Source organism: Mesoplodon bidens, assembly GCF_964165515.1.
Source record: "Mesoplodon bidens genome assembly, contig: HAP1_SCAFFOLD_84, whole genome shotgun sequence".
Taxonomy (NCBI): Eukaryota; Metazoa; Chordata; class Mammalia; order Artiodactyla; family Ziphiidae; genus Mesoplodon; species Mesoplodon bidens.
Window position 1 is genome coordinate 1,322,192 of NW_027672468.1, and position 69,761 is coordinate 1,391,952.

General features: G+C 48.6%; 4 protein-coding genes and 3 pseudogenes across 7 annotated transcripts; 5 read left to right on the top strand and 2 right to left on the bottom strand.

The window, feature by feature from the left end:
* The first annotated feature begins 21,131 nt into the window (after positions 1-21,131).
* Positions 21,132-23,077, top strand: LOC308610143 (uncharacterized protein SPEM2-like; annotated as a pseudogene). Its single transcript has 3 exons — positions 21,132-21,272; positions 21,435-21,492; positions 21,625-23,077. The product of its transcript is annotated as an uncharacterized protein SPEM2-like (transcript).
* A 549-nt stretch (positions 23,078-23,626) lies between these two features.
* LOC308610174 (uncharacterized protein) lies at positions 23,627-28,523 on the top strand (the record flags this gene model as incomplete). Its single annotated transcript, XM_081259419.1, has 5 exons — positions 23,627-23,764; positions 23,913-23,970; positions 24,089-24,398; positions 25,736-26,670; positions 28,411-28,523. The coding sequence occupies 5 exons, from the start codon at positions 23,627-23,629 to the stop codon at positions 28,521-28,523; spliced, it is 1,554 nt and encodes a 517-aa protein (XP_081115545.1).
* Positions 28,524-29,008: 485 nt separating this feature from the next.
* Positions 29,009-31,836, top strand: LOC308610142 (acetylcholine receptor subunit beta-like). Its single transcript, XM_081259399.1, has 4 exons — positions 29,009-29,334; positions 29,832-30,013; positions 30,353-30,515; positions 30,820-31,836. The coding sequence occupies exons 1-4, from the start codon at positions 29,119-29,121 to the stop codon at positions 30,931-30,933; spliced, it is 675 nt and encodes a 224-aa protein (XP_081115525.1). The 5' UTR covers positions 29,009-29,118; the 3' UTR covers positions 30,934-31,836.
* A 408-nt stretch (positions 31,837-32,244) lies between these two features.
* LOC308610144 (uncharacterized protein SPEM2-like) lies at positions 32,245-35,239 on the top strand (annotated as a pseudogene). Its single transcript has 4 exons — positions 32,245-32,385; positions 32,548-32,605; positions 32,738-34,877; positions 35,026-35,239. The product of its transcript is annotated as an uncharacterized protein SPEM2-like (transcript).
* On the top strand, positions 34,740-36,999 carry LOC308610175 (uncharacterized protein SPEM3-like; the record flags this gene model as incomplete). The annotated part of the gene is given in 6 exon segments (XM_081259420.1): positions 34,740-34,877; positions 35,026-35,083; positions 35,202-35,404; positions 35,511-36,441; positions 36,444-36,623; positions 36,626-36,999. Coding segments are annotated over 6 exon segments (1,884 nt in total).
* Positions 37,000-44,531: 7,532 nt separating this feature from the next.
* Positions 44,532-51,531, bottom strand: LOC308610177 (exocyst complex component 7-like; annotated as a pseudogene). The gene is made up of 8 exons: positions 51,415-51,531; positions 49,402-49,531; positions 48,873-49,084; positions 48,448-48,584; positions 47,322-47,467; positions 46,887-47,039; positions 46,518-46,616; positions 44,532-44,681 (listed from the first exon to the last, which is right to left on the bottom strand). The product of its transcript is annotated as an exocyst complex component 7-like (transcript).
* A 5,460-nt stretch (positions 51,532-56,991) lies between these two features.
* LOC308610169 (exocyst complex component 7-like) lies at positions 56,992-59,055 on the bottom strand (the record flags this gene model as incomplete). Its single annotated transcript, XM_081259416.1, has 4 exons — positions 58,961-59,055; positions 58,687-58,752; positions 57,357-57,538; positions 56,992-57,160 (listed from the first exon to the last, which is right to left on the bottom strand). The coding sequence occupies exons 1-4, from the start codon at positions 59,018-59,020 to the stop codon at positions 56,992-56,994; spliced, it is 477 nt and encodes a 158-aa protein (XP_081115542.1). The 5' UTR covers positions 59,021-59,055.
* Positions 59,056-69,761: the final 10,706 nt, after the last annotated feature.

The window sequence follows — 69,761 nt, forward strand, 5'->3', positions numbered from 1 at the left end:
TCTTAACCACTGCCCCACCAGTTATTGTTTTTTGAAAAAATTATTTCCTCTTTTGTTTTTATGTGATGATGCCTTTATTTATTTATTTTTATTATTGTTTATATTTGGCTGTGTTGGGTCTTTGTTGCTGCGCGCGGGCTTTCTCTGGTTGTGGCAAGTGGGGGCTACTCTTTGTTGTTGTGCGTGGACTGCTGATTGTTGTGGTTTCTCTTGTTACCGAGCACGGGCTCTAAGTGTGCGGGCTTCAGTAATTGCAGCAGCTGGGCTCAGTAGTTGCGGCACACAGGCCCTAGAGTGCGTGGGCTTCAGTAGTTGCGGCGTGTGGCCTCAGCAGTTGTGGCTCGCGGGCTCTAGAGCGCAGGCTCAGTAGTTGTGAGGTACGGGCTTAGTTGCTCTGCGGCATGTGGGATCTTCCCAGACCAGGGCTGGAACCCGTGTCCCCTGCATTGGCAGACGGATTCTTAACCACTGCACCACCAGGAAAGTCCCAGACTTTCCTTTTCTGAATGACAATTTTGAAGAGTCCTGGTTCACGTATTTCATAGACTGTCCCTCAGCTTGGGTTTGTGTGATGTTCTCCTCGTGACTGGAAGGGAGTTAGGGTTTTGGGGAAGGAGATGTTTACTTTTAATATTTTGTTTCATCTCTATCTCTTGGCTTTTTATATAAGATATTCAATGCATTTAGGTATATATTTAAAAAAGCAGGCTTGTAGACTATTATTTTATAATCTGCTTGCTATTTTGTAGTCTGCTTGGGATGATGGTGGTATGCTTTTTTTTTTTTTTCGGTACACGGTCCTCTCACTCTTGTGGCCTCTCCCGTTGTGGAGCACAGGCTCCGGACACGCAGGCTCAGCGGCCATGGCTCAGGGGCCTAGCCGCTCTGCGGCATGTGGGATCTTCCCGGACCGGGGCACGAAGCCGTGTCCCCTGCATCGGCAGGCAGGCTCTCAACCACTGCGCCACCAGGGAAGCACGGTACACTTTTGTTTTATTTATGCAGTTGGCTCTCTTGCATTGATTTACATTTTATTGATAAAGCTCAACTGCTTTGGATTATGATGTGTTTACAAGGCTACACAGATCATCTGGAAGGGAAAATGAAGAAATACAAATGACAGAAAATGTTTTATAATAATAAAATTTTCTTGGCAAGCAGCAACCTTTTCTCAAAGTCAGTCTTTTAATATAATTTGCTTGCTTCATAAATATGGTTTTTCTTTGTTTTTTCATATCTTTATTGATTAGTAAGCATGTTAAATGACTTGGGAGGAATCTCACTCTCTTCAAGAAATAATTTGGAATTCTTGATGTAGAATGCTGACAATTCTCAAACATGGGTCAGGAAAATCAAAGTAATAGATGGAAAAGAAATCTCAATTTTAGCTGTTGATATAACTTTTCTTAAATTTAGGGTTTTTTTTATAATTGAAGTTATTAAAACAGATGGTGGAAGGTCCATCAAGATATTTATTTTATGTAATGAAAGCATTTTACTCTGCTGTATTGAATTCCATTCATTCTGGAATTTAGGAGCATTTACCTCTTTATGAAAGAGATGATTCAAAGTAGAAAATGACTGATGACCTTGGCTTCCAGTTTTCTTCTCAATAGACTTAGTCTCTCTTCTAATGCTTCTTGCATACTCAGTAATTGTATAAGTTTTAGAGAAAACTGCAGGTCTGGCTGAATATTAAGCACAGTACGATAAATAAAGCTTTTTGACTTTGCAGAATATTTTACATGTGTGTCCCATAGATTCATCAGAGATTCTAGTTTTGGATAAAGGCAAGTACATTTCAAGACAATACAACGTCCCTGTGTATGACATTGGCATTCGAATGAGAAGTGAATTTGGTTCAGGACGGTTCTTGGAATGCTTGGCATTTAGGTTATTTTAGGTCAACTCTTTGGGAAATTCAATTAGAGTGTTTATGGAATGGTTTTAGTGAGCTGAATGGTTGCCATGTCATGTCATAGATGGTCTAAAACATGACTCTTATTTCTAAACTAGTTGTGTTGGTCAGATAAGGCGTCTTATATGATGTATTTAATCCAAGATAATGATGGATGAATAAGAGGCAGATCATTCTCGAGGAAGTAATTTTGGTTTTGAGAGAGGCATTCTTAGGGAAATAGGCCTTGGTGTGTTCATTTAGAGCTGGGCAGGATTGAGTTCCGGAGAGAGGAGGGAAAGGATATTTGGGTAGGGGGAAGGGCATTGGCAGAGCCTCAGAGGCCTGAGGGTTCCTGGGGCCTTTGTGGGAATGGTGGGAAAGTTGGGTTGCAGTCAGCCTGTGGGTAGCCTGGACGTTGGGTAATGAGCGTGGCCATCAGTTGATGGGCGCCCTCTCTAGAGTGGTCTGTAACTTGCTTCCTCCCTGAGGAAGTGTGACACGCTTCTGCTAGCTGCAGTGTCTTCCCCACAGCTGTGCTGTCCATTGAGGAGAAGGGGGCCTGCTCTGCCATGGCTTCCTTACTCCTCAGGGTATGGCGTGTGAGTTATTTTAATAATGTATCAACCTGCCTTTTCTTTCTTTTGTCACGATGCATTTGCTTTCTAAAGTGGTCTTGTTTCCAGGATAATAATTGGGTTTCCACAGGGAAAATCATAATGTATGAGGCAAATTACTGACTAAAGGCAAATTCCTGACTTAAAAAATGAATCTCTAATATTTTTCTAGTAGTTCTTCTTTTGTTTCAATTTTTGTTTTGTTAGTTATGTAAAGAAACTTATGGATAGTAATTTCTGCTCAGGTGGATAGTGGTACTGTTTAGCACAGCTCATTGGTCTTATGAAATTTTACAAATGCAGTCTGATTCATTCCAGCCAAGTTAATTATGAGGTACATAATTTTTTTTCCCCAATGGAGACAAATGTAAAAGACAGAGATACAGAAATCATCTTCAGTTTAGATTGAAGCAATTTTAGTTACTACTGTTTGTTCCTGCTATTTGATCACAGTTTATTTTTATTTTTTGAAGCCTGTCTCTAATCAAATAAGATTTAATGTTTTAGAAGTAATAGAGGACCCTGACTAAACTGACAAGAAAAGTTAATTTAAGGACAAGAATTGATTTTTAAAAATATAAAAGTACATTTCATGACTTGATTTCCAGATGATCTGGTGGTATCCTTATACGGTCGCAGAAGGAAGTCCACAGTGGGACGAGAATGATGCTTACAAATGAGCACCCTTATTATCTATTACTGAAGATGTCTTAGTCCAGGCCAGTCTGCCTACCACCTGTGTGGTACACTGTTGATTTCATTTTTCTTCCAGTATTTACTTTTGGTTCGGGACCAATTACCTAGCTGTGATGGGATTCTTCAGAAGTATCCTACATCTTGTACTTAGTGAACTAGCGATTGTCCTGTTTGCAGACATTCTTTCTGAGGCTCTACTCTTGCCTGGAAAACCTACATTTGCAGAAAGGGAAATGTATAGGTTTTCCTTTTAAATGTACTTATTTTTCTTTATTTTTTATTTATTTTTGGCTGTGTTGGGTCTTCGTTTCTGTGCGAGGGCCTTCTCTAGTTGCGGCGAGCAGGGGCCACTCCTCATCGTGGTGCGTGGGCCTGTCACTGCCGGGGCCCCTCTTGTTGGGGAGCACAGGCTCCAGACGCGCAGGCTGAGTAGTTGTGGCTCACGGGCTTAGTTGCTCTGCAGCATGTGGGATCTTCCCGGACCAGGGCTCAAACCCGTGTCTCCTGCACTGGCAGACGGACTCTTAACCACTGCCCCACCAGTTATTGTTTTTTGAAAAAATTATTTCCTCTTTTGTTTTTATGTGATGATGCCTTTATTTATTTATTTTTATTATTGTTTATATTTGGCTGTGTTGGGTCTTTGTTGCTGCGCGCGGGCTTTCTCTGGTTGTGGCAAGTGGGGGCTACTCTCTGTTGTGGTGCGTGGACTGCTGATTGTTGTGGTTTCTCTTGTTGCGGAGCACGGGCTCTAAGTGTGCGGGCTTCAGTAATTGCAGCAGCTGGGCTCAGTAGTTGCGGCACACAGGCCCTAGAGTGCGTGGGCTTCAGTAGTTGCGGCGTGTGGCCTCAGCAGTTGTGGCTCGCGGGCTCTAGAGCGCAGGCTCAGTAGTTGTGAGGTACGGGCTTAGTTGCTCTGCGGCATGTGGGATCTTCCCAGACCAGGGCTGGAACCCGTGTCCCCTGCATTGGCAGACGGATTCTTAACCACTGCACCACCAGGAAAGTCCCTGACTTTCCTTTTCTGAATGACAATTTTGAAGAGTCCTGGTTCACGTATTTCATAGACTGTCCCTCAGCTTGGGTTTGTGTGATGTTCTCCTCGTGACTGGAAGGGAGTTAGGGTTTTGGGGAAGGAGATGTTTACTTTTAATATTTTGTTTCATCTCTATCTCTTGGCTTTTTATATAAGATATTCAATGCATTTAGATATATATTTAAAAAAGCAGGCTTGTAGACTATTATTTTATAATCTGCTTGCTATTTTGTAGTCTGCTTGGGATGATGGTGGTATGCTTTTTTTTTTTTTTCGGTACACGGTCCTCTCACTCTTGTGGCCTCTCCCGTTGTGGAGCACAGGCTCCGGACACGCAGGCTCAGCGGCCATGGCTCAGGGGCCTAGCCGCTCCGCGGCATGTGGGATCTTCCCGGACCGGGGCACGAAGCCGTGTCCCCTGCATCGGCAGGCAGGCTCTCAACCACTGCGCCACCAGGGAAGCACGGTACACTTTTGTTTTATTTATGCAGTTGGCTCTCTTGCATTGATTTACATTTTATTGATAAAGCTCAACTGCTTTGGATTATGATGTGTTTACAAGGCTACACAGATCATCTGGAAGGGAAAATGAAGAAATACAAATGACAGAAAATGTTTTATAATAATAAAATTTTCTTGGCAAGCAGCAACCTTTTCTCAAAGTCAGTCTTTTAATATAATTTGCTTGCTTCATAAATATGGTTTTTCTTTGTTTTTTCATATCTTTATTGATTAGTAAGCATGTTAAATGACTTGGGAGGAATCTCACTCTCTTCAAGAAATAATTTGGAATTCTTGATGTAGAATGCTGACAATTCTCAAACATGGGTCAGGAAAATCAAAGTAATAGATGGAAAAGAAATCTCAATTTTAGCTGTTGATATAACTTTTCTTAAATTTAGGGTTTTTTTTATAATTGAAGTTACTAAAACAGATGGTGGAAGGTCCATCAAGATATTTATTTTATGTAATGAAAGCATTTTACTCTGCTGTATTGAATTCCATTCATTCTGGAATTTAGGAGCATTTACCTCTTTATGAAAGAGATGATTCAAAGTAGAAAATGACTGATGACCTTGGCTTCCAGTTTTCTTCTCAATAGACTTAGTCTCTCTTCTAATGCTTCTTGCATACTCAGTAATTGTATAAGTTTTAGAGAAAACTGCAGGTCTGGCTGAATATTAAGCACAGTACGATAAATAAAGCTTTTTGACTTTGCAGAATATTTTACATGTGTGTCCCATAGATTCATCAGAGATTCTAGTTTTGGATAAAGGCAAGTACATTTCAAGACAATACAGCGTCCCTGTGTATGACATTGGCATTCGAATGAGAAGTGAATTTGGTTCAGGACGGTTCTTGGAATGCTTGGCATTTAGGTTATTTTAGGTCAACTCTTTGGGAAATTCAATTAGAGTGTTTATGGAATGGTTTTAGTGAGCTGAATGGTTGCCATGTCATGTCATAGATGGTCTAAAACATGACTCTTATTTCTAAACTAGTTGTGTTGGTCAGATAAGGCGTCTTACATGATGTATTTAATCCAAGATAATGATGGATGAATAAGAGGCAGATCATTCTCGAGGAAGTAATTTTGGTTTTGAGAGAGGCATTCTTAGGGAAATAGGCCTTGGTGTGTTCATTTAGAGCTGGGCAGGATTGAGTTCCGGAGAGAGGAGGGAAAGGATATTTGGGTAGGGGGAAGGGCATTGGCAGAGCCTCAGAGGCCTGAGGGTTCCTGGGGCCTTTGTGGGAATGGTGGGAAAGTTGGGTTGCAGTCAGCCTGTGGGTAGCCTGGACGTTGGGTAATGAGCGTGGCCATCAGTTGATGGGCGCCCTCTCTAGAGTGGTCTGTAACTTGCTTCCTCCCTGAGGAAGTGTGACACGCTTCTGCTAGCTGCAGTGTCTTCCCCACAGCTGTGCTGTCCATTGAGGAGAAGGGGGCCTGCTCTGCCATGGCTTCCTTACTCCTCAGGGTATGGCGTGTGAGTTATTTTAATAATGTATCAACCTGCCTTTTCTTTCTTTTGTCACGATGCATTTGCTTTCTAAAGTGGTCTTGTTTCCAGGATAATAATTGGGTTTCCACAGGGAAAATCATAATGTATGAGGCAAATTACTGACTAAAGGCAAATTCCTGACTTAAAAAATGAATCTCTAATATTTTTCTAGTAGTTCTTCTTTTGTTTCAATTTTTGTTTTGTTAGTTATGTAAAGAAACTTATGGATAGTAATTTCTGCTCAGGTGGATAGTGGTACTGTTTAGCACAGCTCATTGGTCTTATGAAATTTTACAAATGCAGTCTGATTCATTCCAGCCAAGTTAATTATGAGGTACATAATTTTTTTTCCCCAATGGAGACAAATGTAAAAGACAGAGATACAGAAATCATCTTCAGTTTAGATTGAAGCAATTTTAGTTACTACTGTTTGTTCCTGCTATTTGATCACAGTTTATTTTTATTTTTTGAAGCCTGTCTCTAATCAAATAAGATTTAATGTTTTAGAAGTAATAGAGGACCCTGACTAAACTGACAAGAAAAGTTAATTTAAGGACAAGAATTGATTTTTAAAAATATAAAAGTACATTTCATGACTTGATTTCCAGATGATCTGGTGGTATCCTTATACGGTCGCAGAAGGAAGTCCACAGTGGGACGAGAATGATGCTTACAAATGAGCACCCTTATTATCTATTACTGAAGATGTCTTAGTCCAGGCCAGTCTGCCTACCACCTGTGTGGTACACTGTTGATTTCATTTTTCTTCCAGTATTTACTTTTGGTTCGGGACCAATTACCTAGCTGTGATGGGATTCTTCAGAAGTATCCTACATCTTGTACTTAGTGAACTAGCGATTGTCCTGTTTGCAGACATTCTTTCTGAGGCTCTACTCTTGCCTGGAAAACCTACATTTGCAGAAAGGGAAATGTATAGGTTTTCCTTTTAAATGTACTTATTTTTCTTTATTTTTTATTTATTTTTGGCTGTGTTGGGTCTTCGTTTCTGTGCGAGGGCCTTCTCTAGTTGCGGCGAGCAGGGGCCACTCCTCATCGTGGTGCGTGGGCCTGTCACTGCCGGGGCCCCTCTTGTTGGGAAGCACAGGCTCCAGACGCGCAGGCTGAGTAGTTGTGGCTCACGGGCTTAGTTGCTCTGCAGCATGTGGGATCTTCCCGGACCAGGGCTCAAACCCGTGTCTCCTGCACTGGCAGACGGACTCTTAACCACTGCCCCACCAGTTATTGTTTTTTGAAAAAATTATTTCCTCTTTTGTTTTTATGTGATGATGCCTTTATTTATTTATTTTTATTATTGTTTATATTTGGCTGTGTTGGGTCTTTGTTGCTGCGCGCGGGCTTTCTCTGGTTGTGGCAAGTGGGGGCTACTCTCTGTTGTGGTGCGTGGACTGCTGATTGTTGTGGTTTCTCTTGTTGCGGAGCACGGGCTCTAAGTGTGCGGGCTTCAGTAATTGCAGCAGCTGGGCTCAGTAGTTGCGGCACACAGGCCCTAGAGTGCGTGGGCTTCAGTAGTTGCGGCGTGTGGCCTCAGCAGTTGTGGCTCGCGGGCTCTAGAGCGCAGGCTCAGTAGTTGTGAGGTACGGGCTTAGTTGCTCTGCGGCATGTGGGATCTTCCCAGACCAGGGCTGGAACCCGTGTCCCCTGCATTGGCAGACGGATTCTTAACCACTGCACCACCAGGAAAGTCCCTGACTTTCCTTTTCTGAATGACAATTTTGAAGAGTCCTGGTTCACGTATTTCATAGACTGTCCCTCAGCTTGGGTTTGTGTGATGTTCTCCTCGTGACTGGAAGGGAGTTAGGGTTTTGGGGAAGGAGATGTTTACTTTTAATATTTTGTTTCATCTCTATCTCTTGGCTTTTTATATAAGATATTCAATGCATTTAGATATATATTTAAAAAAGCAGGCTTGTAGACTATTATTTTATAATCTGCTTGCTATTTTGTAGTCTGCTTGGGATGATGGTGGTATGCTTTTTTTTTTTTTTCGGTACACGGTCCTCTCACTCTTGTGGCCTCTCCCGTTGTGGAGCACAGGCTCCGGACACGCAGGCTCAGCGGCCATGGCTCAGGGGCCTAGCCGCTCCGCGGCATGTGGGATCTTCCCGGACCGGGGCACGAAGCCGTGTCCCCTGCATCGGCAGGCAGGCTCTCAACCACTGCGCCACCAGGGAAGCACGGTACACTTTTGTTTTATTTATGCAGTTGGCTCTCTTGCATTGATTTACATTTTATTGATAAAGCTCAACTGCTTTGGATTATGATGTGTTTACAAGGCTACACAGATCATCTGGAAGGGAAAATGAAGAAATACAAATGACAGAAAATGTTTTATAATAATAAAATTTTCTTGGCAAGCAGCAACCTTTTCTCAAAGTCAGTCTTTTAATATAATTTGCTTGCTTCATAAATATGGTTTTTCTTTGTTTTTTCATATCTTTATTGATTAGTAAGCATGTTAAATGACTTGGGAGGAATCTCACTCTCTTCAAGAAATAATTTGGAATTCTTGATGTAGAATGCTGACAATTCTCAAACATGGGTCAGGAAAATCAAAGTAATAGATGGAAAAGAAATCTCAATTTTAGCTGTTGATATAACTTTTCTTAAATTTAGGGTTTTTTTTATAATTGAAGTTACTAAAACAGATGGTGGAAGGTCCATCAAGATATTTATTTTATGTAATGAAAGCATTTTACTCTGCTGTATTGAATTCCATTCATTCTGGAATTTAGGAGCATTTACCTCTTTATGAAAGAGATGATTCAAAGTAGAAAATGACTGATGACCTTCGCTTCCAGTTTTCTTCTCAATAGACTTAGTCTCTCTTCTAATGCTTCTTGCATACTCAGTAATTGTATAAGTTTTAGAGAAAACTGCAGGTCTGGCTGAATATTAAGCACAGTACGATAAATAAAGCTTTTTGACTTTGCAGAATATTTTACATGTGTGTCCCATAGATTCATCAGAGATTCTAGTTTTGGATAAAGGCAAGTACATTTCAAGACAATACAGCGTCCCTGTGTATGACATTGGCATTCGAATGAGAAGTGAATTTGGTTCAGGACGGTTCTTGGAATGCTTGGCATTTAGGTTATTTTAGGTCAACTCTTTGGGAAATTCAATTAGAGTGTTTATGGAATGGTTTTAGTGAGCTGAATGGTTGCCATGTCATGTCATAGATGGTCTAAAACATGACTCTTATTTCTAAACTAGTTGTGTTGGTCAGATAAGGCGTCTTACATGATGTATTTAATCCAAGATAATGATGGATGAATAAGAGGCAGATCATTCTCGAGGAAGTAATTTTGGTTTTGAGAGAGGCATTCTTAGGGAAATAGGCCTTGGTGTGTTCATTTAGAGCTGGGCAGGATTGAGTTCCGGAGAGAGGAGGGAAAGGATATTTGGGTAGGGGGAAGGGCATTGGCAGAGCCTCAGAGGCCTGAGGGTTCCTGGGGCCTTTGTGGGAATGGTGGGAAAGTTGGGTTGCAGTCAGCCTGTGGGTAGCCTGGACGTTGGGTAATGAGCGTGGCCATCAGTTGATGGGCGCCCTCTCTAGAGTGGTCTGTAACTTGCTTCCTCCCTGAGGAAGTGTGACACGCTTCTGCTAGCTGCAGTGTCTTCCCCACAGCTGTGCTGTCCATTGAGGAGAAGGGGGCCTGCTCTGCCATGGCTTCCTTACTCCTCAGGGTATGGCGTGTGAGTTATTTTAATAATGTATCAACCTGCCTTTTCTTTCTTTTGTCACGATGCATTTGCTTTCTAAAGTGGTCTTGTTTCCAGGATAATAATTGGGTTTCCACAGGGAAAATCATAATGTATGAGGCAAATTACTGACTAAAGGCAAATTCCTGACTTAAAAAATGAATCTCTAATATTTTTCTAGTAGTTCTTCTTTTGTTTCAATTTTTGTTTTGTTAGTTATGTAAAGAAACTTATGGATAGTAATTTCTGCTCAGGTGGATAGTGGTACTGTTTAGCACAGCTCATTGGTCTTATGAAATTTTACAAATGCAGTCTGATTCATTCCAGCCAAGTTAATTATGAGGTACATAATTTTTTTTCCCCAATGGAGACAAATGTAAAAGACAGAGATACAGAAATCATCTTCAGTTTAGATTGAAGCAATTTTAGTTACTACTGTTTGTTCCTGCTATTTGATCACAGTTTATTTTTATTTTTTGAAGCCTGTCTCTAATCAAATAAGATTTAATGTTTTAGAAGTAATAGAGGACCCTGACTAAACTGACAAGAAAAGTTAATTTAAGGACAAGAATTGATTTTTAAAAATATAAAAGTACATTTCATGACTTGATTTCCAGATGATCTGGTGGTATCCTTATACGGTCGCAGAAGGAAGTCCACAGTGGGACGAGAATGATGCTTACAAATGAGCACCCTTATTATCTATTACTGAAGATGTCTTAGTCCAGGCCAGTCTGCCTACCACCTGTGTGGTACACTGTTGATTTCATTTTTCTTCCAGTATTTACTTTTGGTTCGGGACCAATTACCTAGCTGTGATGGGATTCTTCAGAAGTATCCTACATCTTGTACTTAGTGAACTAGCGATTGTCCTGTTTGCAGACATTCTTTCTGAGGCTCTACTCTTGCCTGGAAAACCTACATTTGCAGAAAGGGAAATGTATAGGTTTTCCTTTTAAATGTACTTATTTTTCTTTATTTTTTATTTATTTTTGGCTGTGTTGGGTCTTCGTTTCTGTGCGAGGGCCTTCTCTAGTTGCGGCGAGCAGGGGCCACTCCTCATCGTGGTGCGTGGGCCTGTCACTGCCGGGGCCCCTCTTGTTGGGGAGCACAGGCTCCAGACGCGCAGGCTGAGTAGTTGTGGCTCACGGGCTTAGTTGCTCTGCAGCATGTGGGATCTTCCCGGACCAGGGCTCAAACCCGTGTCTCCTGCACTGGCAGACGGACTCTTAACCACTGCCCCACCAGTTATTGTTTTTTGAAAAAATTATTTCCTCTTTTGTTTTTATGTGATGATGCCTTTATTTATTTACTTTTATTATTGTTTATATTTGGCTGTGTTGGGTCTTTGTTGCTGCGCGCGGGCTTTCTCTGGTTGTGGCAAGTGGGGGCTACTCTCTGTTGTGGTGCGTGGACTGCTGATTGTTGTGGTTTCTCTTGTTGCGGAGCACGGGCTCTAAGTGTGCGGGCTTCAGTAATTGCAGCAGCTGGGCTCAGTAGTTGCGGCACACAGGCCCTAGAGTGCGTGGGCTTCAGTAGTTGCGGCGTGTGGCCTCAGCAGTTGTGGCTCGCGGGCTCTAGAGCGCAGGCTCAGTAGTTGTGAGGTACGGGCTTAGTTGCTCTGCGGCATGTGGGATCTTCCCAGACCAGGGCTGGAACCCATGTCCCCTGCATTGGCAGACGGATTCTTAACCACTGCACCACCAGGAAAGTCCCTGACTTTCCTTTTCTGAATGACAATTTTGAAGAGTCCTGGTTCACGTATTTCATAGACTGTCCCTCAGCTTGGGTTTGTGTGATGTTCTCCTCGTGACTGGAAGGGAGTTAGGGTTTTGGGGAAGGAGATGTTTACTTTTAATATTTTGTTTCATCTCTATCTCTTGGCTTTTTATATAAGATATTCAATGCATTTAGATATATATTTAAAAAAGCAGGCTTGTAGACTATTATTTTATAATCTGCTTGCTATTTTGTAGTCTGCTTGGGATGATGGTGGTATGCTTTTTTTTTTTCAGTACGCCGGCTTCTCACTGTTGTTTCCTCTCCCATGTGGAACACAGGACCCGGACGTGCAGGCTCAGCGGCCATGGCTCACGGGCCTTGCGGCTCCGCGGCATGTGGGATCTTCCCGGGCCGGGGCACAAACCCGTGGCCCCTGCCTCGGCAGGCAGGCTCTCAACCACTGCTCCACCAGGGAAGCCCGGTACACTTTTGTTTTAATTATGCAGTTGGCTCTCTTGCGTTGATTTACATTTTATTGATAAAGCTCAACTGCTTTGCATTATTATGTGTTTACAAGTCTACAGAGATAATCTGGAAGTGACAATGAAGAAAAACAAATGACAGAAACTGTTTTATAATAATAAAATTTTCTTGGCAAGCATTAACATTTTCTCTAAGTCAGTCTTTTCAGATAATTTGCTTGATTCATAAATATGGGGTTTTTTTGTTTTTTCATATCTTTATTGATTGGTAAGCATGTTAAATGACTTGGGAGGAATCGCACTCTCTTCAAGAAATAATTTGGAATTATTGAACCAGAATGCTGACAATTCTCAAAAATGGGTCAGGAAAATTAAAGTAATAGATGGAAAAAAATCTCAATTTTAGCTGTTAATATAACTTTTCTTAAATTTAAAGATTTTTTAAAATTTAAGTTACTAAAACAGATGGTGGACGGTCCACCAAGATATTTATTTTATGTATTTAAAGCATTTTACTTTACTGTATTGAATTCCATTCATTCTGGTATTTAGGAGAATTTACCTCTTTATGAAAGAGATTTTTCAAAGTAGAAAATGATTGATGACCTTCGCTTCCAATTTTCTTCTCAATAGACTTAGTCTCTCTTCAAATGCTACTTGTATCCTCAGTAATTGTATAAGTTTTAGAGAAAAATGCAGGTCTGGCTGAATATTAAGCACAGTACAATAAATAAAGCTTTTTTCCTTTTCAGAATATTTTACATGTGTGTCCCATTGATTCGTCAGAGATTCTAGTTTTGGATAAAGGCAAGTACATTTAAAGACAATACAACATCCCTGTGTATGACATTGACATTCGAATGAGAAGTGAATTTGGTTCAGGACGGTTCTTGGAATGCTTGGCATTTAGGTTATTTTAGGTCAACTCTTTGGGAAATTCAATTAGAGTATTTATTGAATGGTTTTAGTGAGCTGAATGGTTGTCATGTCATGTCATAGATGGTCTAAAACATGACTCTTATTTCTAAACTAGTTGTGTTGGTCAGATAAGGCATCTTACATGATGTATTTAATCCAAGATATTGATGGATGAGTAAGAGGCAGATCATTCTCTAGGAAGTAATTTTGGTTTTGAGAGAGGCATTCTTAGGGAAAGAGGCCTTGGAGTGTTCATTTAGAGCTGGGCAGGATTGAGGTCCGGAGAGAGGAGGGAAAGGATATTTGGGTAGAGGGAAGGGCATTGGCAGAGCCTCAGAGGCCTGACGGTTCCTGGGGCCTGTGTGGGAATGGTGGGAAAGTTGGGTTGCAGTCAGCCTGTGGGTGGCCTGGACGTTGGGTAATGAGCGTGGCCGTCAGTTTATGGGCGCCCTCTCTAGAGTGGTCTGTAACTTGCTTCCTCCCTGAGGAAGTGTGACACGCTTCTGCTAGCTGCAGTGTCTTCCCCACAGCTGTGCTGTCCATGGAGGAGAAAGGGGCCTCCTCTGCCATGGCTTCCTTACTCCTCAGGGTATGGCGTGTGAGTTATTTTAATAATGTATCAATCTGCCTTTTCTTTCTTTTGTCACAATGCACTTGCTTTCTAAAGTGGTCTTGTTTTCAGGATAATAATTGGGTTTCCACAGGGAAAGTCACAATGTATGACGCAAATTACTGACTTAAAAAATGAATCTCTAATTTTGTTCTAGTAGTTCTTCTTTTGTTTAAATTTTTGTTTTGTTAGTTATGTAAAGAAACTTATGTATAGTTATTTCTGCTCAGGTGGATAGTGGTACTGTTTAGCACAGCTCATTGGTCTTTTGAAACATTTACAAATGCAGTCTGATTCATTCCAGCCAAGTTAATTATGAGGTACATAATTTTTTCCCCTTATGGAGACAAATGTAAAAGAAAGAGATACAGAAATCATCTTCAGTTTAGATTGAAGAAATTTTAGTTACTACTCTTCGTTCCTGCTGTTTGATCACAGTTTATTTTTATTTTTTTAAAGTCTGTTTCTAATCAAATAAGATTTAATGTTTTAGAAGTAATAGAGGACCATTACTAAACTGATAAGAAAAGTTAATTTAAGGACAAGAATTGATTTTTAAAAATATAAAAGTACGTTTTATGACTTGATTTCAAGATGATTTGGTGGTATCCTTATACTGTCGCAGAAGGAAGTCCACAGTGGGACGAGAATGATGCTTACAAATCAGCACCCTTATTATCTATTTCTGAAGATGTCTTAGTCCAGGCCAGTCTGCCTACCACCTCTGTGGTACACTGTTGATTTCATTTTTCTTCCAGTATTTACTTTTGGTTCTTGACCAGTTATCTAGCTGTGATGGGATTCTTCAGAAGTATCCTACAATTTGTACTTAGTGAACTAGTGATTGTTCTGTTTGCAGACATTCTTTCTGAAGCTCTACTCTTGCCTCGAAAACCTACATTTGCAGATAGGGAAATGTATAGGTTTTCCTTTTAAATGTATTTATTTTTATTTATTTTTATTTATTTTTCGTTGTGTTGGGTCTTCGTTTCTGTGCAAGGGCCTTCTCTAATTGTGGTGAACACGGGCCACTCCTCATGGTGGTGCGTCGGCGTGTCACTGCCGCGTCCCCTCTTGTTGCAGAGCACAGGCTCCAGACCCGCAGGCTGAGTAGTTGTGGCTCACTGGCTTAGATGCGCTGCAGCATGTGGGATCTTCCCGGACCAGGGCTCAAATCCGTGTCCCCTGCACTGGCAGGCGGTTTCTGAACCACTGTCGCACCAGTTATTCTTTAAAAAAAATTATTTCCTCATTTGTTTTTAAGTGATGATGCCTTTATTTATTTATTTTTATTATTGTTTATATTTGGCTGTGTTGGGTCTTTGTTGCTGCGTGCGGGCTTTCACTGGTTGTGGCATGTGGGGGCCACTCTTTGTTGTGGTGCATGGACTGCTGATTGTTGTGGTTTCTCTTGTTGTGGAGCACGGGCTCTAACTGTGCGGGCTTCAGTAATTGCAGCACCTGGGCTCAGTAGTTGCGTCCTGTGGCCTCAGTAGTTGTGGATTGCGGGCTCTAGAGCGCAGGCTCAGTAGTTGTGACCTGTGGGCTTAGTTGCTCTGTGGCATGTGGGATCTTCCCGGAACAGGGCTGGAACCCGTGTCCCCTGCACTAGCAGTCAGATTCTTACCCACTGCACCACCAGGAAAGTCCCAGACTTTCCTTTTCTTAATGACAATTTTGAAGAGTCCTGGTTCACGTATTTCATAGACTGTCCCTCAGCTTGGGTTTGTGTGATGTTCTCCTCATGACTGGAAGGGAGTTTGGGTTTTGGGGAGGGAGATGTTTACTTTTAATATTTTGTTTCCTCTCTATCTCTTGGCTTTTTATATAAGATATTCAATGCATTTAGATATATATTTTAAAAAGCAGGCTTGTAGACTATTATTTTATAATCTGCTTTCTATTTTGTAATCTGCTTGGGATGATGGTGGTATGCTTTTTATTTTTCAGTACGCAGGCCTCTCACTGTTGTGGCCTCTGCCTTTGCGGAACACAGGCTCCGGACGCGCAGGCTCAGCGGCCGTAGCTCACAGGACTAGCCGCTCCGTGGCATGTGGGATCTTCCCGGACCGGGGCACGAACCCGTGTCCCCTTCATCGGCAGGCAGGCTCTCAAACACTGCTTCACCGGGGAAGCCCAGTACAATTTTGTTTTAATTATGCAGTTGGCTCTCTTGCGTTGATTTACATTTTATTGATAAAGCTCAACTGCTTTGGATTATGATGTGTTTACAAGGCTACACAGATAATCTGGAAGGGAAACTACTGAAATACAAATGACAGAAAATGTTTTATAATAATAAAATTTTCTTGGCAAGCAGCAACCTTTTCTCTAAGTCACTCTTTTAATATAATTTGCTTGCTTCATAAATATGGGTTTTTTTGTTTTTTCATATCTTTATTGATTAGTAAGCATGTTAAATGACTTGGTAGGAATCTCACTCTCTTCAAGAAATAATTTGGAATTATTGATCCAGAATGGTGACAATTCTCAAAAATTGGTCAGGAAAAGCAATGTAATAGATGGAAAAAACAATCTCAATTTTAGCTGTTGATACACTGTTTCTTAAATTTAGGGGTTGTTTTATAATTTAAGTTCCTAAAACAGATGGTGGAAGGTCCACCAAGATATTTATTTTATGTATTTAAAGCATTTTACTTTGCTGTATTGAATTTCATTCATTCTGGAATTTAGGAGAATTTACCTCTTTATGAAAGAGATTATTCAAAGTAGAAAATGATTGATGACCTTCGCTTCCAGTTTTCTTCTCAATAGACTTAGTCTCTATTCTAATGCTTCTTGCATACTCAGTAATTGTATAAGCTTTAGAGAAAAATGCAGGTCTGGCTGAATATTAAGCACAGGACGATAAATAAAGCTTTTTGACTTTGCAGAATATTTTACATGTGTGTCCCATTGATTCATCAGATATTCTAGTTTTGGATAAAGGCAAGTACATTTCAAGACAATACATCATCCCTGTGTATGACATTGGCATTCGAATGAGAAGTGAATTTGGTTCAGGATGGTTCTTGGAATGCTTGGCATTTAGGTTATTTTAGGTCAACTCTTTGGGCAATTCAATTAGAGTATTTATTGAATGGTTTTAGTGAGCTGAATGGTTGTCGTGTCATGTCATAGATGGTACAAAACATGACTCTTAATTCTAAAATTGTTGTGTTGGTCAGATAAGGCATCTTACATGATGTATTGAATCCAAGATAATGATGGATGAGTAAGAGGCAGATCATTTTCTAGGAAGTAATTTTGGTTTTGAGAGAGGCATTCTTAGGGAAAGAGGCCTTGGAGTGTTCATTTAGAGCTGGGCAGGATTGAGGTCCGGAGAGAGGAGGGAAAGGATATTTGGGTAGAGGGAAGGGCATTGGCAGAGCCTCAGAGGCCTGACGGTTCCTGGGGCCTGTTTGGGAATGGTGGGAAAGTTGGGTTGCAGTCAGACTGTGGGTGGCCTGGACGTTGGGTAATGAGCGTGGCCGTCAGTTTATGGGCGCCCTCTCTAGAGTGGTCTGTAACTTGCTTCCTCCCTGAGGAAGTGTGACACGCTTCTGCTAGCTGCAGTGTATTCCCCACAGCTGTGCTGTCCATTGAGGAGAAGGGGGCCTGCTCTGCCATGGCTTCCTTACTCCTCAGGGTATGGCGTGTGAGTTATTTTAATAATGCATCAATCTGCCTTTTCTTTCTTTTGTCACGATGCATTTGCTTTCTAAAGTGGTCTTGTTTTCAGGATAATAATTGGGTTTCCACAGGGAAAATCATAATGTATGAGGCAAAATACTGACTAAAGACAAATTACTGACTTAAACAATGAATCTCTGATTTTTTTCTAGTAGTTCTACTTTTGTTTAAATTTTTGTTTTGTTACTTATCTAAAGAAACTTTTGGAGGGTAATTTCTGATCAGGTGGATAGTGGTACTGTTTAGCACAGCTCATTGGTCTTCTGAAACTTTTACAAGTGCAGTCTGACTCATTCCAGCTAAGTTAATTATTAGGTACATAATTTTTTTCCCCAATGGAGACAACTGTAAAAGACAGAGATACAGAAATCATCTTCAGTTTAGATTGAAGTAATTTCGGTTACTACAGTTTGTTCCTGCTATTTGATCACAGTTTATTTTTATTTTTTGAACTCTGTCTCTAATCAAATAAGATATAATGTTTTAGAAGTAATAGAGGACCATGACTAAACTAAGAAGAAATGTTAATTTAAGGACAAGAATTATTCTTAAAAATACAAAAGTACATTTCATGACTTGATTTCAAGATGATCTGGTGGTATCCTTATACGGTCGCAGAAGGAAGTCCACAGTGGGACGAGAATGATGCTTACAAATCAGCACCCTTATTATCTATGACTGAAGATGTCTTAGTCCAGGCCAGTCTGCCTACCACCTCTGTGGTATACCGTTGATTTCATTTTTCTTCCAGTATTTACTTTTGATTCTGGACCAATTATCTAGCTGTGATGGGATTCTTCAAAAGTATCCTACAATTTGTATTTAGTGAACTAGTGATTGTTCTGTTGGCAGACATTCTTTCTGAGGCTCTACTCTTGCCTCGAAAACCTACATTTGCAGAAAGGGAAATGTATAGGTTTTTCTTTTCAATGTATTTATTTTTATTTATTTTTTATTTATTTTTGGCTGTGTTGGGTCTTCTTTCTGTGTGAGGGCCTTCTCTAGTTGCATTTAACAGGGGCCACTCCTCATCGTGGTGCGTGGGCCTCTCAATGCTGCGGCCCCTCTTGTTGCGGAGCACAGGCTCCAGACGTGCAGGCTGAATAGTTGGGGTTCACGGGCTTAGTTGCTCTTCAGCATGTGGGATCTTCCAGGACCAGGGCTCAAACCCGTGTCCCGTGCACTGGCAGGCGGGTTCTTAACCACTGCCCCACCAGTTATTCTTTTTAAAGAAAAATTATTTCCTCATTTATTTTTCTGTGATAATGCCTTTATTTATTTTTATTATTGTTTATATTTTGCTGTGTTGGGTCTTTGTTGCTGTGTGTGGGCTTTCTCTCGTTGTGGCATGTGGGGGCCACTGTTTGTTGTGGTACGTGGACTGCTGATTGTTGTGGTTTCTCTTGTTGTGGAGCACGGGCTCTAACTGTGCGGGCTTCAGTAATTGCAGCACCTGGGCTCAGTAGTTGCATCACACAGGCCCTAGAGTGCGCGGGCTTCAGTAGTTGCGGCGTGTGGCCTCAGCAGTTGTGGCTCGCGGGCTCTAGAGCGCAGGCTCAGTAGTTGTGACGTATGGGTTGAGTTGCTCTGCGGCATGTGGGATCTTCCCAGAACAGGGCTGGAACCATGTCCCCTGCACTGGCAGACGGATTCTTAACGACTGCACCACTAGCAAAGTCCCAAACTTTGATTTTCTTAATGACAATTTTGAAGAGTCCTGGTTCACGTATTTCATAGACTTTCCTTCAACTTGGGTTTGTGTGATGTTCTCCTCATGACTGGAAGGCAGTTAGCGTTTTGGGGAGGGAGATGTTTACTTTTAGTATTTTGTTTCATCTCTATCTCTTGGCTTTTTATATAAGATATTCAATGCATTTAGATATGTATTTTAAAAAGCAGGCTTGTAGACTATTATTTTATAATCTGCTTGCTATTTTGTAATCTGCTTGGGATGATGGTGGTATGCTTTTTTTTTTCAGTACGCAGGCCTCTCACTGTTGTGGCCTCTCCCTTGGCGGAACACAGGCTCCGGACCCGCAGGCTCAGCGGCGGTGGCTCACAGGCCTAGCCTCTCCGCGGCATGTGGGATCTTCCCAGACCGGGGCACGATCCCGTGTCCCCTGCATCGGCAGGCAGGCTCTCAACCACTGCTTTACTAGGGAAGCCATCGCCCGCAGTTTCTCTCTCTGCTATTCTGCGGGCCCGCCCTTGTCTCAAAGCTGTGGTATGAGGACCTGGGTGCGGTACAGGGCCTTGAAGCCGTCTTCTCTGGGGGTCTGGAGCTCAGGAACAATTTAATCTTCCTACGCCCAGCTGAAGGAGGACTGGCAGTTTGTGGCCATGGTGGTGGAGTGCCTCTTCCTGTGGACCCTCGTCATCTTTCTGGATGCCACGTACCACTTGCCCCCTTCCGACCCCTTTCCTTGAGGACGAGAGGGCCGAGACCGAGGTCCTCGCCCACTTGAGTTGAGAGTTTGATAGTACTCTCAAGTCCTATCCCTTCCTGCATCTTAACTCCTTCACTAGGAATCCAATCCTCTCCTCATTTCGTTTCTAGGGAGGAAGCCCAAGTGGGACTGGGCAGCTGGGGGCCTTGGGCCCACCTGACATGCACTATCTGCTTATTTACTCTTGCTTCTTGAAGAAGCCCCATTGGATATTCACATCTAGGTTGGCAATGAATGGAACAAAGAACAAGAACTAGATTGTAAGCCTTCTGAGGGCAGGAACTATGGCTGTTCACTGTAATATCCCCAGCACCGAGCACAGATTCTAACCTATACAGCCGGTACCTCTGATTGAATGAAGAGGGAAATTATGTTTTCTGTAAGGAAATACACTAAGTAATAGTGCTTATGTGGGCATGTTGGGACTAGTGGTCGTTTTTTCTTTGTTTTGACCTTTCTGTACTTTATTGTATTTTGTAATATGTATTATCTTTAGGATAAGAAAAGGTTCTTTCTAAAAGGATGCATTTGTAATGAGGATAAAAAAGCACACTGTAAAAACCTCAAGTTCCAGCTTTGATGCTCAAACTTTGGACAAGCTACTAAACTGCTCTGTGCCTCAGTTTCTCCATCTGTAAAATGAAGCGAATAATAGTATCTGCCCCCTAGTCTGAGGATCATATGAGAAGATGAGAACAAAAGCATTATACAGTATACGTCAGAGGTTACAAACTGGTGTGTTTTGTGTGGCCCATGTTGTTGGCCAGCAGAGTTTAAAATTTGAATTGGTTTGCTACTTTTAAAATGTGGATATTTCACAGAGCAATTTGGATTTCTGGCTTCCCTTGAAACTTTTTAAGAACTGCAGGCTAGTTCTAAGAAGCCCAACAGGCTACGTAAGCGGTCCTAATGTCTTGAACAGTGAAATGGAGGAAATCCTATATGCATGATCCAGTCACTATGAAGACTGTCTCTCATCTGTAGCAACCCTGCTTGCAAATCAAGTTAAGCAAGGCCCCATGGAGACAGAAGGACAGACTGAACTCTGGGGACTAGGCTCCATGTAGTGGGAGCCGAGGGCAGAGACGGCCACCTAAAGGACCAGCTGAGTGGATGAAAGATTGGACAACTCCGCATTGTGACTCCCTGCAATGTGCCTCATTATGACCATGGTCCCTCACCTGTTGGTGGGTGTCCCCAGGTCCTGGCATGAGTGCAGTGTGGGTCAGGGCCGGTGGGGTTGGGGGGGGGTGGGGCGTCCCACGGCTCAGGCGGCCCTAGGACCCGCCCACCATGGAACACCAGCTCTGGTATGACAACCTGGGGTGCTGCCATCAATACCAAGAAAGTACCCAGAATGCGGAGGACTTCCTACTCCTGTTGCTGGGCATTGTCATTCTTGTCAGCATTGGGATCAGCATGGCAACTATGGTCAGCGATGGTTGGGGATCACCAGTAGGGGTGAAGATGGCTGAGGGTGGGAACCAGCTGCAGCCTGCACCTCCGTCTGCAGGAACGGTCTTGGCTGGGAGTGGTGGTGAGGGTAGAGAGCCTGGCCTTCATTTTCACCCACCCCACCCCACCCCACCCCAGATATGGCATGGGCTCCAGAATGCCTTAGACAAGACCATGTATTGTATTATTCAGAAAAGTAACTACAGAAGACAGCTAGGAGGCACCCCGCCTCGCCATTCCCAGGGCCCTAGAAACCCAGGCTCCCAGGTTCCCAACCCTGAAATCTTCTGACAGTTGCCCTGCCCTCACGGACTCTCGACTCCCACAGATGAAATCTCACAGGCTTGTGAAAGTTCCTCCAAACATCCTCCAGCCAAGGCCCAAGACATCCACATGCACTGCACCCTGGACCCTGTGGAAGTGAGAATGGCCCGGTCCACTTGCTACTCCTCGTCCTCCTACCACCATCTCCGCAACCGTAGCCGCAGCTGCAGCCGCCACCCCTGAAGCCACCAGGGGAGGCCCAAGAATTTAGAAAATTCCCCTCCAGCTGCTCAGGCTTCCGTAGGCCGCATCGCCTCCACGGGATGTCACAGCTGCCTCCGATGCCCTCCTTTAGCTGGGAGGACCCGGACTCCTACCTGGAGGAGGAGGACCAGCTTTCCTTCCCACAACCCAAGTACCCGTGGGGGTGCTGGGGAGGGCTCTACCGGCAGATGGGTCTGCCCTCCAACGTGGGCCTCTGGGGTCGACAGGGTGGGATCCTGGCCATCCAGCCACCAGCCTGTCTCTACCTGTCGCCCGAGCTGCACCGCATGCCCAAGCGTGTGGAGGCCAAGTCTGAGCTAGGGCTGCAGTCCTTCGGGGCCCCTTGCTCGCCATCCCGCATCTGGGGCAATGTGGATGCTGACCAGTGGACCTCGTCTCCACCACTTACCCGACGGCTGCCCCCTAACAGCTCGTGGGTCCCTGGGGGGCACAGAACTTACCCCTCAGGGGGCCATCTCCCGTATGACTCCTGGGATCAGCGGCGGCGTGGTCTGGAGGGCTCTGAGCCTCCATCAGCTCTGGTGCCTCAGGGCTACCGGCCCGAAGCCTGGCAGCGCAACTCCCCACCGGCCCACGGGCGGAGCCTCCACAGCTGTGCTCACAGCCAGCCCAACCACAGCCCGCGCCACTCCACGGGACACTTGAACTACTCCCGGGATCCCCACGAGGTGCGGCGCTGGGCGGCCGAATGGGCAGAGATGCTGCCTGTGCGGCACCCTCTGGCCGCCTCCGCCTCCCTCACGGTGCTGGCCGAGGCCTCTACCAGCGGGCCTCGGATTCCAGCTCAGCGCTGCTCCTCCGCCCCTCCCAGACTCTGCCCGACGTCCAGGCTACCGAACACCCTCCACCCCCGCCCACCTTCATGCCACTCAGCCGGAACCCAGGGGGAAATGCCAACTACCAGGTGTATGACAGCCTGGAGTTGAAGCGGCAAGTGCGGGAAGCCAAGCGCGGGCCAACTCGCTGCTACCTTCCACCTCGGCCTCGAGGCCCTCTCTGCACGGAAGCCAGACTGGGAAAATGAACTGGCCAGCAGCTAATGGGGGCGGGTGGGGAGCGGCAGGGCATGGAGAGAGGAATAAAGAGCGCCATGGTCCAGAAAACATTGGCGGTCTGTGGCTTGGAAGCGCCACTCCTTCTGCCAGCTTGGGTCCCTGCCTTTGGCTTCCTGCAATAAGAAGCCAGTGTCCCCTTCTGGGCCTGAGGGTCCCCTTGGTTTAGTGGCCACAGTCCTGCCAGCAGGCCCCTCCTGGTCCGATACCATGCACTAAGTAGATCTGCAGCTGCAGTCTCCACACCACTGGTCTCTGGGCACCTCCTCTGTGTCTCAGCTGTCCCTGTCCCCAAAGAGCCTCAAACAAGAAGCTGCTTCCAAACTGGGAGGTTCCACATCTGGGCAGGTCCAGCTCCACAGCCAGTGAAGGGCATGAAGAAGGCTGAGGCTCTGGACTCCAGCCAGGCCTTCCGCAGGGCTCTGAGGCCAAGGTCTTTCTAGTCTCAGGAGGGGCCAAGAGATGGAATGTGACATTTGAACAAGTGAGTCAGTGGGCGGTGAGCGAATGTTTGACACCTCGAGGGGAGGTGTGCCGGCCTCCGGGCCCTGTTTGGCTGTCCAGGCTCAGCTTACCTCACCCGGGGAACCATGGAATGCCACGCCTGGCCCTCCTTTTCGTCCCCCTCCCTCACTGTGACGCCACCACCTGCCCCATTATGACCCAGTCTGTCTCCCAGTATACATATATGGAGGCCAGCGGACCCAGGCAGTCCTGGGACCCCCGGCCATGGCTGAGCAAACCCATTACCTAGCCGAGGCGTGCTCTGGCACCACACCCAGGAAATGCCAAGACCTAGGAGACTCAATTCTTCTGATCCTGGTCAGCATCATCTTGCTCAATGTGTGGATCAACGTGGTGACTCTGGTGAGGGCAGGATCTGGGCAGTGTGGTTGGGGGAGCCCTGGGGTCTTGAAGGGGCTGAGATGGGATGGCTGCTGCAGTGTGGCCGGACAAGGGTTGGATTTCAGGGCTCACCCTGATCCCGTACTCCACGCTCCCTTGCTTCCCTCAGCTCTGGATGCATCTGAAGAGATTCTTGCGGGCAGGTTTCAACCGTATTTTCCCCAAAGGTAAGTGGGCGCCAGTGTGGCCTCAGGGGATGTGGGCCTGTCCCCTTTCTTCTATCCCTGCCTTGATTCTCAGCCCCTCAGGAACCCAGGCCCTGTCCCATCTCGCCTTTCCCTGCAGACAAGCAAGCCAGCTGTGGAGGCAGCCATCGCATGTGCTGCTCCGTGGATCCCAAGAACCTGTGTTCAAGAGTTTCTCCCTGCTTCCGCCATCGCCCGAGCTTCCTGCACAGGCACCCAAACCACCTTGAATCCTGGATACCAGAAACAGATGATGAGACGGCTTCTAAGTGCTGCTGGATGCCGCCGCAGTGTGGACGGGCTCGGGCTTCCACGGAGGCTCCACGGGGACTGTGGAAGGAGGGGGTAGTGGGAGCTGGGGAGGCCCCTCCGTTCACAGCCTTAAAGTCCCAAGCCACCTTTAACTCCAGGTGAGAGACATCTTCCAAGCTCCGCAGGATAAGCAAGGTGGACGTGGTTCCACTCTGCCTGCCCCAAGAGAGCAAGACTAAGACCCCAGACTATGACTCAGCCCGGGCCCAGACCTGCCCCCCAGTTCAGCTCCCTGCACATTCTCCTGCCAAGGCCCAGACCTTCTCCTACAAGCACCCCTCTGTGCACGCCCCACCTCAGGCCCAGACTTGCTCCACACTCCACCTCCCTGAGCACACTACCCCCCAGGCCCAGACCCCCTCACCAGCCCTCACCCCTGAGCACAGCCCTGCCCAGGTCCATGGCCCGGAGCATACCTCAGCCCATACCCCAGCCCAGGCCCAAGCCCAGGCCCCCTCACATGCCTCAGCCCAATTCCTGGGCCACACTTCTCTCTGCACCCTGACCCATGCTCATCTGACCTATACCCATGCCAACACTCTGGTCCCTCCCCCAACTTCTGCCCCTGCTACTACTCCTGCCCTAGCCCCTACACCAGCCCCTGTCCCGATCTCTGCCACAACCTCTGTCCCAGCACTGGTCATGGCCCTGACGACCCCTCCAGTCCCTTCCACCACCCGTACCCCCATCCTAGATTCTATTCTCTCTACCTTGTCTACCTTCGACCAAGGCCTCTCCTCTGGCCATGTGGTCTACTATGCCCGCAGCATAAAGCAGAACTTATTCCATGTGTGTCCCCCTCAGAACTCTGGGTACTCCAGAAATGACTTGGGTACCCTCTCCAGGCCCCAAGAGGGGCATGGTCTGGTGAGCTCTGGTACAGCTGAGCAAACACTGAAGCAATGTAGTGGGGACAGTGCCAAGCCCTCCACAGGGTCCATACTGGGTTACGTGGAGTTGGGGACTATGGAATGGAAGATCCCAAATGATGCCAAAGACAAATTTGTACAGTCCAAGACCTTCACTCACTGTAGCTCCCACCCTTGCCAGTCTGAGAAGAGAAACACGGATCCCCAGACTCCAGTCTACCCCAAATTCCTGGTGTACTCCAAGGATGCTGCACCTTCTCAACCTTGCTTCCATTCTCCGACCAGTGCCCAGAGCTCACCATGCACCATGCCTCCACCATGCACTCTTTCTCTGCCTCTTGTTTTCCCAGATCCTTTGTCCTTCATCAACACAGCAACCACCAGAAGCCCTCCACCTTAATACAAACCCCCACCTTTCCCCCAACCTCCAAGTCTCCTCAGTCTGTCCTCTCTCCCCAGGGCCCCATCCCTCCCCAGTTATCCACTACTTCCCAAACCCCAAACCAGCCCCAACCCCCAGAACTTCATGAGAGTCTAGGTCTCAACCAATGCTCTGTCCTCCAAAGGACCCCAGGCCTTACCGGAGACACAGGCCTCCCCAAGAACCCAGGCCTTGCTCAAGATCCAGGCCTCCACGAACTTCGAGGCCTTACCAAAGACCCTTACCTCTGCAAGAATCCAAGCCTTTCCCAAGACTCTGACCTTCAGAAGAATCCAGTCATTACCCAAGATTCTTGGCCACAGAAGAGTCCATGCCATGCCCAAGACTCTGCAGTCAACAAGAGCTCAGTCCTTTGCCAGGAGTCTGATCTCCATAAGAGCCCAGGTCCTGTGCAAACCGCTCGCCTCCATAAGGGCTCAAGCCTTACCCGAGACTCCGGAGACTACAAGAATCCAGGCCTGACCCAAGCTTCTGGAGTCTGCAGGAGCCAAGGCCTTACTCAAGATTCTGACCTCCATAAGAATCCTGGCCTTACCCAAGATGCTGGAATTTACAGGAGCTCAGAACATACCCATGACCCTAACTTCCACGAGGACTCAGGAATTAATCGAGATCCTGGCCCCCATAAGGGTCCAGCCCTTACTCAAGACTCTGGCTTATCCAAGAGACGAGGCCTCCATAACAACTCAGGCCTTATCCCAAACCCTGGCCTCCACAAGAACCCTCTAGGAACTGACTCTGTCCAAGTTTTGGGCCCACGTCAGACCCAAAAGTCATTTATATCTGAGACAGTTCCTCGAAAGGAGGATGCAGGGCAGCACATACCATGGACTTCTGTCCCACCCAGTCACAACTCCTGCTCTGCCAAGGCTCAGGGGGCCTACAATGACCTGCTAACCTCCTCGCAGCGAACAGGCAGCCAAGCCTGGGTGTACCACCCGATAGCATCCCCCCAGCCTGCCAGAACTATCGCCAGATGTCTACGCCTCCCAAAACCAGCAGGCACCCGGCTAGGGCATGTGGTCTTTGATGCCCGCCAGAGACAGCAGACAGGGTCAAGTGCGAAGCTCTGTCTCCCAGGCGCCTTCATAGGGCCACATCCAGCTGCCGGAGTCCAGCTCCAGCGAGTCAAGGGATACCCGAGGGATGGATAGCGTCGGCGAAGGAAATAAATCTATTACACTTCTTAAAGTATCAGCATTGCATGTTTCTCTCTCTTCTTTATTGTTTACAATCACAGGTTTATATATTGTAGTTGATTACATTACCAGGTATGTGACCAAACAATCTTAGCACAATCAAACCTCAAAATGTTCTATAAAGATTTTTTTAAAAAAAAAAAATATCCCCTAGTTTCTAGATGTCCTATTAAAATATTTCCCAAGTTCCCATTAATCACAGGTTATTTCTTAGTAACCAAGCCAAGCAGTTATATGATTATTTTAGTTGTAAAAGTTGAAGCTACTTGTTCCTATTTCTCTTCTTGCATGGGCAACCTTTTACAATGGTTCCACGAAAATATTTACAATGTACCCTGCATGCCCTTTCTCGTTGTTTCCTTCAACTGAGACAGTGCTTTCTCCCTATCCTAGCAACTAATTCTGCTCTAGGCATTTGCTTTTCTAGAATTAATCTTCCTTTATAATAGAACCATAAATTTCCTATGTGATCAGGAACTCCAGCCCATGGCCATAACTCCATACTAGAGGGTGTTTTTCATTAAAAAAATTATCCCTTTAGTTCCAGGCTCTTAATTCTTTACCCATTTCCCTGGGTCTTTAGTGGGTACTTCCCATTCTGTGGTAGTTTCAGGAGGGGGAGTCCTAGAGGAATTTTTCTTTCACGTGGAGCAACATCCCCCCAAAATTGCCCCTATATTTAAACTTATTATCATAAAACATAACAACAGAGCTGTAGTCCACCTTCCTGGCACGGCGCTGCCTTGCAGTTTCGCCTTCCGTTGCTTCATGACTTTGTCATGGTGCAATGGCTCCAGGATGGCTTCCAACATCCAACAACTCACCAGAGACCATCAAGGAGTGGGGATATCAGTGTGTGATGAGAAACTTAGAAAAAGAGGGGACAGATAAGCATGAGGAATAAAGAGACAAGAGAAGTGTTCTGTGGACTTTTGAGGACATCCAACCCAGCCCCATCCCACAGGGCCTGATGAGGACCTAAACTATCCCTGCTTTCCCTCCATCGCTGTCTAGCTAAATCCGTTATCCCCAAGGCCCTAGAGCTGCACTGTCAATTACAGTAGCCACTAGCCAAAGGCCTATTAGAATGTAAATTACTTAAAGTTAAGGAAAATTAATTCTATTAAAAATTAAGTTAAAAAGTTAAAAATTCTCTTCCTCAGGGAACAGAATTTCCCTGACATCCAATTCTGTTCCCTGGCAGTCCAGTTGTTGGGACTTGGCGCTTTCACTGATGTGGCGGTGGTTCAATCCCTGGTCGGGGAATTCAGACCCCGCAAGCTTCATGGCTTGGCCAGAAAAAAAAAAGAAATTCTCTTCCTCAGTGCCATGATCTTCTAAGTGCTCAGTAGCCACATGGAGCTAGTGGCTACTGCATTGGACGGCACAGATTTAGAACATTTCCATCATCATGAAAAATGCTATTGGAGAGCAGTGCTTTAGAGTTTAGAGCAATTTTCCTTTCCCTGTCACCCACGCCCAGCATCTTAAAGCTCCCCCAGAGCGCAGAGAACTTAGTTCTTTTTAGGGTGGCTCAGAAGCCACCCTCTGGGGAGGAGGTAAGATGTAGGGATGGACACCCAATGCCTGATTTCCCCAGACTGTGAGAAAGAGCCCAGGCTTCAGTTTTCCTCATCTGGTCTCTTGGGTCACGACCAGATGTATGCAAACTTGCCTCCCCCATTCTGGGCTGTGTTTGGGGCTCTTGGTTGATCTGATTTACATTTTAACGGGATCAATGTGGCTGCTCTGTTGAGAACAGTCAGCAGGGGGGACAAAGGATGAATCAAAGAGGAGGCCTTTGTAATAACTCAGATCTGAGGTAATGGTGGCTTGTACCAGGATGGTAGTGGTAGATGGGATAAGTCATCAGTTTCAGGATATATGTTGAAGGTAGAGCCAATAGGGTTTGGTATGGATTGGATATGGGATGAGAGAGAGGAGAGCTGAGAATGACTCCAAGGGATTTGGCCTGAGCCACAGGAAAGATCGAGTTGTCATTTATGACCTGAGGAAGACTGTGTGGGGAGTCGGTGGTGAGGGAATTAAGTTTTGGACATGTTAAGGTCGAGGTGTCTATTGGACACCCAAATGGAGAGGTTAAGTAGGCAGGTGGATACATGTGTGGAATTTAGGGGAATCAGTCCAGGTTGGAGGTATAAATGTAGGAGTTATTTGCATGCAGTTGGCCCTTCCAAAAGCCTGTCCTTGAGTGGGCTGGAAACACGGTCACTGATTATGCCAGGGAGATTGCTTTCTGGCAAAGCCTAATCCTTCCGCCTTCCCCTCTGTCCCCCAAGTAGAGCAGATGGGGCTCTCGATCTTTGCCCTGCTGACCCTTACTGTGTTCCTGCTGCTGCTGGCAGACAAAGTGCCTGAGACCTCCCTGTCTGTCCCCGTCATTATCAAATACCTCATGTTTACCATGGTCCTCGTCACCTTCTCAGTCATCCTTAACATCGTAGTCCTCAACCTGCACCATCGCTCACCCCACACCCACCAAATGCCCCTTTGGGTCCGTCAGGTAAGAAGATCTCCTCTCCAACCTGTGTTAACTCTCAATCCTAGTATTTGGCTTTTTGTCCAGGTATCGCTCCTCACTCCCACCAACTTTCAACCTTCCCTCTCACAGACCTGAGGGAGAACTACAACTCCTGGTAGAGTGTCAAAGTGCCAAGGTCTTTGGGTGTTGAAATGTTGCCCAATTAATTTTATCCTCCCATCATTAACATTGCGTAGATCCCAGACTCTCTTCATCAATACTTCTCTCCTTCGTGGGTCCCAAGGAAGCATTCTCAGGGTTAGGTACTATCAGGGTGGAAGCCCTCAGAACTTTTCTTTCCAGTCAGGATGCCTCCTAACCCCCTTAAGGACTCTTGGGCTGTGTAGTTGCATTTCATCTGTGGGATGCATGCACGCATGCGCAGGAATGGGCACGTGCCGTGGGGGTGGTTGGCGGCTTCCCTTCTGGTCTGAAAGCATAAGAGCCCCCTCCAAGATGGCTCTTCTTCTACTCAGCAGATCTTTATCCACAAACTCCCTCCGTATCTGGGTCTGAAGAGACCCAAACCTGAGAGAGACCAGATACCGGAGCCACCTCCTATACCTCTCAGGGATTCTCCAGGAAGTGGCTGGGGTCGGGGAACAGATGAATATTTCATCCGCAAGCCACCACATGATTTTCTCTTCCCCAAACACAACAGGTAGTATCTACTCCCCATGGCCCACGTAGAAGGGAGAGGGAGAACTACAGTTCCCAGAAGACTGTGCGGAGGCAGGCGTCCTAAGCTCTCAGAGGATGTCGTGGTTGAGCATCATGGGAGTTGTAGTACCCCTTCTGTTGCCCACTTTGCGGGGAGGTGGGAACTAAAGCGTAAGGGAATAGGAGGAATTGCGGAAGGCTAGAGAGGTCGCCGCTGCTGAAGAGAACCTGAAGGGCTCTCTCACGTTTTGAAACCTGGATGGGCGTTGGAGGAGGGAGCTGGGGCGGGGCCTAGAGCACCCACGCAGGCCGTCTTTGTGCCCCGGTCGTGGCCAAACAGACTCGCCTCTTCCACGTTCCAGCCTGAACTGTCTGCCCCGGACCTGCGGCCATTTATCGATGGTCCAAGCCAGGCTGTGTGCCTGCCTCCCGACCTACGGGAGGTCGTTTCTTCAATCAGCTACACCGCTCAACAGCTGCGGGAACAGGAGGACCACGAAGCTGTGACTCCAAAGAGGGTGGGTTAAGGCAAGGCCTGGGTGGCCTTGGCTCCACCGGCAAACTTAGGCTCCGCCCCCAGAACTCGATTATTTTTCTGATTGGAAGTTTGCCTCACTTGGTCCCGCCCCCTGGCTTCCCACTTGTTCTTTACTCACATCCGTCGCCTGCAGTTTCGCTCTCTGCTATTCTGCGGGCCCGCCCTTGTCTCAAAGCTGTGGTATGAGGACCTGGGTGCGGTACAGGGCCTTGAGGCCGCCTTCCCTGGTTGTCTGGAGCCCAGGAACAGTTTAATCTTCCTACCCCCAGTTGAAGGAGGACTGGCAGTTTGTGGCCATGGTGGTGGACCGCCTCTTCCTGTGGACCCTCGTCATCTTTCTGGATGCCACGTACCACTTGCCCCCTCCCGACCCCTTTCCTTGAGGACGAGAGGGCCGAGACCGAGGACCTCGGCCACTTGAGTTGAGAGTTTGATAGTACTCTCAAGTCCTATCCCTTTCTGCATCTTAACTCCTTCACTAGGAGTCCAATCCTCTCCTCATTTCGTTTCTAGGGAGGAAGCCCAAGTGGGACTGGGCAGCTGGGGGCCTTGGGCCCACCTGACATGCACTATCTGCTTATTTACTCTTTTGCTTCTTGAAGAAGCCCCATTGGATATTCACATCTAGGTTGGCAATGAATGGAACAAAGAACAAGAACTAGATTGTAAGCCTTCTGAGGGCAGGAACTATGGCTGTTCACTGTAATATCCCCAGCACCGAGCACAGATCCTAACCTATACAGCCGGTACCTCTGATTGAATGAAGAGGGAAATTATGTTTTCTGTAAGGAAATACACTAAGTAATAGTGCTTATGTGGGCATGTTGGGACTAGTGGTCGTTTTTTCTTTGTTTTGACCTTTCTGTACTTTATTGTATTTTGTAATATGTATTATCTTTAGGATAAGAAAAGGTTCTTTCTAAAAGGATGCATTTGTAATGAGGATAAAAAAGCACACTGTAAAAACCTCAAGTTCCAGCTTTGATGCTCAAACTTTGGACAAGCTACTAAACTGCTCTGTGCCTCAGTTTCTCCATCTGTAAAATGAAGCGAATAATAGTATCTGCCCCCTAGTCTGAGGATCATATGAGAAGATGAGAACAAAAGCATTATACAGTATACGTCAGAGGTTACAAACTGGTGTGTTTTGTGTGGCCCATGTTGTTGGCCAGCAGAGTTTAAAATTTGAATTGGTTTGCTACTTTTAAAATGTGGATATTTCACAGAGCAATTTGGATTTCTGGCTTCCCTTGAAACTTTTTAAGAACTGCAGGCTAGTTCTAAGAAGCCCAACAGGCTACGTAAGCAGTCCTAATGTCTTGAACAGTGAAATGGAGGAAATCCTATATGCATGATCCAGTCACTATGAAGACTGTCTCTCATCTGTAGCAACCCTGCTTGCAAATCAAGTTAAGCAAGGCCCCATGGAGACAGAAGGACAGACTGAACTCTGGGGACTAGGCTCCATGTAGTGGGAGCCGAGGGCAGAGACGGCCACCTAAAGGACCAGCTGAGTGGATGAAAGATTGGACAACTCCGCATTGTGACTCCCTGCAATGTGCCTCATTATGACCATGGTCCCTCACCTGTTGGTGGGTGTCCCCAGGTCCTGGCATGAGTGCAGTGTGGGTCAGGGCCGGTGGGGTTGGGGGGGGTGGGGCGTCCCACGGCTCAGGCGGCCCTAGGACCCGCCCACCATGGAACACCAGCTCTGGTATGACAACCTGGGGTGCTGCCATCAATACCAAGAAAGTACCCAGAATGCGGAGGACTTCCTACTCCTGTTGCTGGGCATTGTCATTCTTGTCAGCATTGGGATCAGCATGGCAACTATGGTCAGCGATGGTTGGGGATCACCAGTAGGGGTGAAGATGGCTGAGGGTGGGAACCAGCTGCAGCCTGCACCTCCGTCTGCAGGAACGGTCTTGGCTGGGAGTGGTGGTGAGGGTAGAGAGCCTGGCCTTCATTTTCACCCACCCCACCCCACCCCACCCCAGATATGGCATGGGCTCCAGAATGCCTTAGACAAGACCATGTATTGTATTATTCAGAAAAGTAACTACAGAAGACAGCTAGGAGGCACCCCGCCTCGCCATTCCCAGGGCCCTAGAAACCCAGGCTCCCAGGTTCCCAACCCTGAAATCTTCTGACAGTTGCCCTGCCCTCACGGACTCTCGACTCCCACAGATGAAATCTCACAGGCTTGTGAAAGTTCCTCCAAACATCCTCCAGCCAAGGCCCAAGACATCCACATGCACTGCACCCTGGACCCTGTGGAAGTGAGAATGGCCCGGTCCACTTGCTACTCCTCGTCCTCCTACCACCATCTCCGCAACCGTAGCCGCAGCTGCAGCCGCCACCCCTGAAGCCACCAGGGGAGGCCCAAGAATTTAGAAAATTCCCCTCCAGCTGCTCAGGCTTCCGTAGGCCGCATCGCCTCCACGGGATGTCACAGCTGCCTCCGATGCCCTCCTTTAGCTGGGAGGACCCGGACTCCTACCTGGAGGAGGAGGACCAGCTTTCCTTCCCACAACCCAAGTACCCGTGGGGGTGCTGGGGAGGGCTCTACCGGCAGATGGGTCTGCCCTCCAACGTGGGCCTCTGGGGTCGACAGGGTGGGATCCTGGCCATCCAGCCACCAGCCTGTCTCTACCTGTCGCCCGAGCTGCACCGCATGCCCAAGCGTGTGGAGGCCAAGTCTGAGCTAGGGCTGCAGTCCTTCGGGGCCCCTTGCTCGCCATCCCGCATCTGGGGCAATGTGGATGCTGACCAGTGGACCTCGTCTCCACCACTTACCCGACGGCTGCCCCCTAACAGCTCGTGGGTCCCTGGGGGGCACAGAACTTACCCCTCAGGGGGCCATCTCCCGTATGACTCCTGGGATCAGCGGCGGCGTGGTCTGGAGGGCTCTGAGCCTCCATCAGCTCTGGTGCCTCAGGGCTACCGGCCCGAAGCCTGGCAGCGCAACTCCCCACCGGCCCACGGGCGGAGCCTCCACAGCTGTGCTCACAGCCAGCCCAACCACAGCCCGCGCCACTCCACGGGACACTTGAACTACTCCCGGGATCCCCACGAGGTGCGGCGCTGGGCGGCCGAATGGGCAGAGATGCTGCCTGTGCGGCACCCTCTGGCCGCCTCCGCCTCCCTCACGGTGCTGGCCGAGGCCTCTACCAGCGGGCCTCGGATTCCAGCTCAGCGCTGCTCCTCCGCCCCTCCCAGACTCTGCCCGACGTCCAGGCTACCGAACACCCTCCACCCCCGCCCACCTTCATGCCACTCAGCCGGAACCCAGGGGGAAATGCCAACTACCAGGTGTATGACAGCCTGGAGTTGAAGCGGCAAGTGCGGGAAGCCAAGCGCGGGCCAACTCGCTGCTACCTTCCACCTCGGCCTCGAGGCCCTCTCTGCACGGAAGCCAGACTGGGAAAATGAACTGGCCAGCAGCTAATGGGGGCGGGTGGGGAGCGGCAGGGCATGGAGAGAGGAATAAAGAGCGCCATGGTCCAGAAAACATTGGCGGTCTGTGGCTTGGAAGCGCCACTCCTTCTGCCAGCTTGGGTCCCTGCCTTTGGCTTCCTGCAATAAGAAGCCAGTGTCCCCTTCTGGGCCTGAGGGTCCCCTTGGTTTAGTGGCCACAGTCCTGCCAGCAGGCCCCTCCTGGTCCGATACCATGCACTAAGTAGATCTGCAGCTGCAGTCTCCACACCACTGGTCTCTGGGCACCTCCTCTGTGTCTCAGCTGTCCCTGTCCCCAAAGAGCCTCAAACAAGAAGCTGCTTCCAAACTGGGAGGTTCCACATCTGGGCAGGTCCAGCTCCACAGCCAGTGAAGGGCATGAAGAAGGCTGAGGCTCTGGACTCCAGCCAGGCCTTCCGCAGGGCTCTGAGGCCAAGGTCTTTCTAGTCTCAGGAGGGGCCAAGAGATGGAATGTGACATTTGAACAAGTGAGTCAGTGGGCGGTGAGCGAATGTTTGACACCTCGAGGGGAGGTGTGCCGGCCTCCGGGCCCTGTTTGGCTGTCCAGGCTCAGCTTACCTCACCCGGGGAACCATGGAATGCCACGCCTGGCCCTCCTTTTCGTCCCCCTCCCTCACTGTGACGCCACCACCTGCCCCATTATGACCCAGTCTGTCTCCCAGTATACATATATGGAGGCCAGCGGACCCAGGCAGTCCTGGGACCCCCGGCCATGGCTGAGCAAACCCATTACCTAGCCGAGGCGTGCTCTGGCACCACACCCAGGAAATGCCAAGACCTAGGAGACTCAATTCTTCTGATCCTGGTCAGCATCATCTTGCTCAATGTGTGGATCAACGTGGTGACTCTGGTGAGGGCAGGATCTGGGCAGTGTGGTTGGGGGAGCCCTGGGGTCTTGAAGGGGCTGAGATGGGATGGCTGCTGCAGTGTGGCCGGACAAGGGTTGGATTTCAGGGCTCACCCTGATCCCGTACTCCACGCTCCCTTGCTTCCCTCAGCTCTGGATGCATCTGAAGAGATTCTTGCGGGCAGGTTTCAACCGTATTTTCCCCAAAGGTAAGTGGGCGCCAGTGTGGCCTCAGGGGATGTGGGCCTGTCCCCTTTCTTCTATCCCTGCCTTGATTCTCAGCCCCTCAGGAACCCAGGCCCTGTCCCATCTCGCCTTTCCCTGCAGACAAGCAAGCCAGCTGTGGAGGCAGCCATCGCATGTGCTGCTCCGTGGATCCCAAGAACCTGTGTTCAAGAGTTTCTCCCTGGTTCCGCCATCGCCCAAGCTTTTGGCTCAGGCACCCAAAACACCTTGACTGCTGGATACCAGAAATAGATGATGAGACGGCTTCTAAGTGCTGCTGGATGCCTCCTCAGTGCGGACTCCTTGTGCTTCCAAGGAGGCTCCACGGGGACTGTGGAAGGAGGGGGTAGTGGGAGCTGGGGAGGCCCCTCCGTTCACAGCCTTAAAGTCCCAAGCCACCTTTAACTCCAGGTGAGAGACATCTTCCAAGCTCCGCAGGATAAGCAAGGTGAACATGGTTCCAATGCGCCTGCCCCAAAGAGCAAGATTAAGACCCCAGACTATGACTCAGCCCAGGCCCCAGCCCGGGTCCAGAACTGCCCCCCAGTTCAGCTCCCTGCACATTCTCCTACCAAGGCCCAGACCCTCTCCTACAACCACCTCTCTGTGCACGCCCCACCTCAGGCCCAGACTTGCTTCACATTACAAACCCGTGAGCACACTATCGCCCAGGTCCAGACCCCCTCACCAGCCCTCAACCCTGAGCACAGCCCTGCCCAGATCCCTGGCCTTGAGCACACCTCAGCCCATACCCCAGCCCAGGCCCAAGCCCAGGCCCCCTCACATGCCTCAGCCCAGTCCCTGGGCCACACTTCTCTCTGCACCCTGACCCATGCTCATCTGACCTATACCCATGCCAACACTCTGGTCCCTCCCCCAACTTCTGCCCCTGCTACTACTCCTGCCCTAGCCCCTACACCAGCCCCTGTCCCGATCTCTGCCACAACCTCTGTCCCAGCACTGGTCATGGCCCTGACGACCCCTCCAGTCCCTTCCACCACCCATACCCCCATCCTAGATTCTATTCCCTCTACCTTGTCTGCCTTCAGCCAGGGCCTCTCCTCCGGGCATGTGGTCTATGATGCCCGGAGTGTAAAGCAGAACTTATTCCATGTGTGTCCCCCTCAGAACTCTGGGTACTCCAGAAATGACTTGGGTACCCTCTCCAGGCCCCAAGAGGGGCATGGTCTGGTGAGCTCTGGTACAGCTGAGCAAACACTGAAGCAATGTAGTGGGGACAGTGCCAAGCCCTCCACAGGGTCCATACTGGGTTACGTGGAGTTGGCGACTATGGAATGGAAGATTTCAAATGATGCCAAAGACAAATTTGTACAGTTCAAGACCTTCGCTTCCATCCTTGCAGGTCTGAGAAGAGAAACACGGATGCCCAGACTCCCGTCTGCCCCAAATTCCTGGTGTACTCCAAGGATGCTGCACCTTCTCAACCTTGCTTCCATTCTCCGACTGGTGCCCAGAGCTCACCATGCCCCATGCCTCCACCATGCACTCTTTCTCTGCCTCTTGTTTTCCAAGATCCTTTGTCCTTCATCAACACAGCAACCACCAGAAGCCCTCCACATTAATACAAACCCCCACCTTTCCCCCAACCTCCAAGTCTCCTCAGTCTGTCCTCTCTCCCCAGGGCCCCATCCCTCCTCAGTTATCCACTACTTCTCAAACCCCAAACAAGCCCCAAACCCATGAACTTCATGAGAGTCTAGGCCTCAACCAAGGTTCTGTCCTCCAAAGGACCCCAGGAGCTTCTAAAGGCTGTAGACTTTCCAGAAATGCAGGCCTTACTCCAAATCTGGGCTTCCACAAGAACCAGGGCCTTACCAGAGTCACAGGCCTCCCCACGAACCCAGGCCTTGCTCAAGATCCAGGCCTCCACGAACTTTGATGCCTTACCGAAGACCTTTACCTCTTCAAGAATTCAAGCCTTTCCCAAGACTCTGACCTTCAGAAGAATCCAGTCATTACCCAAGATTCTGGCTCCCAGAAGATCTTAGGTTCTACTCTATATGGACGTTTCTTTAAAAGGCTATATATCATCCAACCCTCTGACCTCCACAAGAACACATCAGTTCTCCAAAGTTCTTACATTCAGAGGAGCTCAGCCTTTATGCATGATTCTGGAGTCTATAGGAATCTAGAACGAAACCAAGAGACTGTACTCTATAAAAGTCGAGGGCTTTCTGAAAAAACTCTCTTCCATCATAGCCCACACCCTTTTCAAGATTTTGGATGTGACAAGAGTACAGGTAATGCCCAAGATTCAGCAGTCTCTAGGTGTCCAGACTTTACCCAAGATTCTGGGACACAGAAGAGTCCATACCTTGCCCAAGACTCTGCATTCAACAAGAGCTCAGTCCTTTGCCCGGCATGTGGTCTCCATAAGAGCCCAGGCCTTGTGCAAACCCCTCGCCTCCATAAGGGCTCAAGCCTTACCTGAGACTCAGGAGACTACAAGAATCCAGGTCTGACCCAAGATTCTGGAGTCTGCAGGAGCCAAGGCCTTACTCAAGATTCTGATCTCCATAAGAATCCAGGCCTTTCCCAAGCCACTGAAGGCAAAAGGAGATGTGGCCTTACCCAAGGTGGTGGAATTTACAGGAGCTCAGACCATATCCATGACCCTAACTTCCACAAGTACTCAGGAATTAATCGAGATCCTGGCCTACACAAGAACCCTGTGGGAACTGACTCTGTCCAAGTTTTGGGCGCACACCAGACCCAAAAGTCATTTATATCTGAGGCAGTTCCTCGAAAGGAGGATGCAGGGCAGCACGTACCATGGACTTCTGTCCCACCCAGTCACAACTCCTGCTCTTCCAAGGCTCAAGGGGCCTACAATGACCTGCTAACCTCCTCGCAGCAAGCAGGCAGCCAAGACTAGGTGTACCACCCCATGGATACAGTTCCTCCAGCCTGCCACAACTATCAGGTATGCAGCTAGGGCGTGTGATCTTTGACTCCCGCCAGAGACAGTTCAGAGCAGGCAGGGACAAGTGCAAAGCTCTGTCTCCCAGGCGCCTTCACTGAGAGACATCCAACAACTCACCGGAGACCATCAAGTAGTGGGGATATCAGTGTGTGATGAGAAACCTAGAAAAAGAGGGGACAGATATGCATGAGGAATAAAGAGACAAGAGAATTCGTTTGTGGTTGTTTGAGGACATCCAACCGAGCCCCATCACACAGGTCCTGATGAGGACCTAAACTATCCCTGCTTTCCTTCCATCACTGTCTAGCTAAATCCGTTATCCCCAAGGCCCTAGAGCTGCATTGTCATTTACAGTAGCCACTATCCAAATGCCTATTAGAATGTAAATTAGTTAAAAGTAAGGAAAATTAATTCTATTAAAAATTAAGTTAAAATTTAAAAATTCTCTTCCTCAGGGAACAGAATTTCCCTGGCATCCAATTCTGTTCCCTGGCAGTCCAGTTGTTGAGACTTGGCGTTTTCACTGCTGTGGCTGGGGTTCAATCCGTGGTCAGGGAAATCAGACCCCACAAGCTTCATGGCTTGGACAGAAACAAAAGAGAAAATTCTGTTCATCAGTGCCATGATCTTCTAAGTGCTCAGTAGCCACATGGAGCTAGTGGCTACTGTATTGGACGGCACAGATTTAGAACATTTCCATCGTAATGGAAAATGCTATTGGAGAGCAGTGCTTTAGAGTTTAGAGCAATTTTCCTTTCCCTGTCACACACCCCCAGCATCTTAAATCTCCCCCAGAGTGCAGAAAACTTAGTTCTTTTTAGGGTGGCTCAGAAGCCACCCTCTGGGGAGGAGGTAAGATGTAGGGATGGACACACAATGCCTGATTTCCCCAGCCTGTGAGAAAGAGCCCAGGCTTCAGTTTTCCTCATCTGGTCTCTTGAGTCACGACCACATGTATGGAAACTTGCCCCCACATGCTGGGCTGTGTTTTGGGCTCTTGGTTACTGAGGGAGAAGACCTCTCTTTGTCAGTGAGTAGGAAACCTTGTGTTTTAGGCGCCCCAAATTGAGGCCTGGATTCTGAGGGTCCCCTCCTTCATAGGCCTCAATTTTTTCGAGGTGTCTGCACTTAATTTTCTTGCCCATGGACTTAGGCCTAGTTCACTGTGGAGACAGAACCCTGGGAAAAAGGAATGTAAGAATTCCTGGTCCAGTATGCATTGGTCTAATCTGTGAGCGTGTCTCTGGTGTCCTTTCTTTCTGTCCTATTATTCTGGCTCCTAGTTTCATCCTGGACTTAAGCTGTGTCCATGATAGCACTGTTTGCTGAAAGCCATTTCCTTCCCCTGATAATTTTTCATTGCCGTGCCCTAGCCCAGCTGGGGTTTCCTCTGGACTTGATTTTCAGTCCTGATAACTCTTCTGTATACACGCATAAGCTGCGAGATTCCAAAGTGTTTTTCCCTGCCACCACTTGTGTGTCTGAGGTGGGCAAGACTAATGTGTCCCTTCCCTGAGTCAGATGTCCATCCGTGGGTCACTACATGCACACTATCGGTGTGTTCTTGTCTAACGTTACCACCACCGATTCCAAGGAGATACGTCCCAGCTGGAGAGCCCATTTCCAACACCTCTCTGGCTCAGCTCCGACATTGGGCAAGTCATGTGCAACCTTTCTAGGCTTGCAGTCTCATCTCTATCTGAAGTTATAATTGCACACAAGAACCCTTCTAGATTCAAATGACCAGGGCGCCCCTACTCCCAAGTGAGATGTAGAGTCCCTTATTTCTCCGCATGCCCTAGTGTATGCCCCTCATTATTGTTATTCAGATCCATCCTATTAGGCCTCTGTTCTAACCCCAAGGAGTGTTTGTGCGGTTGACCTGGCCTTGTAAAAACACAGCAGAGTTTATCTCCATAGAAACTACAACTTCCATCAGGCACTACCTCAACGGAACAGGAAAGGATGTGGGTGCGTGGCCCCAATGCCCTGGTAGCTTTGAAGACAAACTACAACTCCCAGGGTAGCCGTGAGATCTCTGCAGAGCGAAAGGAGTGACTGAACTCTGACTGGAGGCCGGGCTGGTCCGGAACCACCCCGACAGTCTCCCAAAAGAGGTGTGCTTATAATTTAGGGGCGTGGCCTTGCCAGCAGCAGGAAGAAGTTACCTGTTGAATCTTCCTATCCATTCTCTTCCCAGCCTTTGTAGCTAACCTTAAGAGGGAAGCTGCAAACCACTAGCCTCTTCAGAAAAGGAGGTAAGGGGACGTAGACAAGGGGCAGCGAAGGAGGCTATTGCATTCCTTAGGAGGGGCCAAACAGCTACTTTCTACCTGCTGAGTCAGGTGAAATGTTGACACTTGCACAGACAAACCTGACTCAAGTCACAATTCAACCTATGGATGTGGAGCTTACCGTTACTGCAGGATCCAATATGGAGACTCTACCTTCTCCAATCATGCAGAAGACCCCAACTCAGCCTCAAGAGGCACCTCAGGACGTTGTAGTTCCATCTCCATTCCAGCAGGAGGTGACAGTTCCAACTCCAAGCAAGCATCAAGGTCAGCATTCAACATCATCCAGCGTCACAGTTCATCATGTGGACCTAGAGCAAGCCACAACTCCAGAACCCACTGTGGAGGCTGGACATTCTACAGCCCTACAGCAGACTACAGCTCCCCCTCCAAAACACCCTGAGGTGGCACTTTCACAACCAAACCTGACACAATCACACTTCCACCTGTGGACCTTGGAGTTAACATATCTCAGCAACCAAGGCCATCTGAGACAGTTCTTTTTCCTTCGACTCAGTATTCAGTATCCACAGGTCTTCCTGGTATAAAATATACCCCAGAAAAGAAACAGCCATAACAGAATGCCACCACAAACATCAGCATATGTGAGCTCTGTACCTGCAAAAATGAGACGTTGTCATGTGTTGGTCTCAGCCCAAAGCAGAAGCTCCACAGTGTGCCTAAGCCAGAACCTAACGCCTACAATGGCATCTTCACCGTCATGTAAGAATTGCCTTTCCTTATTTGTTCTCTCCATTCTGCCTGAACTAGCAGCCTTTCTTCAAGTCTTCCTGGGTCCTCCTTATCTCCCCGATCCACATTGACTTACTTTCTATTTCCACCTTTTGTTTGTCAATGATTCCTTATCTTCATTCTCCTTCTTACTATTTCTCCTCTCCTCCAGTCTTTTACTTTTAATTGCCCTTATTTTTTCCTTCTCCATTTTTTACCCCATTACCGAATTCCTTAACATCTACTCTTCTCCCATGAAAAGCGAATAGAAAGCCAGGAATGGGAACTTGGGCGGTCTGGACCAGGAAAGGCTCTGCCTTGGGCGGCAGTGATGGGAGGGAGGCAGGGTGGTCGCGAGGTGGCGCTGTGGCTCCACGTAAAGGGAAGATTCGGGCGCCCCTGGTCACTGCGCATCCAGGGCAGCCTCAGGGAGGTGGGGCACGGCGGTCTTGGTGGGCTTGGCACCATCTTCATACAGCCACCAAATAATGACGGTGATAAAGATAATAAATATGCAGATAACCCGAAGCAGTCTCTTCTAGGACACACGGCATCAATAATCAGAAACCGTGCGCGAGGAACAATTGAGAGTGCGGAACTGTCCGCCAGGGATCAGTGCGCGCGCATCCCACATAATTTGCGGACCCTGGCGGAACCTGCCTCGCCCGCCTGGAGCCGAGCTGGGCGCTAACCTGTAGCCTCTGGGCGGCTCCTGCGCCCCGTGGGCGACCTCCTGCTACCTGCAGGCCAAAGGATCCACAGTTTCCACACCTGCCGTGGGGCGCTCAGTCCGCAGCCTGTCTGCACCTTTCCTCTGACTGGACCTGAGATCTTTGGGGGACTACTTTGCTGGATTTCACATGTACGTATGGACACACGAATCACATATGAGCTCAGGCTCAGACACATGTACCATGCTTTTGCACACACATTACATGCACACCCGCTCACATAAAGGAGGAATGTCTACACGTGACACATGCACACACTATACACATGCACTCGTGTACTCACCTTTGTGTGCAACAATCCTCCTCAAGAACATGTGCACACATGCACCCAAGTGCGTGATGTCACTCAATGCCACAGACTCGTATTCCACAGACCCACGATATACAACCACTCTTCGTTTGTACAAACATATTTGCACACTCACATCACACACATCCAGCAAAGACCTCCAAGTGCGGAGCGGTGCGTAAACACCCAGTGAATTGCACCTTAAAGAAAACACACTCGAGAACTTTTTGTGACTGCGACATCTCGGGCTTGTCTGCTAAACTCCTCCCCCCTTCTACTTTCCTCTAAGCAAACAGGCCTTCTCCTTCCCTTCCGCTCCAAATCCTCGGAGGCCTCAGTTTCCTTCTTTCGGATCTGCACTACTGAAGGGATGCTAATTTCCAAACAGCCCGGCAACCCTGTTCTCCCACCCTGGAGTCTCCTTCCGTGCGGGGAGAGAGGGCCATTCAGACTCCAGAATCAAGCAGCCTGATCAACTCCAATCCCACCGGCTGGAGGACTGTGTGGAAGGGTCTGGGGAGGGGTAAGGTCGCGCCCTGGGGCAGCCTTGGACTGGGACCTTTCTGGCAGTGCCCCTGTGTTGTCTCTGCACAGAGTAACTTCAGCTTTTAGCTATGGTCATTCCAAGGCCATGTGGCCTTCCTCCATTAAAGCACGTCCGCAGGTGTCCAGATTTTTGCCCTCTGATGGGCGTCCCGGTCTTCCCCGCAGTCTTTTATTTAGTCTATTTCAATTAGGCGACTTTGCGTGCGCCTGGAGCTCTAAAATTTCAGCTAGGGCTGGGGAGAAGCGGCTAACTGGAGGTCACATAACAAATGTGGCAGAGCCAGGGATGGAGCTGGCACGACCCTAGCGCGACCTGCCACTGGCGGCCCCGAGAGTCGCGGGCATCTGTATCCGACCACTGCAATGCGCGTGCAGTCCGCGTATTATGGCTTTTCAGAACCGTTTACCCTCCTCTCTACTCTCTGCTGCCTGCCTTCGGGGGGACAACTTGCACCCATGCTCCTTTGTCATCCAGGATAACTACAGGCCCAAGAGCTAAAGGGATCTTCGAGCCATGGGGGGCAAGCACCAAGGCGAATGCGGGAGATGAGCACCGAAGCTGGGTGAGTGGTTTGGATCCAAGGTTCACAGCATATATAGGCTCTGGAGAAATTTCGGCTCAGCGAGTTTATTAGCAATGCAGCTGTGGGCAAGTTTCATTTTAATCACAGAGCGTCAGTTTTCTCACCTGTAAAATAGGGGTGAACTTACCTACCTTGTTTGTCTGTTGTGGGAATTCAGTGAGTTTATGCCCATAAAACCTCCAACAAATGGGATCTATTCTTATCTGGGGACCACCCCAGAGGAAACCCGAGAGTCTGCAGGCTCGATCCGGGAAAGGTTCGTTCGAACCCCTGGCCTCAAGCCCTCGTCCCAGGCAGACTAAGCGCTCCCAAGCCAGAGCCCCAGCGGTGTTATTTGCCTGACTTCTACCTCCTAGTTCTCTGTGGGTGACTTTGTCCCTCTCTAGGCCTCAGTTTCCCTGTCCGTGCTGTGGGAAGAGGCACGCTCCCAGGGTCTGGAAGTATCAGCCAGACTGGACGAGCAAGCTGGGGCTTCTCTGCAGCGCTGGGGGTCAGAATCAGGGTTCATGGTCCAGGGAAATGCCCCCTTCCCTTTGCCACTTGCCGGAGAGGACTGAGAGCAAGGAGGGAGGACAGACGATTTCCGCTGGAACCGTGGCCAGGGCAGCGGGTAGAGTCATTAGGAGGGCAGGGGCAGGGTTTTGCCGTGGGCGACCGGGATCCATTGTTTGACCACCCCCGTCAGCATCTGGGTGCTTCTCAGGGGCCGCTGTGGAACTGCGTCCCACTCAGGTCCTCTCTTTCCCAGGGCCCCGGGCCACCACCCTCCACCCACCTATCCCTCTCCTCTCTGGGGCAGTGCCTTGGCCTCTGTGCAACCCTGCCCGGGACTCCAGGCTGCGGAGGGCCGCCTTCAGAGCCGGCCGCGTGTGGCAGGACTTCGCACCTTTGGCCTTCATCACCCCGTCTTTCCCTTTTCCCTTCTTCCCAGCTTTGGAGGAGGCATCTTTCCTCCGGTTTCACTCTGGTCTCTGGCTAGTGGCAAAAGGCAAGGGGCATTTCCCCGACAGGCGGCCCTTCTGGGAGCGTGTCTCCCTAAGGGGGACCGAAACGAGGGAATTTTCTGAATGACAGGTCCCAAGTCTGGCCTCCTGGGGGCGGACTCGCGGAGAAGATTCCCTCTTTCCCTGGGACGTCCCCCTAGTCTTAGCTGGGCGGTGTTTATCTTGTCTTCGCTCTTTTGGGGAGCGGGTGTGTTTCCATTTGCACTTCCCGGAAGTTACCGCAGCGACTGATGCTCTTCAGGAAACGGAATTGATCTCTTTGTGACGTAAGAGGGTTGGAATAGCCACGAGTGAGAGGGTTTCCAAGGTCAGGGTGGGGAGAAGGGCTTGCGCACAGGGCCTGAGTTGCTCCCAGTGCGGGGAGACCCCGAGGGCTGGGCAGCCTTGTCTGCTGTCTGGAGCAATGGAGAGGAAGTGGGTGGATGCTGAAGCGCGCCCACCACCAGGCGGAAGAAACTCTGAGAAGACCCGAGGGAGTCTTCACTCCAGGGGAAATATCAAGTGCTTCCAATTGCTCCTTCCACATATAATCTCATTCTGCTGTATATTTTCCTCATGTACATGTTCTTTACCCCTCACTTTCTTCCTCCCTAATTCTGCAGGTCTGGACAAGGCCTGGAAATCTGCATTTCTAACAAAATTCCTCCTTTCCCCATTTGATTAAGCTGATAAGCAGGGTTTACCTTATAAGTGATTACCGTTATAAGTTATCCTAAAGTCATATCACAGATATGCTATAAAGCCTGGGCAATGCTATACGTACAAGTTTGTCTCTCCACAGAGGATGGGACTATAATGTAAAAAGGATGAAGACAGTCTCAGTACATACTTTATAGTCACCCCTGTACACACACGTTTTGCTTTCTGCAGGTGGTGCAAACCTTACATGAGGGAAGACTGAAAAGCATTTAAGGGATTTTTCAAAGTTTCAAACTGCCAGTACTAGTTCATTATTCACCAGAGGAAATCCACAAAAAGGTACCATTCTGCTGGCCTGGGTGTTGTTCCCAGTTTTCTGTCACCCTCTTCGTCTCTTTTCCACCTTCTCTTTAACTTCCTTCCTACTTAAACATTTCTTACTGGGTAAGCGAGCAAGGTTGAAAGCACAAGGATGCCCAGAAGAAAAACTACAAATACACTCTGCTTGATTAAAATAAAGTACACTCAGCATCCCAGGTGAATTATCTGCTGCCTCTGCATAGCCAAATGGACTTGGCCGTAGCAAAAGATACCTGCCCCCGTTTGTTTTTCCTCCCATGGCCTGGTGGATGTGGAGGTTACCTTCCTCCTATTTAGTTCCTGGAGATTACTGGCTCTGGGGCAGGAATTGGGCTGCTGAAGGCTTCTTTATCTGGGCCAGTTTCTCTTTTGGATCACGCAGCTTCAGGCCCCTCCACAAACACATCATTTGCAGAGTGCTTCTAGATTTGCTTGACCCCCTAGAAATCCATCTGTTGTGTTACTCTCACTGATCCTGGTCCTCAGAGTGGCTGTGTCTCTCCTTTCTCTGTCACCTTTGGCAGTGATCTGATGTCCCATTGTGTGTTCCCCATCACTGGGGTGTGTACCTCACCAGACTCAACTTGGGAGTCTTAACACTGTTTACTGGAGAGTGAAATGGAGGCACAGGCAATTAAAGAGAGGGAGGTCTCGGTCTTATGCCAGTGCTACCTGGGACTCTTTGACAGGAGGGTGGCCTCTGCTTCCTGGTCCCCCTTCTCTGAAGGATCCCCTCAGAGAAGGAAGGGGATGGTCCAGGAAGGGGAAGGGATGGGCTCTGGGGACCCTTTGGGCCTCGGAGGTTAAACTTGGAGCTTTGGGAAAATTTCAGCAGGCCAAGATTCAACTGTGAACTTAAATTCTGTAGAGATGGAGTATGTCCAGCTTCCCCTTTCCCCTCTTCACATACCTATAATCCTTTTTCCAGCGACATACCTCTCATGAACACATACTGTGTGCCAGGAACTCTGGTGGGTGGTGTGGGGATCCTGATGGAACCAACAGATCTCTTCAAGAGCATCTTGGACGAAATGGCATTAATTACAGTACCAGGGAGGAAGAGCTCAGCTCATGAAGTGGTCCAAATTAAATGGTATGAAACTGGGCAGGCTTTGTGCACAAGAGATAAAGCAGTGTTGAGGACAGTGGAGACTAGCAGCACGGCCAGCTTCCCCACAGGGCAGGCCTGCCCCTCTTGGAGGCCTGCTTTCAGAAAGTTCCCAAGCCAGGTCACGGGTGGCCCTGCCCACAGCCCCATGGGCCGTCCTGCATGGCAGCAGAGGGAGGGAGGGCACCTTGATGTTGTCAGCAAAGTCCTCCAATGTTTTGGCTCCAACGGTCTCCATGGAAGTGATGAGGCTGGGCAGCTTGCTCTTGGTGCTGGCGGCCGTCCCCTGAGGAAGCACATGGTTGCACAGGGCGCAGAACCCGGCTATAGGCTGTGCCTGGGGCCCTGCTCCTTCCCAGCCCCTCACCCCAGGGGACTGTCTCCCCTCTTCACTCACCCTGAGAGCACCTCCACATGCCCGGGGCCCTGAGGAAGCTGTCGCCATTCACCCTCAGAGCAGATGCATGGGGGTAGAGAACACAGTTCTCCTGGGAGGCTGTGCCGGGCAACAGGATTCCTCCTCCCGGAGTCCCCAAGGGCATCCTCACCCACATACCTGGAGCACCTGGTCAAACTCAGGCTTGGTCTGCTTGAGGTGCCGCAGGATGGGGAAGACGGTGAGCACAGCCGAGAATTCGTGTCGGATGATGGCCTTCCGGGCAGCAGCCACAATGTTCTCCCCTTCAAGCATCAGCCCATCCAGGGCATCCTGAGAGGGCGGGGCAGGGAGAGGGCTCAGGGGAGGGGGCAGACAGCCGGTTCCCAGGGACGGTGAGGGCACCTGGAGGGGCGTGGGGGAAGTATGCCCCCAATGGGGTGGTCCCGACCAGGCCACGCCACCCAGGACAGATCCCCAGGATGGGAGGTGGAGGTGGTGGCTGGACTTGAGGGCTATGGACCGCATGCCTGGACCGAACTCAAGCTTCCAAAGTGACAGCTCTTGCTGGGGCATCTGGTCAGGGCCCAGGGGCAGGGTCGGGTGGGGCAGGACCTGTATCAAAGAGTCAAAGGTCTTTTTCTGATGGTGCTCAGGGATGACGTCCGTCAGCAGCTGGTACTCGCTCTGGGCCAGCTTGACAAAGGCACTGACGCAGTGAATGTAGGCGTCGGTCTCCACGTCCAGCAGGTCATCTCTCCCTGGGGGAAAAGCAGCGCCGCTGAGCTACTGGCTTGGGGCAGACCCTCTCCCTGCTGTGGGGTGGGGCACGAGTCTCCCCAGTTCCTGGCCTGTAGCCAGACTAGCAGCAGATGGGGAAGAAGACTGTGCCGGCAGAAAGCTGAGAGAACTCCAGCAGGCCCGACAGGGTGCGAGGGGGAAAACGGGCTGAGTCCAGCCTTTGTTCCAGAATGTCAGGTACGAGAGGTGTTGGGGAGATGGATAAAAAGGATAAGAAGATCCCCCAGTCGACTTCCTGGATAAGACACGCCTGACCCCAAGACTGAGGATTCTGAATTGTACTGGAAAGAGGACACCCAGGGATGGGCAAGTGGCCGCGTCCACCTCAAGGAGGCAGGCACTGTGGTCATCCATCTCCGAAAATGCTGGGCCTCTGGAGCCAGATACCAGCCCCGCCAGGCCTTCTGGAACGTATAAAAAGGCAGTGGGCTCTGGTCCATAAGGCTAGCTGGCATGGCATCAAAACTGGAGAAGAGGCAAAATGAGCCTCAGACGGGGAGGGCTCCCTGGTTGTCAGCTGCCCCAGCAGGAGACAGGATCCCGCTACTGCATTGGAGGCTGGGGCAGGGGTGCCCGCTGGCAACCTGGTCCTATGTGCCGAGGGATGGGCTCCGAGGGGTTAGAGGTTTGGAGCCATCGCTGGAGTCAGGTGTTGTCGTTCCCTGCCCTCCAGGGGCCCGCATGCCCTCTCTGTCCACCTTCCAAGTGGTGGCAACTTCTGCCCTTGGCCCAGGCCCTGAGAGCCAGGTGTGCACTCCCACCTGGAGAGAGGCAAGGAGACCTAGTGCCCAAAAGAGAGACAGACTGGAGAGAGAGAGAGGCGAGTAGGCCGGGCTCATCCTTGGAGCGGAGCAGCCAGCTAGGCCAGGTCGGAGCAGGCCCTCTGGGGACGGCCATGAATGCAGCGATGGCTGCCCTCAGGCTGGGCTGCAGTACTCACCAGCCAGTGGACCGTGCTTGTCGTTCAGGGCCTCAGACAGGTGCTTAACTCGGAAATCATGCTCCTGACCTAGCGAAACGTCGGCCACAAACACAAGCAGCATTTATCCAGGGGCGGGGTGGCTGCCTCTCAGGGGACTGGGAAGAAGCCCTCAATCTCCAGGGGGGGATGTGAGATGGGGTGTAGAGGAAGGGGCATTGGAGAGGGCTCTGAGCCCCTCTTCTGCTCAGACCACCTTGGGAACAGCCGTTTCAAGCCTGACTTGCAGTGCCTCGGACCATCCTCGGGAGCTGGTTTCCCCAAGCCTGGAGGCTAAGAGAAAGCCGGGTTTCTGAAGTTTCCAGCAGCTGCGGAAGGTCTGATGCTCAGCCCCAGGGGGTTTATCTCACCATATTTCGGGAGAGATCCAGTTAGAGAAATGTCACTGCCCAGTGAATGGGGACAGGCTTCTTTTTGCCCCCAGGGTCATTCTTTTGAAGGTGGATCTGTTCCACTAGGGCAGGGCTGTCCTTCCTCTGATGGGAGGGAGGCAGGGACATGGTGTATGGGCTGCCTGTCCCCTGTGGCACATGCTCGCCTTTCAGGTGGAGGGGGGCGGCCAGGAGGCCTCGGCCGCCTTGGTCCTGCCACTGCTGGTCTGAGCGTGAAAGGGCTGCCCGTGACAAAGAACTTTCTCTGAGTTCAAACAGGAGACAAGGACAGAGACAGGGAGGGGAGGGAGCGGGAAGCCTCTGGGCGGGCAGAGCTGCCGTCAGCCAGACAGGGCCAGGCCGAGGGCCATGAAAGCTGCCCCTGAGCCAGCTGGGGTCAGAGGCCCAGGACCTCAGTTCCCACCCCTGCTCCCCTCTCAGGGTTGTGCCCGAGGCCCTCTGGGGGTTTGGAGGCTCTGCCCTACCACGTGAGTGGACACACTGTGGAGGAGGAGGGAAGAGGAGAGGAACACAGGACGATTACCTTCCAGAGGAATGAGGTTAGAGCCCCCCTTTTTCCCATATAGACCATGCTGGGAATATTGTTTCAGAAGGTTCTGAGCCTTATGGATCATCCCTGTCACCAGAGCCACACAGAGAGGAGATAAGAAGACCTAGGAAACGAGTGAGAGAAAACAGCAGCAGCCCTCCCCCTGCCCCCCAGGCCCACGCCCTCCCCCAGCAGAGAGCACGCCTGGGTGCCATCTCTCTCAGCAGGCCTCTCCCAGGCCCGCCGGAGGTCCCGCGGAAGGAGATGGAGGAACGGACACATTTCGTTCCCCCAGTGGAGCTCCTGATCCTGCCAGCGACCCTCACTGTTCCAGATCTGAGTTCATTTTAGGAAGTGCAGAGGGTGAAGGAGATGAGATGGGCCAAGATCCACCAGGAGAAGCCAAAAATAAAAAACAGTACTGAGTGGCACTTAACTCAGAAATAGACAAGGGCCTGGGATGGAGGAGCTAGCGATGGAGCTCTCACACCTAGAAGGCGAGACCAAGTGGCAGAGCCTGGGGGCACCTTGAAGTGGGCAGGCCCATGGCTCCTCCCCAAAGGGCAGGCAGAGGTCTCCAGGCATGCTCAGTGCTGGGACGCAGCTAAACAGTAGCCAAAGGAAAGCATCACCCAGGAGTTGGTGAAATGGGACTGAGCTTCCTGGGACAGCAGTGCCCAAGACGGAAGGCTTGGAGACCCAGAAGCAGACTGGCCCCATATACCATGGGAGGGACCCAAACCGCCAAAGCAATTGGGAAAAACTCAAAAGCCAAAAAGAAATTAATAGGAGCCATCACACAGAGAGCAGGAGGGAGGGCAGCAGGAAAGGGCACATGCTCTTGGCATGGGGGGGGAACCAACAGTTAGTATCACAAGTGAGAACAATGAAAACAAAACTGCAGCACCCACAGCCTCCAGGGTCAGCTACCTCTGTGGGAACGAGACATCACAGGGCAGAAAACGTGGGGAAATAAAACAGCATTTAAAACAGATGCGTACAGCTGCCCTGTTAATAAAATGTACTGGGGCAGGGGAGGCACCCATGAGTGTAACTCCGTCCCCCTTCCCTGGGGACTCCCAGGTGCCCACTTGCACCTCTGAACACAGTGAGGCTTCTTGGGTCCTGGCAGCTCCCCAGAAAGCTAGTGGAGAAGGGACAGAGTCTGGAGCAGCTCGTTTCTTTCTGTTTGCACCAACCACAAGTAGTTACTAATAACCAAGTTTGGGGCTTGGGCTCAGCATCTGTCTCGCTGGGTTCTGCCCCTTCAGTGAGCAGCCCCGCTAATGAGCGAGTCAGTGCCCTGCCCCACAACCGACCAGGAGCAGGGGGGCCCGCCGGGCCTCCAGGAGCCTCCCCAGTATGCTCGCGTGGACGTGGGCTGGGGACACTGATCCGGCAGCCGCCAAACCCATCAGGAGCACAATTACCATGAACGACGTTGAGGTCGGTGCTTCATTACCCACTGAGGCCTCCCTGCTCCTCTCTTCAAGGGCTGGGAACTGATGTCCCAGGGGCCTGATTCCTTAGTTCCTGACGTCAGTCCTGAGCCCCCCAGCTCCTGACAACTCTTGAAAGCCCACAGAAACCAGAGGGATGCTCAAAGCCTGAGTTTTCCTCTTGGGGCTCTAAGCCAAGCTAGATTAGGCCCACTGGGGGCCCCGAGATCAGATCCCTGCTCCCTGCATGGCCAGCAGCACTCTTGGATGCAGACTGGGTCCTGGGGCCCCCACTGGGCCCATCAGAGAAGAGACAGAGGGGAAGAGAGCACAGACAGGCCAAGGCCCAGGCAGCCTCACAGCCTCCCAGAACCAAGGCACAGAGACGGACAGGCCCAGGTGCAGCCAGCTGTGGCTGCGCAGCCTGGCTTAGTAGGGTCACCGTTTGTGGCAGGTTCCCCAGGGGGTCGGCCAGGATATCCACACTGGGAAGGGGGAAGGCAGTGCTCTTCCTGCTGGGGCCACCCAGATTCCCTTATGCTCTATTCCCCTGCGCCCCTGCAGGCACCCTCGGCTCAGCCGTATCTCCAAAGCCTGAACAAAGGCCTGAGGAGGAGCAGGTGCTCGCGGCGACTGTCAACAGGTCCTTCGTTCTCTGAGGGGCAGGTAAGGAAAACGCCGTCATGAGGGGCGTGTCCCACCAGGGCACGTGGGGTGTGTGCCCACAGCAGCAGCTGGACAGGGAAGGCTAGGGTGGGAGCAGCCCCCAGCCTCACTGGCTCTCTCTCCCTGGGGCCTGCAGCAGCCCCACACCCTGGAATCACCCAGCCTCTTGAGGGTCACATCTCTCAGCAGCCAGACACAGCCAGGCTTGCCAAGCGGAAGCTGACACCCAGGAACACTGTTTACCTGGAGCGTAGACTACAGGGGACATGATGACGGGAAGAAGGACAGACAGTGAGCTCTTTGCCCAGGATACCAACGTCCACAGCCCAGATGTCTCCCACCTCAACACCCCTCCCTTGACTCTCCCGCCGCAAGGCACTAACTTTCGAGTGGGGCCCAAAAGCCGGATTAAGTTCTTTGGAGAAGGCGTGGGGTTATTTTCCTTTCTGGGTGACTGTGAAAGTGGAAACTCTCCCCTATCCACTTCTTCAAGCCACCCTGGCTTTCTGCAAGGTGACGGCTGCAGTGCCTGCCCCTGTCCTGTCCACGGTTTTGGCAGCAGCAGCGTGCCTGGCCTCCTGACGCAGGGAGGAGAAGGGGGTCCAGCAAGGGGCTCTGCCCCGGCACCCCTGTCAGCCCACCTCTCCGTGCCTGTGACCCTCCACTCCAAGGACACTTATGTAGCCCCCAGACTCGGCTGGGTAGAGAGAAGCTCACCGGATGGGGCCTTGCTAGGTGGGCAGACACCTGCTTTCTGTCCTGCATACCTATAGTTGGGGGTCGCTGTGAGGTCAAGCTGTAGCGGCTGCTACCCCCAGGGTGGCCAAAGGTAACCCGGGTCCCACAGAGCTTCTGTCTGGTTCTGAGGTGGGCCAGGGTGGGGACTCACCTGGCTGCTTGACCGGCTTCTTGGTAGGTGTGTCCTTCCTCTCGTTGGGGACAGCAGGGGAGCAGGGGACCCCGGACGAAGAACTGCTCTTCCGGAAATGCTCCTTCAGGCCTTTGATGGAGCGGTCCAGCTGGCTGGAGCGGATCTGGTAGTAGACGTTCATGAAGTCTGAGGAGAGATGGGCGACAGCTGGGGTCCCTGCCTCTGCCTGGCCCAGGGCCTCCCTCTCACTTCCAGACGCAGCTCCGCAGGGCAGCAGTGGTGCCCGCCACTGCTCCTTGCTACCCCCTTCCTAGTGGCCTCCCACATGGCCTCGTCCGTCCCAAATCAAAGGCTTAAAAGGGAAAGTATCCCCCAACAGAACCAACAGTTAGTTGTTATTTTTTATTTTATTTATTTATTTTTGGCCGCGCCGTGTGGCCTGTGGGATATTAGGTCTCTAGCCAGGGATTGAACCCGGGCCCCTGGCAGTGAAAGTGCCAAGTCCTAACTACTGAACCGCCAGGGAATTCCCTGTAAGGTTTTTGTTTTGTTTTGTTTTTTTGCCATGCCACATGGCATCTTCCCTGACCAGGGATTGAACCCATGTCCCCTGCACTGGAAGTGCAGAGTCTTAACCACTGGACTGCCAAGGAAGTCCACAGTAAGGTTTTTTTTAGATTAAAAAAATGTAAAGTTAACATCCAGCTTCAACTTGGTAAGGGGTCAAAGGATGTGAGCAATGTATATGCGATAAAGAGACAAGTGTCACTGAATTTAAAAACACACCATTTCTTTAGCCATGAATGAAATGCAAATTTAAAAAAATTAGAGGATTGTGAAAACCCTGTCAAATAGCTAAGATAAATAAAGCTAATGAAGAACAAATAGCTGTGGGATTTTCGATGGGTCAGTTGACTGGCCCCACCTACCCGGAGATGAACTCAAGACAGCAAGAAGGTTTCAGATCTGTTCAGACAGTTCTGCCTGATAACTGCACCTTTGAGAAAATATCTCAGAGAACTTCCTAAATAAGAAAAGCAAGCCATCCAATTGTGCTCACTGCAGCACTATTTGTCGATATTGGAAAACTGGAAAATCCAAAAATGCAAATGAGCAAGGAAAAAGATACGAATATGCCATGGTACATTTTAGCAGTTCCCAACGAGTGTGTCGCCAATGTGAAAAATGGAACAAAGCACTGAGGCTCTGACTGAAGGGGACTGAGGGGTCTGGAGGCATCTACTGGCCTCTGGCTTATCCCAAGGGAGCCCCTGAAAAGCTCCTGCTGAGCCCTCAGCTCCCACAGTGCAGCTCGTGAGCCTCAGACATGCCGTGTGGTCAGTACAGGCGGCCCTGAGACCTGGCACCACAGAGTCCTTGAGGGAAGGCAGGGATAGTGATAACGCACACTGACAACTTGGTATGTGTACAAACTAACAAAGAGAAGAAGGGTGTGGGGGGGCTAAAAAGCTTAAAATTGAATATTCATTACTGTTGGGGTGTTTTTTAATTTTTTGCTTAACTTGGGATTTAAAAAAAAATTCTGGGACTGGATTTAAAGAAATGATGCACCAACATACCATGGAATATTATGCAGCTGCCAAAAAGAATGAAGCAAATATACATGTACTGATGTGGAACACACTCAAGATATAATACTAATTTGAAAGCAAAATCCAAAAAAACAATCTTAGGGGAGTGTTTAGTATGCTTCCTTCCACTTGGGAACGAGGAGCAGATACACACATATTTATTCTCTCTCTCTCTCTCTCTGTCTCTCTCTCTCTCTCACACACACACACACACACACACAGTGGCATAAAGAATTTTTTGGAAGGGTATAAATAACCTTAACAGTACTCATCTTTGGGTTATGATACTGCAAGCATCAGGGAAGTGGGGAGATGGACTTTTGCTTTTCACCTAAGCCTTTCTGTGCCATTTGAAGTTTTTATAATTAATCAAAAAAAGGAAAGAAACAGGAAAGTAAGGTATACAAAAAAAGCTTGAATTTAGCTAGATTCATAATTTGATACATAAGCTGTAGACTTATTGCTCATATTGTTTCCTAATAAACTCCTTTGTTTTAAAAGAAATGCAGGTGGATTAAAGAAACAGAGGGCAAAGTCCACTCCCTCTGGCCCTGCCACCTGGGCCCCCGCCTCCCCAGGACACCTCACCTTGGTTGCATCCATATTCCACCAGCCAGCGGGAGATGCGGATCACGTCCTGCAGCACGCTCTCAGGCAGATGCTCTAGGGGCACCTCCTCCTGTACCTCCAGGTCGTCCTTACCGCTGATCAGATCCAGGGTGAGCACAGGGTACAAGACCTTGCTATGCCGTGTCATCAGGCTGCAGAACTCGGACTCCAGCAACTCCTTCCCCCTCTCAAACAGCAGCTTCTACAGGGAAGAAGGAAGGAAGGGAGGACAGAGAGAAGAAAGAGGGTCCACGGCTGTTCCAGCATTCAGCAGGCCCTCGCCTCCCCATCCCCTTCCTTTGCCTTCCTGAGTCAGGGCCTCGGCCCTCCTCTGCCTTCACTTCCTTTTTCCCAGAGAATAAATGCCGGGAAGCTTTCCTTGATTATTTATTTCCCTTGTGTTCTCTCAAAATGGATGTTCATAGGTGAAACCCAGAGTTTTACAAGAAGTAGGTGCTTCACAGATATCAGCTGATTATTTTCTCATTGTACCATTAATTTGTGTTCTTGTTAGAAAAGGGCTTGCAAAAGAAAAAAAATAGATAAATTGGACTACATCAAATTAAAAACTTTTGTGCTGTAAATGACACCATCAAAAAAGTGAAAATACAATTCACAGAATGAGAGGAAATACTTGCAAGTCATGTATCTGACAAGTGACAGGTATCCAGAGCAGATAAGAGAATTGAAAATATATGTTCACAGAAAAGTTCATACACAAGGGTTCATAGCAACACTGTTCATAACAGCCAAAAAGTGGAGTGTCCACCAAGTGATGGACGGATAAACAAAACGTGGCAGATCCATACAATGCAATATTATTCAACCATACAATGGAATGAAACACTGCCACACGCTACCACATAGATGAACCTTGAAAACATTATGCTAAGTGAAGGAAGCCAGACACAAAAGGTCACATATTGTGTGATTCCATTTTCAGGAGAAGTCCAGAATAGGTAAATTTACAGAGACAGAAAATAGCTGAGTGATTACCAGAGGCTGGGTGAATGGGGGAGGGAAGGGAAGAAGAGTGACTGCCAATGGATTTCTTTTTTTAGGCAATGAAAATGTTATAAAAGTTATTCCGGTGTTGTTGCACAACTCTGTGATTATACTAAAACTACTGCGTTTTATACTTTAAATGGGTAAATTTTATGGTATGTGAATTATATCTCAGTAAAGATGTTTTAAAAATAGAGAGAGGAGTTGGAGCATTTCTGCTTAAATGAAAAGTACGTCCCCTAGGGTAAACCTATAGCATATTTTTTGTATTCTCCTTCTCTAATCCACTCCCACACCCAAGTTCTAGCACAGAGCTCTTCACTCTGTGATCCAAACTTGGTAGAGACCCTCAAGAATCAAGTTCTCCAGCCCCTGGCATCCCAATCTCTGAGTCCAGGCTGCCCACCCAAGGGCTGCAGTATTATGGTTTTACTGGTGTGTGCCCACTGCATTACTGGTGTGCCGAGGTATTGATCTTATCAGTCCTCCGGGTAGCCAGGTGGCGCTGTGTACAGCCAGAGACCACTGGCTAGTTACTTTACCCCAGTGTGCCACACAAACATTCTCATTTCTGATGGAGCCACGATGGGAGAAAAGCTGGGAGGCACTGTTCTAAGCAACAGCTTTCTGGGTGGGAGAAAAGCCAGTTTCCCATCTTTGTTCCCCAGCCCACCCCCTCTTCTGGGTAAGACACACGCCTCAGGGCAAGAACTGTGGTGCCACCAGGAAGGTGTGCCAGGTGACTGGGGGTCCAAGCTGGCCTGCCCTCTAATGTTCCTCAGTGGCTGGGATGTCTGGGCCTCTGCTCCCACCTTTTCTCCTGTCTGCATTCTCTCCTTTCCTCAATGCATTGAGTAAATCTCACTTCCCAGCCCTTCTCCATCTCCCTCTGGTGATCTAAAGACCCCAAAACTTAAACACAAAGATATGACACAAAAAAATTGAATATGAAAACATGAATGCAGGTCCCCTGACTAGTCAAATTCATTGAGTCAGAAAGTAGAGTGATGATGGCTAGGGATTGGTGGGGAGGAGAAAGAGGAGTTAGTGTTTAATGGGTACAGGGTTTCAGTCTGAGATGATGAAAAGAATTCTGGAGATGGTTATACGACAGTGTGAACGTACTTAATGTCACTGAACTGTTCCTTTAAAGATGGTTAAAAAGGCAAATTTTATATTATGCATTTTTTGCTACAATAAAAAAATACCCATGCATTTATAAAAATCAAATGTTAAACTTATACTTCATATTTAACTTATAATTTAGTTAAATTATTAAGATGCAATAAAAATGTATTCCTGTAATTTCTGAGACAGAGATCTTAATGCCTACAGTATGTGTATGGTATTATATACTTCTGTTTATTCTACTATATTCTCTTTTAAGCTGGTTCAGTGTCTCTCATGAGACCAGGGCTGTGACTCGTGTCCCCAAACCTCTCACATCACTCTGCTGGCCCCTTACCACTTTGTTGAGCTCTGGGCTGTCTGGGATGTTGTCCTGGAAATACTCCACAGCCTTCTGAATCTTAGCCATGCTGCCCAGGTACTCTTCCAGCCTACCTGGGGGGCTGGAAAGGAGAAAAGTCCTATTAGCCTGGGCAGATGGAAGTTGAAGAGGAAGGACCAAGAGAATGGTATTTGGAAAGGGGAGAAGAGAATTAACACAGGGGACTCGAGGCTCAAATATATCTACTCCTCCCTTCCAAGGCCTACAGCCACTGGTGCAAGAGGCGTTAGGAATGTGACCTTCTGGCCCTAGCTCACCCCTCCCTGATGATCTTCTCAGTGTCACTGGCCACATGGTAGTAGCTGATAACGTGGTCCAGACAGGACAGGGTCTTCTCAACATTCTCCTGCAGCCGCTGCAGGTTCTCCGTCTGTTTGTGCACAGGGATGATGTTCTCCAGCTTCATAAGGCGACTCTCAATGGATGACAGGATAGACACCTGCGGGGGGAAGCTCCATGCTCTCAGGCCTCAGGGTTGTCCCAGCACTGCTTCTGCCACCCACCAGGTCTTTGGCAATTGCTGCCTCTTCTCTGGTTTTCTAGACAATAAGCTCCATGAGGGAAGGGACAGGGTATATCTGTTCACCACTGTATCCCCAGAACCTACCCTGTGCCTGGCACATAGGAGGTGGCCCAAATAAATTGGCTGAAGTTTGATTTGAAGGCAAGTCAAGCATTAAATTAACTCCTCCTCAGATAACACCTCAGGATGGCTTCCCTTCCAACCTTTGAAGCCAAATCTCAATCTCTATTCTCTCTGATGCTTTCCTGGACTGAACAGGAAATAGTTTCATACAGAGTAGCCTCAAATGCATTGCTGGTACCTTCAAAACCCTTTCTCTCTAAGAGTGAATCTCATTAAGTAAGGCCTAGCACCTGATGACTGTATTATTAAAAACATACTCAAGTTTGTATCTGCTCAGTTTGTGCTTTTCCAGTCTTCTCTAGGAACAAGGAAGGAAACTCATATTTACTGAGGACCTATTGTATACCAGGTACTATGCAAAATGCATCTGCATGCATTGGCTTCTATGACCTTCACAGTTACACTGGAGGTTGGCATCGTCTGTTTTAGCAGAGGAAGTAACTGAGGCTCAGAGTTACCTGTCAGGGGCCACACACAAATAGGTGGAGGGGCGGGGACTAGACCCCAGATCTCTCTGACTTCAGAGCTCATTTTACACCTCAAGCCCTCTGGGGTGAAGGCTGAGTCTTTTTCTGCCCTCAGTAATCTCAGAAGTGGTAACCCAGCCGTCCAACCCTCACTTGAATTGACGATGACGCATGGCCAGTACCCAGCCCACCTAAGTCAGTCTCACTAAATGTCTTCAGAAGGAGAGAAGGAAGAATGGAGAACTTAGGCAGAAAGCAGAAAGTCCAGGCCAGTGGGGGCTGCAGCATCCTCAGCGAAGGGGCGGACAAGGGGAAGGGAGTGTTAAGAGACGTGTCACACTGTTGCTAGAGAAACCCACAGGTTACCACCACCACTACCCAGACCCGCACCTCCAGGCCTTAGGTGCCGGAACTACCGGGTCGCAGGGTTCTCCTCCAGCGTCTGGAAGCCCTCCCAGCTGAGGGGTTACTCACCATGTTCTTGGAAAGCTGGTCACTCTTCTCCAGTCTGTCTCGGATGAAGGACAGCGTCTCCTCCTCCTGGGGGGAGCGCATGCAAGGACATCACCAGAAGCCGAAGGCTAAAGGAGACCACCGCGTCCTAGATCCACGGCCTCGCCCCTAGGAGACTAGGTCTCCTCGCAGGGAGGGCCCCCTCCCACTCCCGCCGCCTCCCTGAGTAGAGGCCCGGCCCGCATCTCGCCCCCCTCCCTCACCTCCTCCCCCGCCTCCCCAGCTCCAGCCCCACCTGCTTCAGCTTGTCCTCGATCTCCCGCCGCCAGGTGGACGCCTCCTGTGGGGGGATCATGACTTCGACCCTCCCAGCGGCTCTCACTGCCCAGTACCTCGCCTCCGAGTGCCCTCTGGGCTCCCATTCCTGTCACACCCACTTCCGCCCGTGGCCCCGCTCTGAGTTGCCGCTCTGATGTGCCATGTTAGGAGTGGCAGGCTGAGTGCGCCTGCGTGCAACTCAGTACAGGGGCACCGGGCAGGTGGCCATCTTGGGTGTGGCAGAGAACAGTGTTCGGGTTTGTCCTTGATGCGGGTTTCCACCCTCAACAGAGAAGGTTCTCTTGAGCGGTGTATTGTCACAACAGTTACAACTCACTTGTCGTCTTCGTGGGAAGGCTGACTCTTCTCACAAAGATCAATGACGAATTCGTTTCTCCAGATCGAAGTCTGGATCCAGGCATCGATGTCGCACTCCCCACAAAGCATAGCACAGAGCTTATCACACAGCAGGCGCCTAATGTGTGCCCATTTAATGAACAAGGAGCCTGTATAATCTTGTCCCCCTTCGGCCCTAAAGCTCATGGAACGGGCCCTGTGTGCAAGCCCTCGTATGGGGACAGAGTGGTCGCCCATGGTCCCAGCGGCACCCATAACTACAATCCTGCCTTGTGGAGGGGCTCAGCCAAATTCCTGTGGCAGGAGTTCTCGGTGCGTCCATCCCAGGGATTTGGATGGGACCGGAGAGCAAGCCCCAAGCTCCACTGGAAGCAGTCTGTTTTGTAGAGAACTGTGTGGTTTTATTTGCTGGTGGTGAGGACCCTGCTGGGGGGAGGGGGCGGGTGACGGGGCTGAGGACCTGGACGGGTAGAGAAGTGGCTTCAGCGGGGAGTTTTCCTACATCTGGAAACAGTGCAAGGGGAAGGCTGAAAGAGCCCAGACCTGTCTGAGGGCTTGGGGCCCAGGTGGTGGTGTCAGTTAAGGAGAGGTTGAGGCCTGCCTGCAGGTATTCAGACACACGGGGAGCATTGCTCACAGGGCCTCTGAGGAAATCAGAAAGGCTTGGAGAGCTGCTAGGGTCCCTGCTGCAGGGTGCCAGAATGTCTCAGTTCCTCTGCCCAGACTCTCCTCTAAGTACAGCTCTGGGGCGGGAAGGGGGACCTGAATCAAGGTTCCTGCAGGGATGGATGTTCTGGATTCACCACCAGAGCCAGCTCCTGCAAAACCTAGTTACTCCTTCCTCCATCCCTTCCCTGTTCACCCTGTCTCTGCCCCCAGCCCTGGGGAAGTAAGTGGCCACACAGCTTTGTTCAGTTCGTCTGTGGACCTGACATCCAGGTACAGGTAGATAGACGATGAGGCATACGCTGGTGAGCACCAAGCCATAGAGTTCCCAAGGCCCTCCCAGGACCCAGTTCCACAAAGAGGAGAAAGAAGTGGGACAGAGAGCCTGCAGGAGGATTAGGCAGCTCTTCTGGGGCAAGAGGACAATTTCAGATCTGGTGGGTGGCCGTGAAAGTGCTGATGAAGGAAATATCCAGGAGGTGCAGCCCTATTGCAGATGAGGGAGATAAAAAGGCAGAGTCCTTGTGTAAGGATACCTAGGATGATTTAGCTGAGGTGGTCCTTGTGCAGTCCTGAGAACTAAGTGAAGGGAGAAGTTTAAACTGCTAGGGGCCACAGTAAAGAATAAGTGGGCTAGAGGGTGGCACTGGCGTCCAGTGGTTAGGACTCGACACTTTCACTGCCACGGCCCGAGTTCAATCCCTGGTGGGGGATCTAAGATCCCACACACCATGCGGCACAGCCAAAAAAACAAAACAAGACAAAAAAATGCTTCAGAAACTATTGATAACATCTTGCTCTATAGGTCTCAGGAAGAAATCCTCTATGGGGCTTCCCTGGTGGCACAGTGGTTAAGAATCCACCTTCCGGGCTTCCCTGGTGGCGCAGTGTCTTGAGAGTCAGCCTGCCGATGCAGGGGACACGGGTTCGTGCCCCGGTCTGGGAAGATCCCACATGCCATGGAGCGGCTGGGCCCGTGAACCATGGCCGATTAACCTGCGTGTCTGGAGCATGTGCTCCGCAACGGGAGAGGCCACAACACTGAGAGGCCCGCGTACCCCAAAAAAACAAAACAAAACAAAACAAAACAAAAAGAATCCGCCTGCCAATGCAGGGGACAAGGGTTCAAGCCCTGATCCGGGAAGTTCTCACATGTCGCAGAGCAACGAAGCCCATGTGCCACAACTACTGAGCCTGCGCTCTAGGGCCTGTGAGCCACAACTATGGAAGCCTGCATGCCTAGAGCCCATGCTCCGCAACAAGAAAAGCCACCACAATGAGAAACCCATGCACCGCAACGAAGAGTAGCCTCCGCTCGCCGCAACTAGAGAAAGCACGTACGCAGCAAGGAAGACCCAACACAGCCAAAACTAAATAAATTAATTAAAATAAAAATCCTCTATGGTTGTGAACAAATACTTTGAGCTTTGTATATTATCACTGCAATTTTGTAAATAAACTACACATGTGTGTGGGTTTTTATATTTTCTCCAATTTCCTTCTCTAAGGGTAATTTGGTAGCCAACTCAGTTGAGAGCCTTCTGTTTGCCCATCTCTGTTACAAGCCCCACCTTGTGTTATCTTGTCTAATCCTCACAATAAACTCACCAGTCAGGCACAGCTATTGTCTCCCTTCTGCAGACAAGGAAGGTCAGGCTCAGAGAGGTCAGCTGCACTGAGTCAGCACAGCTGGCCAGGACACGGTACAGCTAAGGCTGTTCTCGGTCTCCCCATGCTGGGTAGCTTAGGAGTTCTGATTGTTGTTATGCAAAACTGCCAATCTGATTTTCAAGAAAATCCACTGTGAAAAGCAAGTTATTATTTTTATAGCAACCATATCTAGTAAAGGGTAGACAGAATGAAAAGATGAGTTCCAATGATTCCCAATCCAATGTCAGGCTGATGTTGACAAGTGGACATTGACTCAGTAAAAGCTGTAATTCCCCAACTATGCTCAGCACAAGCTGCTTTAGCAAAAGGAGCAAGTGCTGTTTCAGCTGCAGCCTCAGAAGCTTGGCTTTCATTCGCAAACTTGTTCAGAACACAAAGGTGCAGGTCACCAGGGAGCCCTCAGCTGCCCACTCACAGAGATGCTCTTTCCACAGGGAGGGGGGAGGAAGAGCTTGTTCCCCAATAGGCTGTTCTTTTTTTAAAAAATAAATTTATTTATTTTATTTATTTTTGGCTGCATTGGGTCTTCATTGCTGCGTGTGGGCTTTCTCTAGTTGCAGCGAGCAGGAGCTACTCTTTGCTGCAGTGCGTGGGCTTCTCATTGAGGTGGCTTCTCTTGTTGTGGAGTATGGGCTCTAGGTGTGTGGACTTCAGTAGTTGTGGCCCACGGGCTCAGTAGTTTTGGCTTGCGGGCTGTAGAGTGCAGGCTCAATAGTTGTGGCTCATGGGTTTAGTTGCTCTGCGGCATGTGGGATCTTCCTGGACCAGGGATCAAACCCATGTCCCCTGCACTGGCAGGCAGGTTCTTAACTACTGCACCACCAGGGAAGTCCCAACAGCCTCTTCTTTAGTTTGGTAACTTCCGAATTCTGGACTTTGTGCTCTTTCTGAGGAATTAGCTATATAATTCCTCTAAATTAATGTTTCCTGGCCCTGCAGCAATATTGAAAATGAATACGGTATGACATAACAGCCACAAAAGCAGATCACAAGAGTATATGTTCCCTGGGATGACAGCCATTTAAAATATGATAGCTGCATTGCAAAAAAAAGTCAGGAAAACACCACAAAACACTAAAATGGTAAGTAGAGGAGATGGATGATTCTTTTTCTCTAGTTTCTAAAGATGATGAGTTTAAATTACCTTTCTATAAAAACACATCTAAGAAAACAAATCTAGGGAATTCCCTGGAAGTCCAGTGGTTAGGACCCTGTACTTTCACTACCAAGGGCTCAGGTTCAGTCCCTGGTCAGGGAACTAAGATCCCACATGGCCAAAAAAGAAAACCAAAAGGAAGAAAACAAATCTTCATTTTTTCTGTAGTGATTAAAATGACTCTCTTTTCTTCATTTACAAACCGCCAGCCAGCCATCAACAGTGCCATCTGACACAGTGGTCAGGAGGGTTTTCTTTCTTTTTTTTCTCTTGAAATCCTCTTATATATAAAATGAGTGAAAGGACCAGGGTGCCCAAAGCCCAGGGATCGGCAGCCTTTCTCATGCTCTCATATAAGGCAGAGACAGCAAAGGAAATGCTTAGCATCCTTCAAGCCACCTGTGGGCTCAAATCTGCAATTTGGGTTTAAATCTGCTCTTCAAATTAAATGTAATACTTATTCAAGGTTAAAAATTCAAACTGTAAAGAAGGTATAAAGTGAAGAACGGAAAGTGCCCACCTCCTCCTTGGCCCCAAGCACCTCTGTTCAAGATATAACCGCAGTTATGACTTTCCAGATGTATCCATACAAATCCAAGCATATTATAAACAGAATAAGTTATCCTTAAGAAAAAAAAACCCCACAAATGCTATCTCATTAAACATACTATTCTTGTAGCCTGCATGTTCACTTAACAGTATACCTTGACCATCTTTCAATAACAGGGTATTCTTTGCATAGCCTTTGCATAGTATTTCACTGAATAGATATTATATATTGAAGCAGTCTCTATTATTGGACATTTAGGTTGTTCCCTGGTATTTTACTATTGCAAACTCTGCCCCCTGTATGTACATACACTCTGCTCTCAGCCTTCTGAGAGTGGAATTGCTAAATCAAAATGTATACCCCTTTTAAATTTTTACAGATATGTACAAATTGCCATCCAAAATGGTTGAACTAGTCTATATTTCCAATAGCAATGTACAAATGTGCCTTATACTCCCTTATAGCACCTTAACCCACACTAAATATTATCAAGCTTTAACATTTTGGCCAATCTGATAGATGAAAAATGGCATATCATGTTTAAGTTTTTAAAATATTTATTTATTTGGCTGCTCTGGGTCTTAGTTGCAGCACAGTGCCATGAGCGGGATCTTCATTGTGGCATGTGGGATCTTTATTTGTGGCAATGTGGGCTCTTAGTTGCAGCATGCGGGCTCTAGTTCCCTGACCAGGGATCGAACCTGGGCCCCCTGCATTGGGAGTGTGGAGTCTTAACCGCCGAACCAGCAGGGAAGTCCCTCATGTTTAATTTTTGAACTAAATGGAAAGGAAAATAAAACAAAAACGTGTGGGATGCAGTGAAAATTGTGCTTGGAGGGAGATTTATAACACTGAATAGTTACATTCAAAAAGAAAGATCTAAAATCAGTAATCTAAGCTTCCACCTTAGGAAACAAGCATAATCAAAGCAAATTAAATCTGAAATAGGCAGAAGAAAAGAAATAGAAGACAGGAAATTAGTAGAGAAAGTCAAGAAAATCAAAAGTTGGTTCTTTGAGGCAATTCCCTGGTCCAGTGGTTAGGACTCTGTGCTTTCACTGCTGCATGGAGCAGCCAAAAAAAAAGAAAAAAAAAGTTGGTTCTTTGAAAAAATGAATAAAATTGATAACCTCTAGTCAGGCTAAACAAGACCAAAAGAAGACACAAACTACTAATATCAGAAATAAAATACAGGTCATCATTACTGATCCCATGGGCTTTAAAAGGATAATAAAGGAATACAGTGAACAATTCTATGTCCCTAAATTTGATAACTTAGGTGAAATTGGACCAATTTCTTGAAAGGCACAATCTCCCAAAACTCACACAAGGAGAAATAAATAGGTCTATATCTATTAAAGAAATTGAATCAGTCATTAATAAGCTTCCAAAATAGAAAACACCAGGCCCAGATGGTTTTACTGGTGAATTCTACCAAACATTTAAAGAAGAAATGATACCGACTCTCTACAATCTCTTCCAGAAAATAGAAGCAGAGGGAATACTTCTAAACTTATTCTGTGAAGTCAGAATTACCCTAGTACTAATGTCTTTAACTAAAAGTGAAAGACATTACAAGAAAGAAAAACTATAGACTAATACCGCTCATGAATACAGATGCAAAAATACTCAAAATGTTAGCATATAGAATCCAACAATGTATAAAAATAAATTATACAGCATGACTAAGCGGGATTAATTTCAGGTATGCAAGACTGGTTCAATATTTGAAACTCAATTAAGGTAATCCATCACATGAACAAGCTAAAGAAGAAAAATCATATGATCATATCAACAAATGCAAAAAAAAAGAGCATTTGACAAAATCCAATATCCATTTGCAATAAAAATTCTCAGCAAACTAGGAATACTGAATAACTTCTGCAATTCGATAAAAACATCTACAACAAACCTACAGTTAATATCATATTTAATAGTGAGAAACTAGATGCTTTCACTGTAAGACTGGGAGAAAGGCAAGGATGTCCTCTTCTCACCACTCTTTTTCAACATCATACTAGAAATCCTAGGTAATGCAATAAGAAAAGAAGGGGCATATGGGAACTCTGTACTTTCTGCACAATTTTTTTTTCTGTAAACATAAAACTTCACTAAAAAATAAAGTCTATTAATAAAAAATCTTTCAATGGCATCTCATGTTCAATTTTTCTCTTCAATTAAAAGTAAATTGAGGAACTTCCCTGGTGGCACAGTGGTTAAGAATCCGCCTGGCAATGCAGGGGACGTGGGTTCAAGCCCTGGTCCGGGAAGATCCCACATGACTCAGAGCAACTAAGCCCGTGCACCACAGTTACTGAGCCTGAGCTCTAGATCTCAAGTGCCACAACTACTGAAGTCTGTGCGCCTAGAGCCTGTGCTCTGCAACAAGAGAAGCCACTGCAAGGAGAAGCCCGTGCACCACAACAAAGAGCAGCCCCTGCTCGCTGCAACTAGAGAAAGCCTGCGTACAGCAGTGAAGACCCAATGCAGCCAAAAATAAATAAATAAATAAATAAAATCCTTTTAAAAAAAAGTAAGTTGAGGGACTTCCCTGGTGGTCCAATGGTAAAGAATTCACCTTACAATGCAGGAGACAGGTGTTCTTCCCTGTTCAGGGAACTAAGATCCCTCATGCCGTGGGGCAACTAAGCCCGTGTGCCACAACTACTGAGCTCACGTGCCTCAACAAGAGAGCCTGCGTGCTGCAAACTACAGAGCCCTTGTGCTCTGGAGCCTGTGCGCCACAACTAAAGAGACGCCCGCATACCGCAACTGGAGAGAAACGCGCACTCTGCAAGGAAGACACAACACAGCCAAAAATAAATAAATAAATAAATATATTTTAAAAAAAGTTGAGTATCTTTCTTGTTTAATGGCCATATTAGTTTTTCAGAATTCTTTTTTTTTTTTAAAGAAGATGTTGGGGGTAGGAGTTTATTAATTAATTAATTTATTTTTGCTGTGTTGGGTCTTCGTTTCTGTGTGAGGGCTTTCTCTAGCTGTGGCAAGCAGGGGCCACTCTTCATCGCGGTGTGTGGGCCTCTCACCATTGCGGCCTCTCCCGCTGTGGAGCACAGGCTCCAGACGCGCAGGCTCAGAAGCCGTGGCTCACGGGCCCAGCTGCTCTGCAGCACGCGGGATCCTCCCGGACCGGGGCACGAACCCGTGTCCCCTGCATTAGCAGGCAGACCCTCAACCACTGCGTCATCAGGGAAGCCCAGAATTCTTTATATATTAAAGAAATTAGCCTTTAACATTTATGTGGAAAATATTTTTCCTTTTATGTTATTATGTGGCTTAGATTTTGGTTTTTGCTAATTTTTTTCTACTAGTGTTTTAATTTTTTAATTTATTCATATTGATCAGACTTTATATTTTATAGATTTTTGGTTTTGTGCCTTGCTTGTAAAGGCTTGCCCAGGTCTAAGCTTTTTTCTTTTTTTCTGTTTTAATAAATGTATTTATTTTAATTATTTATTTTTGGCTGCGTTGAGTTTTCATTGCTGCATGCGGGCTTTTCTCTAGTTGCAGCGAGTGGGGGCTACTCTTCATTGCGATGCACGGTCTTCTCATAGGCTCTAGGCATGCGGGCTTCAGTAGTTGTGGCACACAGGCTCAGTACTTGTGGCTCATGGGCTCTAGGGCACAGGCTCAGTAGTTGTGGCGCATGGGCTTAGTTGCTCTGCAGCATGTGGGATCTTCCCGACCCAGGGCTCGAACCCATGTCTCCTGCATTGGCAGGCGGATTCTTAACCACTGCACCACCAAGGAAGCCCTTTCTTTTTTTAAAAAAAACGCTCTTGTTTTTTTCTACTAATTTCTTCCTTTTTCTTCATCTGCTTTTTTTTAATGTTTACAACATTGAGCCATCTGCATATTTTCCTGGATGGACACCCAATTGTCCCAATATCATTTTTTCAATAATTATTCAACCACTGGTTTGAAACGCCACCTATATCATAAATAACTCCCCATAGATATTTGGGGCATATTCTATTCAAATGAACTGCTTTTACCTATTTCAGCACCAGTACCAAACCAGCTAAGGTAATGTAGCTTTATGACTTAATTATATTTAATTTAATATTTGGTGGGCATACCCTTCCGTCTTCCCCTTTTTTTTAATTAATAAAAACTTCCTAGATATTCTAATTTTGTTTATTTTTTTCAGGTGAGCTTTAACATTATTTTCACAACTGCAAATTGAATGTCCCCAGAGTAAACTGGTTTGAATGAAGGTCCTCAAAAAGGCTGGGACATCACTTGGGGATCCATGCCTGCTTGAGGGATGGAGGCAAAGTGAGCTTGGAAAGGGAGGGCTGGAAGGCTGGACCACAGTCCTTCCAGTGGAGCCTGTTAAGTGGCCACGCCTAGAAGACGGACCTCACAGGCAAGAGCTGGAGTGAGGAGTGGCCAGGACAAGGGAGCCTTGCTGAAGGCAGATCAGAGGCAGGCATGAAGCAATTGTTCTTCACAGTTGAGTGACAAAAGCGAGAGGAAAGCTAGGTGAGAGGAAGACCTTGGGCCAGCCTTCTAAAGGGCTGTCTAGAGCACCCAGCCTTGGCCTGACAGAGAGGATGCCCAGCAAATCTGTGAGAAACAAATAAGTGTGTGACAGCTAAATCCAGGAGGGCAAGGGAGGAGCAGGGGCCTGGAGGGAGGACCAAAATGCTGAGAGAAACTGGTGGGTATGTGTTCCAGAATGGGGAAGCAGGGGAAAGAGGGCAGGTGTACTTTTTTGAGGCCACCGTGAGACTATCTGCCCTGAGAATTACAGCAACACACTCAGGAGGGGCAGAAACACCCCACAGAGATGTGGCTGGAGAGAATCAGTGACCATTCCTGCCCCTCTGGGGACCCCCGCCCCAGCCTCCCACCCTCACTTGTCCCCTTACCCAGGGGAGGTGCCAGGAGAGGTCTGTGGAGCAGGTGGGGGTCTGGCTTTGGACACGTGTTCCCATAGGAGTGTGTTCCACGTGGTTGCTGACCCCTGTGACAATCACAGCCAGGGCGATAACGGCAGAGATAGGGAGAGTGAGAACCAGGTGTGAGGTCAGATGGGCTCATCTGCTCCCAGCCCTGCCACCCATGAGCCATGTGACTTCAGCCAAGGGAGGGACCCTCTAAATAACATTTCACGGGAATTAGGTGACACAGCTAATATAAGGAGCCCAGCACATAACAGGTGCTCAAGGGATGTTAACCAGTGTCCACCCCAGCCCTTCCTTGGCTGGCCTTTCCAGCTATAGCTGGAGTATATTAAGAACTAAATTGATTTCTGCATAGAACTTTTTTTTTGGCTGTGCTGCACAACTTATGGGATCTTAGTTCCCTGACCAGGGATTGAACCTGTGCCCCCTGCAGTGGAAGCGTAGAGCCCTACCACTGAACTGCCAGGGAAGTACCCTAGAAATGTGTTCTGAGATCCAAATTGTTGATTTATCTAGAACTTTGGAACCTCACCAACTCCTGCTGTCTGCCCCCAAAACAGTCCTGAGTCACCGACAGCATCCTGAGTGGCCTGGCCCTGGTCCCATCCACTGAGGTCATTCTTAAAGATCAAGGATGGACCCCAGTGTTCACTGAAGCTCTATTTACAATAGCCAAGATATGGAAGTAACCTAAATGTCCATCGACAGATAAATGGATAAAGAAGATGTGCTATACATCTATTCTATATACAATAGAATATTACTCAGCCATAAAAAGAATGAAATAATGCCACTGCAGCAACATGGATGGACCTAGAGATTATCATACTAAGTGGAGTCAGACAGAGAAAGACCAATGCCACATGATATCAGGTATATGTGGAATCTAAAATATGATACAAATGAACTTATTTACAAAACAGAAACAGACTCACAGACATAGAAAACAAAATTACGGTTGCCAAAGGGGAAAGGGGGGAGGGATAAATTAGCAGTTTGGGATGAACATATACACAATACTATATATAAAATAGAGAACCAACAAGGACTTACTGTATAGCACAGGGAACTCTACTCAATATCTTGTAATAACCCATAAGGGAAAAGAATCTGAAAAAGAAAAAAATATATATATCTGAATCACTTTGCTGTACACCTGAAACGAACACAACATTGTAAATCAACTATACTTCAATTAAAGGAAAAAAGAGGTAGTGAGACCCAAATGCTGATGGATTGTTTAAAGAGCGGAGGCCACAAGGCACTGGCTGAGGGGAACACATGAGTGACACTGACCACATTTTACAGACCAGGAAGTAAGCCTGAGGTATGAGTGCTACCATGTGCCGGCACCATGCTGAGCCTTTAAAATGGTCACCTCCGAGTCCTCACAACCACCTGTGTGTACTGCGGGGGGAGGTGAGTATTTTTGTTTTAATGGGAGGGG

Coding starts and splice junctions, on each gene's coding strand:
- LOC308610142 (XM_081259399.1), top strand. CDS start 29,119: ATGGGGCTCTCGATCTTTGCCCTGCTGACCCTTACTGTGTTCCTGCTG. Junction 30,014..30,352: donor CTCTTCCCCAAACACAACAG/GTAGTATCTACT, acceptor GTGGCCAAACAG/ACTCGCCTCTTCCACGTTCC. Junction 30,516..30,819: donor AACAGGAGGACCACGAAGCT/GTGACTCCAAAG, acceptor TCCTACCCCCAG/TTGAAGGAGGACTGGCAGTT.